A 72,089-nucleotide genomic window follows, 5' to 3' on the forward strand; every position below is an offset into this window, starting at 1 on the left:
GTTGAGCTTAGTACAAGGAGATAACAATGGATCGATTCGCATTCTTCTGCATGCTGACATCCAATTGAACCAGCACCATTTGTTGAAAAGGCTATCTTTTTTTCCACTGGATGTTTTCAGCTCCTTTGTCAAAGATCAAGTGATCATAGGTGTGTGGGTTCATTTCTGGGTCTTCAATCTTATTCCACTGATCCAGTTGCCTGTCACTACCAATACGATGCAGTTTTTAACACTATTGCTCTGTAAGGCAAAGAACACTGTAACCAACCCTACATCTGACAAAGGGCTAATATCCAATATATACAAAGAACTCAAGAAGTTAGACTCCAGAGAGCCAAATAACCCTATTAAAAATGAATTTTTAATAACATAAAAATAAAAATAACCCTATTAAAAAAGAATTTTCACCTGAAGAACTTTGGATGGGTGAGAAGCATCATAAATGCTCAACATCATTAGGGAAATGAAAATCAAAACAACCCTGAGATTTCACCTCACACCAGTCAGAATGGCTAAGACCAAAAACTCAGGAGACAGCAGGTGTTGGCGAGAATGCAGAGAAAGAGGAACACTCCTTCACTGCTGGTGGAATTGTAAGATGGTACAACCACTATGGAGATCAGTCTGGCAGTTCCTCAGAAAACTGGACATGACACTTTCAGAGGACCCTGCTACACCACTCCTGGGCATATACCCAGAGGATTCCCTGGAATGCAATAAGGACACAAGCTCCACTATGTTCATAGCAGCCTTATTTATAATAGCCAGAAGCCTGGAAGAACCCAATGTCCCTCAGTGGAGCAATGGATACAGAAAATGTGGTATATTTACACAATGGAATACTACTCAGCTATTAAAAACAATGAATTAATGAAATTCTTAGGCAAATGGTTAGAACAGGAAAATATCATCCTAAGTGAGGTAACCCCATCACAAAAGAACATGGAATGCAGTCACTGATAACTGGATATTAGCCCAGAAGCTCTGAATACCCAAGACACAATTCGTATATCAAAGGATTCCCAAGAGGAAGGAAGGAAAGGTCCCTGGTCCTGGAAAGACTTGATCCAGTATGATCTAGTATTGTAGGGGATTACCAGTACAGGGAGGAAGGAGGGGGTTGATTGGAGAAAGGGCAGAGGGAAGAGGGCTTATGGGACTTATGGGGAGGAGGGAACTGGGAAGGGGAAGATCATTTGGAATGTAAACGAAGACTATAGAGGCAGGCAGATTTTTGAGTTTGAATCCAAACAAACGAACAAACAAACAAACAAAGAAAACAAAAGCTCCTAACCCAAAATATCCAGGAAATCGAGGACACAATGAGAAGACCAAACCTAAGGATTATAGGTATAGAGGAGAGCAAAGATTTACAACTTAAATGGCCAGTAAATATCTTCAACAAAATTATACAGAAAATTTCCCTAAACTAAAGAAAGAGATGCCTATAAACATACAAGAAGCCTAAAGAACTCCAAACAGACTGGAATAGAACAGAAAGTCCTCTGGGCACATAACAATCTAAACACCAAATGCACCAAAGTAAGAAAATTTAAAGCAGTAAGGGAAAAAAGGCAAATAACTCATAAAGGCCGACCTATCAGAATCACACCAGGCTTCTCACCAGAGCCGATGAAAACTAGAAGATCCTGGGCAGAAATAATACAGACCCAAAAAGAACAAAAATACCAGCCCAGACTACTATACCCAGCAAAACTTTCAATCACCATAGATGGAGAAACCAAGATATTCCATGATAAAACCAAATTTACACAATATCTTTCCACAAATCCAGCCCTAAAAAGGATAAATGGAAACGGCCAACACAAGGAGGGAAACTACACCCTAGAAAAAGCAAGAAAGTAATCTTCCAACAAACCCAAAAGAAGATATCCATACAAATATAAAAATAACATCAAAAATAACAGGAAGCGCGGCGGCGGAGGCGGCAGCAGCAGTAGCTGGTCCAGCTGAGGGGCCATCAGCGGTGAAACCAAGGCGACACAGGGTCCAGTTAGGCCCTGCACCCACGACCACTGACCTTCGCTGACCAGCCGGGCGGCAAGCAGCTGCGGTTCTGCGGAGCCTTTCGCTGCACGGAAGCCACTTCAGAACTCGGCTTCCCGCCAGTCAGGAGAGACTCACCTCCATCTTGATTCCGGGCTCCAGAGATCGGACAGACTGAGGTACACAAACATAATCCTTGGCCCAACACCGCAGGGGTCTGAGCCTGACGGGCGTTGGCCTGCACGCGCCGCCATTTTGCCTATAGGACCCAGAGTGCTCGGGAGGGCAGAGACTGCTAACAAGCGTAGCCTGAGGCTAACAAAACGGGGGTCTAGGCACAGGACTGACCCCAAGAACTGGGCGGCTTGGTGGGCCATCTGTGTGTCAACCCTCCCAGGAGGTTATTAGCACAACAGACTCTCCCGGTGCTTTCCAGGAGCGCGGACACGCTGCCATCCAGGTCACCTGGCGGACCCAATTAACAGTCATAGCCCTAGGGGAACTTTGCTCGGACCTTGGCCTCCCAGGCCTTTGCCTGGACTCAGGGCCTGGGCGACAAGGCTAACCTAGTCTGCGCCAGCACGGTTGGGGAAATTGGCTGCCCAGCGGAGTGAGCGGAACACAGGGGAGGTCACAGCAGCATACACCTTCGGAGCTCCCTGGGGGTGCACACGGGTTCCAGCTGGGCAACAGACACAATCTGGGGCAAGGCCTCAGGCAGAAGCCCTCAGGTCAACTCTCTCCGCTTCAGATCAGCCTGGGCGGCCGCACCACATCTCCAGGTCCCTCAAGAGGCTAGTGGGGGCTTCTGGGCGGCCAGCTGGGAGAAGTCAGTGTGCTCCAATAAATCCTGCGGGCCCCAGCGGGAGCCTTCAGGTGCCTGCTTCGGGATCTGAACAGCCTGGACAGCAGCACCCTGTCTACAGGCAGTGCAGGGTGTAAGCTGTGCACCAGAGGCCAACGGGGAAGGGGCAGCTTGCACTGGTGAGTCCAGCACTGACAAGACCAAGTAACACCAGTGAGAGCTAGATGGCAAAAGGCAAACGCAGGAACGTCACTAACAGAAATCAAGGCAATATGGCAACATCTGAACCCAATTCTCCTCTACCAGCATGTCCTGGATACCCCATCACACCAGTAAAACAAGATTTGGATTTAAAATCACTGGTCATGATGCTGGTACAGGAACACATGAAGGACATACTTAAAGAAATTCAGGAGAAAATGGATCAAAAGTTAGAAGCCCTTGCAAGGGAAACACAAAAATCATTGAAAGAAATCCAGGAAAATACAAAAGCCAACAAGGAGGAAATGCAAAAAACACTTAAAGAAATACAGGAGAACTTTGGTCAACAGGCTGAGGTCATGAAAGAGGAAACACAAAAATCTCTTAAAGAAATACAGGAGAACTTTGGTCAACAGGCTGAGGTCATGAAAGAAAAAACACAAAAATCTCTTAAAGAATTACAGGAAAGCAGAAACAAGCAAGTGAAGGAGCTAAGCAAAACCATCCAGGATCTAAAATCAGAAGTAGAAACAACTAAGAAAACTCAAAAGGAGACAACTTTGGAGATAGAAAGCCTTGGGAAGAAATCAGGGGACAGAGATGCAAATATCAACAACAGAATACAAGAAATAGAAGAAAGAATCTCAGATGCTGAAGATTCCATAGAAACCATGGACTCAACAGTTAAAGAAAATGCAAAAAGCAAAAAGCTTGTAACCCAAAATATCCAGGAAATCCAGGACACAATGAGAAGACCAAACCTAAGGATTATAGGCATAGATGAGAGTGAAGATTTACAACTGAAAGGGCCAGCAAATATCTTCAATAAAATTATGGAAGAAAACTTCCCTAACCTAAAGAGAGAGATGCCCATGAATATACAAGAAGCCTACAGAACTCCAAACAGACTGGACCAGAACAGAAATACTTCCCGTCACATAATAATCAAAACACCAAATGTACTAAACAAAGAAAGAATATTAAAGGCAGTAAGAGAAAAAGGGCAAGTAACATATAAAGGAAGACCTATCAGAATCACAGCAGACTTTTCACCTGAGACTATGAAGGCTAGAAGGTCCTGGGCAGATCTCATGCAGACTCTAAGAGAACACAAATGCCAACCAAAACTACTATATCCAGCAAAATTCTCAATCACCATAGATGGACAAACTAAGATATTTCATGACAAAACCAAGTTTACCCAATATCTATCCACAAACCAAGCCCTAAAAAGGATAATAGGAGGACAACACCAATACAAGGAGGGAAACTTCACCCTGAAAAAAGCAAGATAGTAACCTTTCATCAAACCCAAAAGAAGTTAAGCAATCAAATTTAAAAAATAACGTCAAAAATGATAGGAAGTAACAATCACTATTCCTTAATATCTCTTAACATCAATGGACTCAATGCCCCAATAAAAAGACACAGACTAACTGACTGGATACGTAAACAGGACCCTACATTTTGCTGCTTACAGGAAACACACCTCAGGGTCAAAGACAAACACTACCTTAGAGTAAAAGGCTGGAAGACAATTTTACAAGCAAATGGTCTCAGGAAACAAGCTGGAGTAGCCATTTTAATATCAGACAAAATTGACTTTCAACCCAAAGTCATCAAAAGAGACTCTGAGGGACACTTCTTGCTGGTCAAAGGAAAAATACAACAAGAAGAACTCTCAGTCCTGAACATCTATGCTCCAAATGCAAGGGCACCCTCTTTCATAAAAGAAACTTTATTACAACTAAAAGCACACATTGCACCTAACACAATAATTGTGGGTGACTTCAACACTGCACTTTCCTCAATGGACCGATCAGGAAAACAGAAACTAAACAAGGACACAATGAAACTAATTGAAGCTTTGGACCAATTAGATTTAACTGATATATATAGAACATTCTATCCTAAAACAAAAGAATATACCTTTTTTTCAGCACCTCATGGTACCTTCTCTAAAATCGACCATATAATTGGTCACAAGACAGACCTCAACAAATATAAGAAGATCGAACTAATCCCATGCCTCCTATCTGATCACTATGGAGTAAAAGTGGTCTTCAATAGCAACAGAAACAATAGAAAACCCACATACACGTGGAAATTGAACAATACTCTACTCAATGATACCTTGGTCAAGGAAGAAATAAAGAAAGAAATTAAAGACTTTTTAGAACACAATGAAAATGAAAACACAACATACCCAAATCTATGGGACACAATGAAAGCAGTGCTAAGAGGAAAACTCATAGCCCTGAGTGCCTCCAAAAAGAAAATGGAGAGAGCATACATTACCAACTTAATGACACACCTGAAAGCCCTAGAACAAAAAGAAGCTATTTCACCCAGGAGGAGTAGAAGGCAGGAAATCATCAAACTCAGGGCCGAAATCAATCAAGTAGAAACAAAGAGAACCATACAAAAAATCAACAAAACCAGGAGCTGGTTCTTTGAGAAAATTAACAAGATAGATAAACCCTTAGCCAGACTGACCAAAGGGCACAGAGAAAGTATCCAAATTAACAATCTTAGAAATGAAAAGGGAGACATAACAACGGAAACTGAGGAAATCCAAAAAATCATCAGATCGTACTACAAGAGCCTGTACTCAACACAACTGGAGAATCTGGAGGAAATGGACAATTTCCTTGACAGATACCAAATACCAAAATTAAATCAGGACCAACTAGACCATCTGAACAGTCCCATAAAGCCTAAAGAAATAGAAGGAGTCATAGAAAGTCTTCCAACCAAAAAAAGCACAGGACCAGATGGTTTCAGTGCAGAATTCTACCAGACCTTCAAAGAAGAGTTAACACCAATACTCTTCAAACTATTCCACAAAATAGAAACAGAAGGAACACTACCCAATTCCTTCTACGAAGCCACAATTACGCTGATACCAAAGCCACACAAAGATCCAACAAAGAAAGAGAACTTCAGACCAATTTCCCTTATGAACATCGATGCAAAAATACTCAATAAAATTCTTGCCAACCGAATCTAAGAACACATCAAAACGACCATCCACCATGATCAAGTAGGCTTTATCCCGGGAATGCAGGGTTGGTTCAACATACGGAAATCCATCAATACAATCCACTACATAAACAAACTCAAAGAACAAAACCACATGGTCATTTCATTGGATGCTGAAAAAACATTTGACAAAATTCAGCATCCTTTCATGCTTAAAGTCTTGGAGAGAACAGGAATTCAAGGCCCATACCTAACCATAGTAAAAGCAATATACAGCAAACCGGTAGCCAGCATCAAACTAAATGGAGAGAAACTTGAAGCAATCCCACTGAAATCAGGGACCAGACAAGGCTGCCCCCTTTCTCCTTATCTTTTCAATATTGTACTTGAGGTACTAGCTCGGGCAGTTCGACAACATAAGGAGGTCAAAGGGATACAAATTGGAAAGGGGGAAGTCAAACTATCATTATTTGCAGACGACATGATAGTCTACCTAAGTGACCCAAAAAACTCCACTAGAGAGCTCCTACAGCTGATAAACAACTTCAGCAAAGTGGCAGGTTATAAAATCAACTCAAGCAAATCAGTGGCCTTCCTATACTCAAAGGATAAGCAGGCTGAGAAAAAAATTAGGGAAATGACCCCCTTCACAATAGCCACAAACAGTATAAAGTATCTTGGGGTGACTCTTACCAAACATGTGAAAGATCTGTATGACAAGAACTTCAAGACTCTGAAGAAGGAAATGGAAGAAGACCTCAAAAAATGGGAAAACCTCCCATGCTTATGGATCGGTAGAATCAATATAGTTAAAATGGCCATTTTGCCAAAAGTAATCTACAGATTCAATGCAATACCCATCAAAATCCCAACACAATTCTTCACAGAGTTAGAAAGAGCAATTATCAAATTCATCTGGAATAACAAAAAACCCAGGATAGCTAAAGCTATTCTCAGCAACAAAAGAAAGTCTGGGGGAATCATTATCCCTGACCTTAAGCAATACTACAGAGCAATAGTGTTAAAAACTGCATGGTATTGGTACAGTGACAGGCAGGAGGATCAATGGAACAGGATTGAAGATCCAGAAATGAACCCACACACCTATGGCCACTTGATCCTCGACAAAGAGGCTGAAAACATCCAATGGAAAAAAGATAGCCTTTTCAACAAATGGTGCTGGTTCAACTGGAGGTCAGCATGCAGAAGAATGCGAATTGATCCATCCTTGTCTCCTTGTACTAAGCTCAAATCCAAATGGATCAAGGACCTCCACATAAAGCCAGACACTCTGAAGCTAATAGAAAAGAAACTGGGGAAGACCCTTGAGGACATCGGTACAAGGAGAAAGTTTCTGAACAGAACACCAATAGCATATGCTCTAAGAGCAAGAATTGACAAATGGGACCTCATAAGGTTACAGGGTTTCTGTAAGGCAAAGGACACCATCAAGAGGACAGATCGGCAACCAACAAATTGGGAAAAGATCTTCACCAATCCTACATCAGATAGAGGGCTAATATCCAATATATATAAAGAACTCAAGAAGTTAGACTCCAGAAAACCGAACAACCCTATTAAAAAATGGGGTACAGAGTTAAACAAAGAATTCTCACCTGAAGAACTTCGGATGGCGGAGAAGCATCTTAAAAAATGCTCAACTTCATTAGTCATTAGGGAAATGCAAATCAAAACAACCATAAGATTTCATCTTACACCAGTCAGAATGGCTAAGATTAAAAATTCAGGAGAGAGCAGGTGTTGGAGAGGGTGTGGAGAAAGAGGAACACTCCTCCACTGCTGGTGGGGTTGCAAATTGGTACAACCACTCTGGAAATCAGTCTGGCGGTTCCTCCGAAAACTGGGCACCTCACTTCCAGAAGATCCTGCTATACCACTCCTGGGCATATACCCAGAGGATTCCCCACCATGTAATAAGGATACATGCTCTACTATGTCCATAGCAGCCCTATTTATAATTGACAGATGCTGGAAAGAACCCAGGTATCCCTCAACAGAAGAGTGGATGCAAAAAATGTGGTATATCTACACAATGGAGTACTATTCAGCCATTAGAAACAATGAATTCATGAAATTCTTAGGCAAATGGATGGAGCTAGAGAACATCATACTAAGTGAGTTAACCCAGACTCAAAAGGTGAATCATGGTATGCACTCACTAATAAGTGGTTATTAACCTAGAAAACTGGAATACCCAAAACATAATCCACACATCAAATGAGATACAAGAAGAAAGCAGGAGTGGTCCCTGGTTCTGGAAAGACTCAGTGAAACAGTATTTGGCAAAACCAGAACGGGGAACTGGGAAGGGGTGGGAGGGAGGACAGGGGAAGAGAAGGGGGCTTACGGGACTTTCGGGGAGGGGGGGCTAGAAAAGGGGAAATCATTTGAAATGTAATTAAATTATATCGAATAAAAAAAATAACAAAAAAAATAACAGGAAGCAACAATCACTATTCCTTAATATTGCTTAAAATCAATGGACTCAATTCCCCAATAAAAAAGACATAGACTAATAGAAATATTTTTCATGTAAATCTTCAGTTTTATCAGAAAATGTTTGTAATTCCTCTTTCAATTAATTTAGTAATGTTTTTTATGACTACCATTTTATCTGTATTGTTTTTCATGATAATCTTCAATTTGAACATGTTTTTCTATATATTTCTTCTATTTTTATCAGAAATATTTTCCATGTAAATGTCGATTTTATCATAAAATGTTTTTAAATTCACCTTCAATTAATTTAGAAAGGGTTTTATGTCTACCATTTTATCTGTATAATTTTCCATGAAATACTCAATTTTAACATGTTTTTCTATATATTTCTTGAATTTTATCAGAAATATTTTCCATGTAAATCTTCAATTTTACCTAAAAATGTTTATAATTCCACCTTTAATCAAGTTAGAATTATTTTTATGCCTATGATTTTATCTGTAGAATTTTCCATGATAACCTTCAATTTTAACATGTTTTTCCATATATTTCTTCAATTTTAACAGAAATATTTTCCATGTTAATCTTCAACTTTATCAGAAAATCTTAATAAGTCCACTTTCAATCAATTTAGGGATACTTTTTTTTATTCGATATATTTTTTATTTACATTTCAAATGATTTCCCCTTTTGTGGCCCCCCACTTCCCGAATGTCACATAAACGTCCTTCCCACTCCCTGTACTCCCATCCACACCTTCCCACCTTCCTGTTGTGGTTTTGGCCTATACTGCTACAGTGAGTCTTTCCAGAACCAGGGGCCACTCCTCCGTTCTTCTTTTAACTCATTTGATGTGTGGATTAGGTTTTGGGTATTCCAATTTTCTAGGCTAATATCCACTTATTAGTGAGTGCATACCATGATTGATCTTTTGAGACTGGGTCACCTCACTTAGTATGATGTTCTCCAGCTCCATCCTTTTGTCTAAGAATTTCATGAATTCATTGTTTCTAATGGCTGAATAGTACTCCATTGTGTATATATACCACATTTTTTGCATCCATTCTTCTGTTGAGGGATACCTGGGTTCTTTCCAGCTTCTGGCTATTATAAATAGGGCTGCTATGAACATAGTAGAGCATGTATCCTTGTTACATGCTGGGGAATCCTCTGGGTATATGACCAGGAGTAGTATAGCAGGATCCTCCAGAAGTGACATACCTAGTTTTCTGAGGAACCTCCAAACTGATTTCCAGAGTGGTTGTACCAATTTGCAACCCCACCAGCAATGGAGGAGTGTTCCTCTTTCTCCACATCTTCGCCAACACCTGCTATCTCCTGAATTTTTAATCTTAGCCATTCTGACTGGTGTTAAGATGAAATCTCAGGGTTGTTTTGATTTGCATTTCCTTAATGACTAATGAAGTTGAGCATTTTTTAAAGATGCTTCTCAGTCATCCCAATTTCTTCAGGTGAGAATTATTTGTTTAGCTCTGTACCCCATTTTTAATAGGGTTATTTGGTTTTCTGGGGTCTAACTTCTTGAGTTCTTTGTATATATTGGATATTAGCCCTCTATCAGATGTAGGGTTGGTGAAGAACATTTCCTGATTTGTTGGTTGCAGATTTGTCCTTTTGATGGTGTCCTTTGCCTTACAGAAACTTTGTAATTTTATGAGTTCCTATTTATCAATTCTTAATCTTGGAGCATATGCTATTGGTGTCCTGTTCAGCAACTTTCCCCCCTGAACCGATGTCCTCAAGGGTCTTCGCCAATTTCTTTTCTATTAGCTTCAGAGTATCTGGCTGTATGTGGATGTCCTTGATCCATTTGGAGTTGAGCTTAGTACAAGGAGATAAGAATGGATCAATTTGCATTCTTCTGCATGCTGACCTCCAGTTGAACCAGCACCATTTGTTGAAAAGGCTATCCTTTTTCCATTGGATGTTTTCAGCACCTTTTTTTGAGGATTAATTGGCCATAGGTGTGTGGATTCATTTCTGGGTCTTTAATCCTGTTCCATTGATCTGCCTGCCTGTCACTGTACCAATACCATGCAGTTTTTAACACTATTGCTCTGTAGTATTGCTTGAGGTCAGGGATACTGATACCCCCAGAATTTCTTGTATTGTTGAGAATAGTTTTAGCTATCCTGGGTTTTTTGTTATTCCAGATGAATTTGAGAATTGCTCTATGAAGAACTGAGTTGTGATTTTGATGGGCATTGCATTGAATCTGAAGATTGCTTTTGGCAAAATGGCCATTATAACTATATTAATCCTGGCCAATCCATGAGCATGGGAGATTTTTCCATTTTTTGAGGTCTTCTTTCATTTCCTTCTTCATAGTCTTGAAGTTCTTGTCATACAGATCTTTCACATGTTTGGTAAGAGTCACCCCAAGGTACTTTATACTGTTTGTGGCTATTGTGAAGGGTGTTATTTCCCTACTTTCTTTCTCAGCCTGCTTATCCTTTGAGTATAGGAAGGCTACTAATTTGCTTGCACTGATTGTATAACCTGTCACTTTGCTGAAGTTGTTTATCAGCTGTAGGAGTTCTCTAGTGGAGATTTTTGGGTCACTTAGGTAGACTATCATATCATCTGCAAATAATGATAGTTTGACTTCTTCCTTTCCAATTTGTATCCCTTTGACCTCCATATGTTGTCTAATTGCCCGAGCTAGTACCTCAAGTACAATATTGAAAAGATAAGGAGAAAGGGGTCAGCCCTGTCTAGTCCCTGATTTTAGTGGGATTGCTTCAAGTTTCTCTCCATTTAGGTTGATGTTGGATACCAGTTTGCTTTATATTGCTTTTACTATGTTTAGGTATGGGCCTTGAATTCCTGTTCTTTCCAAGACTTTTAGCATGAAAGGATGCTGAATTTTGTTGAATGCTTTTCCAGCATCCAATGAAATGTCCATGTGTTTTTTTTTCTTTGAGTTTGTTTATGTAGTGGATTGCATTGATGGATTTCTGTATATTTAACCAATCCTGCATCCCTGGGATAAAGCCTACTTGATCATGGTGGATGATCATTTTTCTGTGTTCTTGGTTTCAGTTGGCAAGACTTTTATTGAGTAATTTTGCATCAAAGTTCATAAGGGAAATTGGTCTGAAGTTCTCTTTCTTTGTTGGATCTTTGTGTGGTTTTGGTATCAGCGTAATTGTGGCTTTGTAGAAGAAGTTGGGTACGATTCCTTCTGCTTCTATTTTGTGGAATATTTTGAAGAGTATTGGTGTTAGGTCTTCTTTGAAGGTCTGATAGAATTCTGCACTGAAGCCATCTGGTCCTGTGCTTTTTTTGGTTGGAAAACTTTCTATGACCCCTTCTATTTCTTTAGGGGTTATGGGACTGTTTAGATGACCTATTTGGTCCTGATTTAATTTTGGTGTTTGGTATCTGTAGGAAATTGTCCATTTCCTCCAGATTCTCCAGTTGTGTTGTGTATAGGCTTTTGTAGTAGGATCTGATAATTTTTTGGTTTTCCTCAGTTTCTGTTGTTATATCCCCCTTTTCGTTTTTAATTTTTTTAATTTGGATACTGTCTCTCTGCCCTTTGGTCAGTCTGGCTAAGTGTTTATCTATCTTGTTGATTTTCTCAAATAATCAGCTCCTGGACTTGTTGATTCTTTGTATGCTTCTCTATGTTTCTACTTGATTCATTTCAGCCCTGAGTTTGATGATTTCCTGCCTTGTACTCCTCCTGGGTGAAATAGCTTCTTTTTGTTCCAGGTCTTTCAGGTGTGTCGTTAAGCTGCTAGTGTATGCTCTCTCCCGTTTCATTTTGGAGGCACCCAGGGCTATGAGTTTTCCTCGTAGCACTGCTTTCATTGTGTCCCAAAGATTTGGGTATGTTGTACCTTCATTTTCATTATATTCTAAAAGGTCTCTGATTTCTTTCTTTCTTTCTTGTTTGGCCAAGTTATCATTGAGTAGATTATTGTTCAGCCACCATGTGTATGTGGGCTTTCTGTTGTTTTTGTTGCCATTGAAGACCACTCTTACTCCATAGAGATCTGATAGGAGACATGGGATTAGTTCGATCTTCTTATATTTCCTGAGGTCTGTCTTGTGCCACATTATATGTTCAATTTTGAAGAACATACCTTGAGGTGCTGAGGAAAAGGTATATTCTTTTGCTTTAGAATGAAATGTTCTATAAATATCAGTCAAATCCTATTGGTCCAAAGCTTCAATTAGTTTTACTGTGTCCCTGTTTAGTTTCTGTTTTCCTGATTGGTCCATTGAGGATAGTGGAGTGTTGAAGTCACCCACAATTATTGTATTAGGTGCAATGCGTGCTTTGAGTTTTAGTAAAGTTTCTTTTATGAATGAGGGTGCCCTTGCATTTAGCGCATAGATGTTCAGAATTGAGAGTTCTTCTTGGTGGATTTTTCCTTTGACCAGCAAGAAGTGTCCCTCAGTGTCTCTTTTGATGACTTTAGGTTGAAAGTCAGTTTTATCTGATATTAGAATGGAAACCCTGGAATGTTTCCTGGGACCATTTGCTTGTAGAATTGTCTTCCAGCCTTTTACTCTAACGTAGTTTTTGTCTTTGACACTGAGGTGTATTTCCTGTATGCAGCAAAATGTAGGGTCCTGTTTCCTTATCCAGTCTGTTAGTCTATGTCTGTTTATTGGGGAATTGAGTCCATTGATGTTAAGCAATATTAAGGAATAGAGATTATTACTTCCTGTCATTTTTGATGTTATTTTTATATTTGAGTGGTTATCTTCTTTTGGGTTTGATGAAAGAAGGTTACTGTCTTGCTTTTTCCAGGGTATAGTTTCCCTCCTTGTATTGGAGTTTTCCTCCTATTATTCTTTGTAGAGCTGGGTTTGTAGAAAGATATTTTATAAATTTGGTTTTGTCATGGAATACCTTGGTTTCTCCATCTATGGTGGTTGAAAGTTTTGCTGGGTATAGTAGTCTTGGCTGACATTTGTGTTCTCTTAGAGTCTGCATGAGATCTTCCCAGGATCTTCTAGCTTTCATGGTCTCTGGTGAGAAGTCTGGTGTAATTCTGATAGGTCTTCCTTTATATGTTACTTGGCCTTTTTCTCTTACTGCCTTTAATATTCTTTCTTTGTTTAGTGCATTTGGGGTTTTGATTATTATGTGACGGGAGGTATTTCTGCTCAGGTCCAGTCTGTTTGGAGTTCTGTAGGCTTCTTGTATATTCATGGACATCTCTCTTTTCAAGTTAGGGAATTTTTCTTCCATAATTTTGTTGAAGATATTTGCTGGCCCTTTCAGTTGTAAATCTTCACTCTCATCTGTACCTATAATAATTAGGTTTGGCTTTGTCATTGTGTTCTGGATTTCCTGGATATTTTGAGTTACAAGCTTTTTGCATTTTGCATTTTCTTTGACTGTTTAGTCAATGGTTTCTATGGTATCTTTGGTATCTGAGATTCTTTCTTCCATCTCTTGTATTCTGTTGTTGATATTTGCATCTGTGGCCCCTGTTTTCTTCCCAAGGTTTTCTATCTCCAAAGTTATCTTCCTTTGTGATTTCTTAGTTGTTTCTACTTCTATTTTTAGATCCAAGATGGTTTTTCTCAGTTCTATCATTTGTTTGTTTGTGTTTTTCTTTAATTCTTTAAGAGATTTTTGCATTTCCTCTTTCATGACTTCTGCCAATTGACTCACTTTCTCCTGAATTTCTTTAAGTTTTTTTGCATTTCTACTTTATTGGCTTTTATCTTTTGAGCCTTATTCTCCTGAATTTCTTTAAGTGATTTTTGTGTTTCCATTATACAAGTTTCTTGCTCATTCATGTTCCCCTGTATTTCTTTAAGAGATTAATTTATGTCCTTTTTGTGTTCTTCTACCAGCATCATGACCAGTGATTTTTCAATCCAAATCTTGTTTTTCTGGAGTGTTGCTGTATCCAGGACTTGCTGTTGTTGGAGAGTTTGGTTCAGATGCTGCCATATTGTCTAGATTTCTATTAGTAGTGTTCCTTCGTTTGCCCTTTGCCATCTTGTTAGCTCTGGTGTTAGTTGGTCTTGTCTCTGGCTGGTGCTTGAGCCTCCTGTGAGGCTGTAGGGCTATTTTCAGAACACTGGATGGCTGGGTTTCCCCTGTCACAGATTGTGCATGTGCTGCTCTCCTCTTGGGTGCCCTTGGAGCCCTAGTGTGCCTTGCTCCAGATTGTGTCTGTGAAGCAGGTGGTGCTGATTGTGTATGCTGTGGTGACCTTTTCTGCAGGGATAAGCAGAGTTCTCTCTTCTGGGCAGCAGCACCCCCAACCGGGTTGGTGCACACAAGGGTAGCCTATCTGCTCAGGCCTTGAGCTTAGGCAAAAACCTGGCAGGCTTAGGCCTGAGAAATGTTCGCCTTGGGCTATGACTGTTAATTGGTTCTGTCAGATAGCCAAGATGGTGGCATGAGCACGGGGACACGGGGGTGGGGGGTGGGGGTGGGGAGTCTGCCCGGCCCGGCTAACATCCTCCTGGCCAGGTTGGCACACAGGTGGCCCACAGGACATCCCAGGGCCTGGGTGCAATTCAGGCTTAGACACCCGTGATGTTGGCCTTGGGCTAAGTCTGTCTACCTCCGGCTGTTGGTTCTCTCTGGCATCCAAGAGCCAAGATGATGGAGAGTCTTGTAACTGACTGGCGGGAGGCAGAGTTCTAATGTAGCTTCAGTGTGGTGAAAGGCGCTGTAAATCTGCCGCTGCTTGCCAGGAATACTTTTATGCCTACCATTATTATAGCTATATAAATTTTTTCATGATAATCTTCAATTTTAACATGTTTCTCTACATTTTTCTACAATTTTATCAGAAATATTTTCCAGGCAAATCTTCAATTCTATCATAAAATATTTCTACTTCCTTTTTCATTTAATTTAGCAATGTTTTTATGTCTACCACTTTACTCTTCAATTTTCCATGAATAGTGTCAATTTTAACATGTGTTTTCTGTATATCTCTTCTATTTTGTCAGAAACATTTTCCATGTAAATCTTCAATTTTATCATAAAATATTTTTATTTCTTTTTTTAATAAAAGAACATGCTTTTCAAAAATAATTTAGAAAATGCTGCTGTTCCATGGGAAGAAAATAAAGTGACTTCTAAATAAAAAAAATTCCAGGGTGGAACTACCAGCGTCCTGGAATAAGTAAGAGTCTTAAAATCTGAGATGGTATTTGTGACTAAGGCAGCAGCCATGTGTTCCACAGCATAACCTCTATCATTCTGAAAATGGCTAGGTCCAAATATTGCTATAACTTGTTTTATTCACAAACTAAGACATCTTGTCAATTGAACATCTGTTGATGGACGAGGAAACATTTCTTTAGCATTTGATAGAACATTAATATCACCTTTTCCAAATCCTCTAGCAGGTCAGTTACAAAATTTATAGACATGCCTATAAATCTTCTGATATACCTTTATCCATGGAATTTTCAGGAGTGTTTGGAGAAGTTGAAACCTGTGAACAACCCAATGACAGCATCTTTTTTTCTGAAAGTAGAGGGAAATACAAAGAAGTATGTGGTAAGGGCTTTTTTTTTTCTTTAATGGGATTTACAAATTAAATGACATGGTGATTTTCAGCGATTATTCTCTTCCAAATAACAATAGATTGAGGTCTACAATTTCTGAACTAATGAAACAAGCTACTCTCCCAGGAAATACACTTCTCTTTAGTACACATCTTTGTGCACTTTGGCTTGAGAGAAGGCTCTGTGGTTATGAGCATATGCTGATCTTCCAGAGGACCTGGATTTGGGTCCCAGACTCACGTGGTAGCTCACAACCATCTGTAATTCTAGTTGCATAGATTCAATGCCATCTTCTGACCTCCTCAGGCATCAGGTATACATGGGATGCACAGACATAATCCAGGCAACACAATCACATGGTTAAAATAAAAAATGAATATGATATGATTCTATACTTAAATGACCCCAAAAATTCCATTGGAGAGCTCCTACAGCTGATAAACAACTTCAGCACAGTGGCTGGATATAAAATTAGCTCGAGCAAATCAGTAGACTTCCTATACTCTAAGGATAAACAGGCCCAGAAAGAAAATAGGAAAATGGCACCCTTCACAATAGCCACAAACAATATAAAATATCTTGGTGCGATTCTAACCAAACAAGTGGAAGATCTGTATGACAAGAAGTTCAAGTCTCTGAAGAAATCAAAGAAGACCTCAGAAGATGGAAAGATCTCCTATTCTCATAGATTGGTAGGGTTAATATAGTAAAAATGGCCATCTTGCTGAAAACAGTCTACAGATTTAATGCAATCCCCATTAGAATTCCAACTCAATTCTTCATAGAGTTAGAAAGAGCAACTTGCAAATTCATCTGGAATAACAAAAAACCCAGGATGGCTAAAACTATTCTCAACCATAAAAGAACTTCTGGGGGTATCAGTATCCCTGACTTCAAGCTGTACTATAGAGCAATATTGATAAAAAACTGTAAGGTATCTGTACAGTGACAGGCAGGTAGATCAATAGAATAGAATTGAAGACCCAGAAATGAACTCACACACCTATGATCACTTGATATTTGACATAGGAGCTAAAACCATCCAGTGGAAAAATGATAGCCTTTTCAATAAATGGTGCTGGTTCAACTGGCAGTCAACATGTAGAAGAAAGCAAATTGATCCGTTTTTATCTCCTGTACAAAGCTCAAGTCCAAGTGGATCAAGAACTTCCACATAAAATCAGATACACTATCAGATACAGATAGAAGAGAAAGTGGGGAAGAGCCTTGAACACATGGGCACAGTGGGAAAGTTCTTGAACAGAACACCAATGGCTTATGCTCTAAGATCAAGAAGCAACAAAAGGGACCTCATAAAATTGCAAAGCTTCTGTAAGGCAAAGGACACTGTCAATAGGACAAAATGGTAACCAACAGATTGGTAAAAGATCTTTACTAACCCTACATCTGATATAGGGCCAATATCCAATAAATACAAAAAGTCTAGGAAGCTAGACTCCAGAGAATTCCCATTAAAAATGGGGAACAGAGCTAAACAGAAAATTCTCAACTGAGGAAACTTGAATGGCCGAGAAGCACCTAAGGAAATGTTCAACATCCTTAGTCATCAGGGAAATGCAAGTCAAAACAACCCTGAGATTCTACCTCACACCAGTCAGAATGGCTAAGATGAAAAACTCAGGGGACAGTGGATGCTGGCGAAGATGTGGAGGAAGAGGAATACCCCTCCGTTGTTGGTGGGACTGCAAGCTGGTACAACCACTGTGGAAATCACTCTGTTGGTTCTTCAGAAAATCAGACATAGTACTACCTGAGGACACATCTATACCTTTCCTGGGCATATACCCAGAAGATGTTCCTACATGTAACAAGGACACATGCTACACTATGTTCATAACAGTCTTATTTATGTCCTCAACAGAGGAATGGATACAGAAAATGTGGTAAATTTACACAATGGAATACTACTCAGCTATTAAAAACAATGACTACATGAAATTCACAGGCAAATGGATGGAACTTGAAATCATCCTTGAATAAACTCAGTCACAAAAGAACACACATGGTATGAACTCACTGATAAGTGGGTATTAGCCCAAAAGTTCGGAATACCCAAGATTCAATTCACAGACCATATGAAGCCCAAGAAGAAGGAAGACCAAAGTGTGGATGCTTAAGTGCTTAGAAGGGGGGACAAAATACTCACAGGAGGAAAAAAAGTATAGAGCAGAGACTAAAGGACAAATACTCACAGGAGGAAAAAAAGTATAGAGCAGAGACTAAAGGACAGGCCATCCAGAGACTCTGGATCTATCCCATACAGTCACCAAACATGGACGTTATTGTGGATGCTGGGAAAGTGTTAGTTGATGGGAACCTGATGTGACTGTTTGCTGAGAGGCTCTGCCAGAGCCTGACAAATACAGAGGAGAATTCTTGCAATCAACCATTGGACTGATCAGGGGGTCCCAGACAGAGGAGTTGGAGAAGGGACTGAAGGAAATGAGGGGGTTTGCAGCCCCATGAAGGGAACAACAGTTTCAATTTGCCAGATCCCCCAGAGCTACCGGGGAATGGACCACGAACCAAAGATTACACATGGAGGGACCCATGCTTCTGGCTGCATATGTAGCAGAGGATGGCCTTGTTCAACATCAAGGGGAGGAGAGGCCCTTGGGCCTGAGGGTGTTTGATGCTGCAGGGTAGGGGAATGCCAGGGCATCAAGATTGGATTGGGTAGGTAGGTGAGGGAGTACCTCACAGAATCAGGGAGAAGGAGGAATGGGATAGGTGAGACCTGGAAAGGGGAAAACATTTGAAATGTAAATAAAGAAAATATCCAATAAAAAATAAAAGAAAATTAAAAAAGAATTACCATATTGTTATATAAGAAGCTGCCAAAGTTCTCAGTTATTCATAATTCCATACGTTCTACATACTCCTGTGTAGCAGCAAACCTCAGGCTTTGAAGTAGCCATTAGAATTTTATCACCCAGTTTTCAAACTGTAGCTACAAACTTCTCTTTTAGTTCAGTTCCAGTGTCAGTTGAATAGAATGCATAAGTGAGAAGCCTAAAAAGCATGTCTTCTAAAAGGGATGGAGGCAATACAGTCATTCATGATGGCAAGATATGGCTATCATCGCTGATGATAGCAAGCCCATTTCAGATGACATTCTCATCTTGTAGAGAGGTGTAAGACACAAACTTCTCCTAAAAGAAAATAATACAGATCATCCTAAACTATTGGCATCAATTATGGTGGACCCATAGATGATGCAGAGATTCATATTCATCTAATTGTTTTCATAAATTAGATGTGCAGTTTTGTGTCTATAGTGCTGACAGAGGCCAGAAGAGAGCATCAGATCCCATGGATCTATTCACTGAAGTAAATAGATGTTTGTGAGACTATACATGGGTGTCTGGTCTTCTGCAAGAACAAATATTCTTAATCTCTGATCCAACATTCAAAGCCATAATAATGGACTTTTTTATTTCTTAAACATAAATTTTTATTCCTTGTAAAATTTGAAGAGTTGCTTGTGTTAGATACACATTTGATTTCGAGCCAATCATCTGAGATATTGATGCCTTTCCTGACTCATGATTCACCAGGCAAAATTATTAAACATTAGAACACAAATTTTTTGTTGATAATCATGGTTAGATTAAAGCAGTATCACCCTGATATAGTCATTGAAACTTTGAAATTAACAACTGCATTAGTTAAGTTTGTCATGACTATAACCCAATACCTTTCAAACTTATGCAAGGAAGTTTATTTTGGCTTAGCCTTCTAACAGATAGTTTCTTTTGACAGGCAAGGCATGGCAGAACAATAGGAAGTATGTGAACACACTATTCATAGAAAGCACAGAGGTTTGAATGCTCATGCTCATCTGATCATCTTTCTTTTTGTCATACACGTAGAGACCCAACCACGGAATAGTGACTCCCAAAGTTGGAATGATTCTTCCCACTTCAGTTATGATAGTGCAGATAATCTCTCACAGACACGCCCAGAATCTTGTTTCAATGATAAGTCTAGATGTTGTCCAGTTGACAGCCTATACAAACTATCTTCATAATGGAACAAATTTTATGTTGGAAGTAACAAACTCTTCTAAATTTGTTAATAGTGACTATATACTATTTCACCCATACTTTACTTGGTATTTGTTTATGATTCAATTTAGGCTGAGATGTACATAGATTTTAGAATGATAGAAGAGGCAGAGGAATTTCCTCTGGTACTCTGTTCAGGAAGGGAGATATTTTCTGGAGGTGTGTTAGTCTTAGTGTTAATTACAAAGTTAATATATTTTTTTTGTGAAGGAGTAGTAAAAATTTGAAATATGCTTCTAATAATACCAATGGAATAGTTACATCTGTTGCAGGCACTAAAGGATCTGTTGCTTTGTTCAGATCTCTAATAGATATTTGAGGAAGTGTTTCATCACTAGCATGGTAGATGTTGTCTAAATGAGATTGTGATGATGAATGTACATTTTTGGTAGCTTCTGCTTGAATGCCTTGCCTTGTCATGACATATGTTTTGCTGGAGACAATGTCACAGCATCCATTTACTTTTCGAATGAAGCCAATGATAGGCTGTCAATGACAGCTTAAGCTGAGAAGGCTTTATATTCTAGAATTATAAACTGCTCTTCATCAAGGAAGGCATATTGGTTTGAAGAGATGATGTAATTATACTATAATCTCAAAAAATAAATAATAAAACCCTTATATTCATCTTAATATTATATGATTTAGTTGCATTGCATACAAAGTAAATTGTACTTCATGATACAATACATTACTAATTCTCAAATTCTCTTTAATTCATTCTTCATTTGGGCGATTGTTTGGAGAGAATATATGATTTTATAATCTTTGATAACATGTCATTTAGGACATTTCCAATTCCGATTAATACTTGTAATCTGGAACAGTTGTGAACTTTCCTAAGACTAGAAATCTAGTGAGAAATCCAATGAGAACTAACTATTCATGTTAATTCCATTTAAGAGTTAAGACTTGACTGGGCATGTCTAGCAAGTGCCTTTAAACCCAGAATCTGGGAGGAAGAGGCAGGTGGATGTCTATGAGTTTGAGGCTAGTCTGATCTACAGAGTGAGTTCCAGGCCAGCCAAGATTATGCAGTGAAATCCCCAAACAAACAGACAGACAAACAAACAATGAAGCAAAAGAATTTCCATCCAGAAGATTTAAGATATTTCTTTTGAAGGAAATAACACATTTCCTTTTTCTTCTTTCTACTTAATACTGTGCCATAATATTATAGTTTAGCTTTGTGACAAAGACAGCCAGCTTCCTTGCTAGTGTCGATCAAAGCTGATTTTGATGGTATTAGACCCCTTATCCTTCCATTCCCCCTCACAATTTTTACCATGTTGTTAGTGTATATAGGTAGAGATTTTGTTTTTAAAAAAAGCAACCTAAAGACAACAAAAACATTTTCCCAAATGCAAGCATAAGATAAAAAAAATCATTTTTTTCCCAAAATTTGGGCAAATGACTCCAGGTAATTAAAAACTGTAGGATAGCATCATGAACTGTAGACTCAGGTGCAGACATCCATTTTCCACATATTGACCAGAGATTAATATTGTTGCTTCTACCAAATGAAACCCAAATATTCCTTATTCATTTTAACTTCAAGCCATTCACATCTAGTGGCTCTTCATTTAGTACATCAGCACCAATGAGAAAATGTCGGTATGTTAATGAAAATATCACATTCTTAGAGCCACTGGTGATGTGACTAGAAGGGACATGGAAGTGTTTTTTTTTTTTTTATTATAGCCTGTGATGTGTCTTCAATTATGGAGTGGACTTTAGAAGATGAGAACATGTGGCCTCTATATTGTTGATGTGATAAACCTTGTGACTTTGTTAGGTAAGAAGTAAAGCTTCATGACTATTTTAATCTACAATGATCAAGGGGCACACAACGTATGTCTTTCAATAATTTGACCTCAGCACTTACTACTATGTTCTCTGATGCTGTTTTCTACTTTATATTTATACTTTCATCTTTTTTATTGATTATTTATGAAACTCTTATCATGTGTCCCCATCATGCTCACTTCCTGGTCTTCCCATTTTTGTCTTCCTTCTCACTGTGACCTCTCCTCTCAAAATATAGTCCATGTATTCACTGGATCATGGTCATATTCCTATCGGGCAGTTCCTACAAGGGAGGACAAGACTTTTCTCTGCCTTCATTTGTGCCAGAAACTATAAGCTGAGGACAGCCAAGCAATAGCCACCCCCATGCTACTGCAGGGCAGCCTCTCCCGCCTCCCTGGTGGCATGGCCATGTGAATGCCACCTAAGGGCAGAGCCTGATCTCTTGTGAGGGGCAGGGACAACTCTCTATCCATAGACATTGACAAGGCTTCAGGCAGCAGCCTCAGCCTCAGTCCTCTGCATGGGCTTTGGTAGTAACAAGGGTTGCAGACATCATCACAGCTGCTGGATATATCAAGACCACTGACTCACTCACGGCCCTCAGTGGCTGCATGGTCTCAGGACATTACACACACCACTCACATCAGCATGGTTCTTGGAGGCAGCAAGGTCTGAGGACATCATCTAGGCAGTGGGAAGTGACCCAGACTGTATATATCCACATGGATCTCAGACTTCATTGAGGTCTGGGGCAGCAGTGTGGCCCACCAAAAATATGTCTTCCAATGGTCCTGTGAGGAGGTCCAATCCAGAAAGTGAACCCTTCTTCATCTCAGACCCAGAGCCTGTTATATTCCTTGGCCAGGCAGAAGGTTTGGTGGCTGAGTATGTGTCGGCATAAGTTCCAAGTTGTTGTACACCATCTTGCCAACATTTTCCACTTCATATAATTGGTTGTAGTGACATCAGTCTTCTATCCCCCCACCATTTCACCTCCACACTCACTCCCCACCTACCACTCTCCCACTCCTCATTCCCCTCAGGTTGCAGGGCCTGGGCAGCACCTGCTTGGGTGTCTCCTGGCTGGCCCAGGGCCCTGTGACCTACATTTTTCATTTCACTGAAAGTCCAGATGTTTTTATGTAGACATGGCTGGTCCTTAAAAGATATTTATTCTTTTTTTCTTTTCAAGACAGGGTTTCTCTGTGTAGCCCTGGCTGTTCTGGAACTCACTCTGTAGACCAGGCTGGCCTCAAACTCAGAAATCCACCTGCCTCTGGCTCCCAAGTGCTGGGATTACAGGCATGTGCCACCACCACCCGGCTAAGATATTTATTCATAAAAGCTAAATTGTCAGTATTTAATTTAACCTCCCTTTTTAAAATTTTAATTTTTTAATTTTTTATTTTTGAAAAGCATGTTCTTTTATTGAAAAAGGAAGTAAAAACATTTTATGATATAATTGAAGATTTACATGGAAAATATTTCTGATAAAATAGAAGAGATATATATTAAAACACATTAAAATTGACAATTCTTATGAGAAATTGAAGAGTAATGTGGTAAACATAAAAACATTGCTAAATTAATTGAAAAAGGAATTAGAAACATTTTATGATAGGATTGAAGATTTATGTGGAAAATATTTCTGATAAAATTGTAGAAAATGTAAAGGAACATGTTAAATTATCATAGAAAATGTTATATAGCTATAATAATGGTAGGCACAAAAGTATTCCTAGGTTGATTGAAAGTGGACTTATAAACATTTTCTGATAAAAATGAAGATTAACATAGAAAATATTTCTGATAAAATTGAAGAAATATACAGAAAAACATGTTAAAATTGAAGGTTATCATGGAAAATTCTACAGATAAAATGGCAGGTATAAAAACAATTCTAAGTTGATTGAAGGTGGAATTATAAACATTTTTCAGGTAAAATTGAAGGTTTATAAAAACTGGGCACCTCACTTCCAGAAGTTCCTGCTATACCACTCCTGGGCATATACCCAGAAGACTCCCCACCATGTAATAAGGATACATGTTCTACTATGTTCATAGCAGCCCTATTTGTAATTGCCAGATGCTGGAAAGAACCCAGGTATCCCTCAACAGAAGAGTGGATGCAAAAAATGTGGTATATCTACACAATGGAGTACTATTCAGCCATTAGAAACAATGAATTCATGAAATTCTTAGGCAAATGGATGGAGCTAGAGAATATCATACTAAGTGAGGTAACCCAGACTCAAAAGGTGAATCATGGTATGCACTCACTAATAAGTGGATATTAACCTAGAAAACTGGAATACCCAAAACATAATCCACACATCAAATGAGGTACAAGAAGAAAGGAGGAGTGGCCCCTGGTTCTGGAAAGACTCAGTGAAACAGTATTCAGCAAAACCAGAACGGGGAAGTGGGAGGGGGGTGGGTGGGAGGACAGGGGAAGAGAAGGGGGCTTGCGGGACTTTCGGGGAGTTGGGGGGCTAGAAAAGGGGAAATCATTGGAAATGTAAATAAATTATATCAAATAATAAAAAAAAGAAAAAAAACTGATCAAAAAAATTCAAGAAATATATAGAAAAACATGTTAAAATGGACTATTTCATGGAAAATTCTACAGATAAAATGGTAGACATAAAAACCCTTTCTAAATTAATTGAAGGTGAAATTAAAAACATTTTGTGATAAAAATCAGAGATTTACATGGAAAACATTTCTGATAAAAAAGAAATATAGCAGCTGCGGAGGTGGCTGCGCCAGCAACAGTGGCGGGTCCAGCTGAAGGGCCATCAGCAGTGGAACCAAGGTGACAAAGTCCAGGCAGGCCCTGCGCCCATGACCACTGACCTTCGTTGGCCAGACAGGCGGCAAGCAGTGGCGTATTTACTATGCCTTTCACCGCACAGAAGCTACATCAGAACTCTGCTTCCCGCCAGTCACGAAAGACTTGCCTCCATCTTGGTTCTCGGACTCCAGAGAGATCAGACAGACTGAGGTATGCAAATATAACCTGAAGCCAACATCGCAGGTGTCTAAGCCTGACGGGCGTTGGCCTGCACCCAGGCCTTGGGCTGTTCGGGGGGCCATGGGGTGCCAACAAGAGAATACAAGAGATGGAAGAAGAAAGAATCTCAGATGCTGAAGCTACCATAGAAACCATGGACTCAACAGTTAAAGAAAATGCAAAATGCAAAAAGCTTGTAACCCAAAACATCCAGGAAATCCAGCACACAATGAGAAGACTAAACCTAAGGATTATAGGTATAGATGAGAGTGAAGATTTACAACTGAAAGGGCCAGCAAATATCTTCAACAAAATTATGGAAGAAAACTTTCCCAAATTAAAGAGAGAGATGCCTATGAATATACAAGAAGCCTACAGAACTCCAAACAGACTGGACCTGAGCAGAAATACCTCCTGCCACATAATAATCAAAACCCCAAATGTACTAAACAAAGAAAGAATATTAAAGGCAGTAAGAGAAAAAGGCCAAGTAACATATAAAGGAAGACCTATCAGAATTACACCAGACTTCTCACCTGAGACTATGAAAACTAAAAGATCCTGGGCAGATCTCATGCAGACTCTAAGAGAACACAAATGTCAGCCAAGACTACTATACCCAGCAAAACTCTCAATCACTATAGATGGAGAAACCAAGATATTCCATGATAAAACCAAATTTACACAATATCTTTCCACAAACCCAGCTCTGCAAAGAATAATAGGAGGAAAACTCCAATACAAGGAGGGAAACTACACCCTGGAAAAATCAAGATAGTAACCTTCCTTCATCAAACCCAAAAGAAGATAATCACTCAAATATAAAAATAACATCAAAATGACAGGAAGTAATAATCAATATTGCTTAATATCTCTTAACATCAATGGACTCAATTCCCCAATAAAAAGACATAGACTAACAGACTGAATAAGGAAACAGGACCCTACATTTTTGCTGCATACAGGAAACACACCTAAATGTCAAAGACAAAAACTACCTTAGAGTAAAAGGCTGGAAGACTATTTTACAAGCCAAGGGTCTCGGGAAACGAGCTGGAGTAGTCATTCTAATATCAGATAAAATTGACTTTCAACTTAAAGTCATCAAAAGAGACACTGAGGGACACTTCTTGCTGGTCAAAGGAAAAATCCACCAAGAAGAACTTTCAATTCTGAACATCTATGTGCCAAATGCAAGGGCACCCTCATTCGTAAAAGAAACTTTACTAAAGTTCAAAGCACACATTTAATCTAACACAATAATTGTGGGGGACTTCAACACTCCACTATCCTCAATGGACCGATCAGGAAAACAGAAACTAAACAGGGACACAGTAAAACTAATTGAAGCTTTGGACCAATTGGATTTGACTGATATATATAGAACATTTCATCCTAAAGCAAAAGAATATACCTTTTTCTTAGCACTTCATGGTACCTTCTCCAAAATCGACCATATAATTGGTCACAAGACAGACCTCAACAAATATAAGAAGATCTAACTAATCCCTTGCCTCCTATCAGATCACTATGGTGTAAGAGTGGTTTTCAATAACAACCAAAAGAACAGAAAGCCCACATACACATGGAGGCTGAACAATACTCTACTCAATGATACCTTGGCCAAGGAAAAAATAAAGAAAGAAATCAGAGACTTTTTAGAATTTAATGAAAATGAAGACACAACATACCCAAATCTTTGGGACACAATGAAAGCAGTGCTAAGAGGAAAACTCATAGCCCTGAGTGCCTCCAAAAAGAAACAGGAGAGAGCATACACTAGCAGCTTAACAGCACATGTGAAATCTCTGGAATTAAAAGAAGCTAATTCCCCCAGGAGGAGTAGAAGACAGGAAATCATCAAACTCAGGGCTGAAATCAATCAAGTGGAAACAAAGAGAAGCATACAAAGAATGAACGAATCCAGGAGCTGGTTCTTTGAGAAAATCAACAAGATAGATAAACCCTTAGCCAGACTGACCAAAGAGCACAGAGACAGTATCCAAATTAACAAAATTAGAAACGAAAAGGGGGATATAACAACAGAAACTGAGAAAATCCAAAAAAATTATCAGATCTTACTACAAAAGCCTATACTCAACCCAACTGGAGAATTTGGAGGAAATGGACAGTTTCCTAGACAGATAACAAATACCAAAATCATATCAGGACCAAATAGATCATCTAAACAGTCCCATAACCCCTAAAGAAATAGAAGGGGTCATAGAAAGTCTTCCAACCAGAAAAAGCACAGGACCAGATGGTTTGAGTGCAGAATTCTATCAGACCTTCAAAGAAGACTTAACACCAATACTCTTCAAACTATTCCACAAAATAGAAACAGAAGGAACACTACCCACTATTCCTTCTAGGAAGCCACAATTACACTGATACCAAAACCACACAAAGATCCAACAAAGAAAGAGAACTTCAGACCAATTTCCCTTATGAACATAGATGCAAAAATACTCAATAAAATTCGTGCCAACCGAATCCAAGAACACATCAAAACGATCATTCAGCATGTTCAAGTAGGCTTTATCCCAGGGATGCAGGGATGGCTCAATATACAGAAATCCATCAATGTAATCCACTACATAAACAAACTCAAAGAAAAAACACATGGTTATTTCGTTGGATGCTGATAAAGCATTTGACAAAATTCAGCATCCTTTCATGCTTAAAGTCTTGGAAAGAACAGGAATTCAAGGCCCATACCTAAACATAGTAAAAGCAATATAGCCAGCATCACAGTAAATGGAGAGAAACTTGTAGCAATCCCACTAAAATCAGGGACTAGACAGGGCTGACGCCTTTCTCCTTATCGTTTCAATATTGTACTTGAGGTACTAGCTCAGGTAATTAGACAACATAAGGAGGTCACAGGGATACAAAGTGGAAAGGTAGAAGTCATACTATCATTATTCGCAGATGATATGATAGTCTACCTAAGTGACCCAAAAAACTCCACTAGAAAACTCCTACAGCTGATAAACAACTTCAGCAAAGTGGCAGGTTATAAAATCAACTCAAGCAAATCAGTAGCCTTCCTATGCTCAAAGGATAAGCAGGCTGAGAAAGAAATTAGGGAAATGACACCCTTCACAATAGCCACAAACAGGATAAAGTAACTTGGGGTGACTCTTACCAAACATGTGAAAGATCTGTATGACAAGAACTTCAAGACTAGGAAGAAGGAAATGGAAGAACTTCTCAAAAATGGAAAAATCTCCCATGCTCATGGATTGGCAGGATTAATATAGTTAAAATGGCCATTTTGCCTAAAGCAATATACAGATTCAATGCAATACCCATCAAAATCCCAACTCAATTCTTCACAGAGTTAGAAAGAGCAATCCTCAAATTCATCTGGAATAACAAAAAACCCAGGATAGCTAAAACTATACTCAACAATACAAGAAATTCTGGGGGTATCAGTATCCCTGACCTCAAGCAATACTACAGAACAATAGTGTTAAAAACTGCATGGTATTGGTACAGTGACAGGCAGGCGGATCAATGGAACAGGATTGAAGATCCAGAAATGAACCCACACCCCTATGGCCACTTGATCCTTGACAAAGGGGCTGAAAACATCCAATGGAAAAAAGATAGCCTTTTCAACAAATGGTGCTGGTTTAACTGGAGGTCAGCATGAAGAAGATTTCGAATTGATCCATCCTTGTCTCCTTGTACTAAGCTCAAATCCAAATGGATCAAGAACATCCACATAAAGGTAGACACTCTGAAGCTAATAGAGAAGAAACAGGGGAAGACCCTTGAGGACATTGGTATAGGGGGAAAGTTTCTGAACAGATCACCAATAGCGTATTCTCTAGGATCGAGAATTGACAAATGGGACCTCATAAAATTACAAAGTTTCTGTAAGGCAAAGGACACCATCAAAAGGACAAATTGGCAACCAACAAATTGGGAAAAGATCTTCACCAACCCTATATCAGATAGAGGGATAATAGCCAATATATATAAAGAACTCAAGAAGTTAGACTCCAGAAAACTAAATAACCCTATTAAAAATGGAGTACAGAGTTAAACAAAGAATTTTCACCTGAAGAATTTCGGATGGCTGAGAAGCATCTTAAAAATTGCTCAACTTCATTAGTCATTAGGGAAATGCAAATCAAAACAACCCTGAGATTTCACCTTACACCAGTCAGAATGGCTAAGATTAAAAATTCAGGAGACAGCAGGTGTTGGTGAGGATGTGGAGAAAGAGGAACACTACTCTACTGCTGGTGGGTTTGCAAATTGGCACAACCACTCTGGAAATCAGTCTGGCGTTTCCTCTGAAAACTAGGCACCTCCCTTCCAGAAGATCCTGCTATACCACTCCTGGGCATATACCCAGATGATTCCCCAGCATGAAATAAGGATACATGTTCTACTATGTTCATAGCAGCCCTATTTATAATTGCCAGATGCTGGAAAGAACACAGGTATCCCTCAACAGAAGAGTGGATGCAAAAAATGTGGTATATCTACACAGTGGAGTACTATTCAGCCATTAGAAACAATGAATTCATGAAATTCTTAGGCAAATGGATGGAGCTGGAGAACATCATACTATGTCAGGTAACCCAGACTCAAAAGATGAATCATGCACTCACAAATAAGTGGATATAAACCTAGAAAACTGGAATACCCAAAACATAATCCACACATCAATTGAGGTACAAGAAGAAGGGACAGGTGGCCCTTTGTTCTGGAAAGACTCATTGAAACAGTATAGGGCAAAACCAGAACAGGGAATTCGGAAGGGTTGGGTGGGAAAACAGGGCAATGGAAGGGGGCTGATGGGACTTTCGGGGAGTGGGGGTCTAGAAAAGGGGAAATCATTTGAAATTTAAATAAAAAATATATCGAATAAAAAAAAGAACTCTGCATAAAAAATAAATACATAGAAAAATATGTTAAAATTGAAGATTATCATGAAAAATAATACAGATAAAATGGTAGATATAAAAACATTATTAAATTAATTGAAAGAGAAATTACAAACATTTTCTGATAAAATTGAAGATTTACATGAAAAATATTTGTTAGTCTATGTCTTTTTATTGGGGAATTTAGTCCATTGATGTTAAGCAATATTACGGGATAGTGATTGTGGCTTCCTGTTATTTTTGATGTTATTTTTATATTTGTGTGGATATCTTCTTTTGGGTTTGTTGGGAGACTACTTTCTTGCTTTTTCTAGGGTGTAGTTTCCCTCATTGTGTTGGCAGTTTCCATTTATCCTTTTTAGGGCTGGATTTGTGGGAAGATATTGTGTAAATTTGGTTTTATCATGGAATATCTTGGTTTCTCCATCTATGGTGATGGAGAGTTTTGCTGGGTATAGTAGTCTGGGCTGGCATTTGTGTTCTCTTAGGGTTTGTATGAGATCTGCCCAGGATCTACCAGCTTTCATCTTCTCTGGTGAGAAGTCTGGTGTGATTGTGATAGGTCATCCTTTATAAGTTACTTGCCCTTTTCCCCTTATTGCTTTTAATATTTTTTCTTTGTTTGGTGCATTTGGTGTTTTGATTATTATGTGCAGGGAGGAGTTTCTGTTCTGGTCCAGTCTGTTTGGTGTTGAACATTTTTTAAGATGCTTCTCAGCCATCCAAAGTTCTTCGGGTGAAAATTCTTTGTTTAGCTCTGTACCCTATTTTTTAATAGGGTTATTTGGCTTTCTGGGGTCTAACTTCTTGAGTTCTTTGTATATATTGGATATTAGCCCTCTATCTGATGTAGGGTTATTGAAGATCTTTTCCTGATTTGTTGGTTGCCGATTTGTCCTTTTGATCGTGTCCTTTGCCTTACAGAAACTTTGTAATTTTATGAGGACCCATATGTCTATTCTTTTTTTTTCTTCTAAATGCAAACATTTATTTGGGCTGGCTTACAGTTTCAGAGTTCAGTCCATTATCAGCATTGTGGGGAGCATGGCAACTTGCAGGCAGACATAGTGCACAGGATGACTGGAGAGTTCTACATTTTGATCTGAAAGCAATCAGGAGACCTGTCTCCCTACTGGAGAGTATTTCTTCCACAATGGGCAGAGCTTGAGCACTAGCAGGCCTCACAGCCTAACTACACAGTGACACACTTCCTCCAAGGCCACACCTATTCCAACCAGGCCACACCTCCTAATAGTTCCACTTCCCATGGGCTAAGCATATTCAAACCACCACATTACACTCCCTGGCCCAATAGACTTTTCCAAACATATGAGTCTATTGGGGGCATGCCTAGCCATAGAATTATGCAGAATACATTTAGTCCAACTTCAAATGTCCCAATAGTCTGTCACAGTCTCAACAATGTTTAAAAGTCCAAAGTTCAAAATCTCTTCTGAGATTTATGCAATCTTAAAATCAAAATTAAAATGCAGATCACATATTTTCAACATCACAGGATATTCATTACTACTCCAAAACATCATAGTGAGGAAATACTAGACCAAAGTAACACAGAAATCAGCTGGGCAAACTCCAAACTCTACATCCCCATATCTGATGTCAAAGTGCTCTTCAGATCCCCATCCCTTCATTTTTATTGACTGCAACAAACACCTTTCTCTTGGGTTGGTTCCTCTCCCTCTTAGCAACTTTACTCAGTGTGTATCCCATAGCTCTAGTATCTCTAACATCTTTCATATCCAAGGCAACTACCACTTTACCAGACATGATCTTCTGGCCTCCTCCAAATGGCTTGGGTCACTTGTCCAGCTCTGTCCTCTGTAACACTCTAGGCTCTGGTTAACTCCATTCCACTGCAGCTACAGTTGTTGATCATTCCATGGTATCAACATCTTCAGTACACTAGGGTCTTTTGCTACAACAAGACTACAACAAGACCTATAAGAATATCTTTCATTTGCCTGTAATAAATATAGTCTCAGAAGCTTACTGCCTCTGTCTGATAATCTATGCCTATTCCTGGAAGCTTCTAGCCTTCAAACAATCTAATCAAGTCCTAGAATAATTTCAGCCTTTGAGAACTTATGCTGAATAAACTCACCCTTTCTTCTTTCTTAGCTCTGACTGGCTGGTTCAACTCAGCTGTTCTGTCTCAAATTTGTCTCCAAGTTGACTGATTCAGTCTTGCTTCTTTCTTTCTCTTGGCCTTCCCTGAATTGCTCTGCTTGGCTCATATTAACTCTAGCAATCTGTTCTAATCTTCTGGATCCTTCTCATTCTCTGTCTCCTTCTGTCTTTACCTGTGTCTAGCTTGTTCTCTCTTCAGCAAGTCTTTGTAAAACTGTCCCTGTAAAACTGCCTTTTTCTCTCTCTGCACTGCCCCTTGTGTAGCGACCCTTTCCTTCCTCTTTTTATGAGTGTTGGGCATATCCAATTCTGTCAAACCTTTCTCAGATTTGTGACTTTGTCTGCCACTCAATTAGATACTTTCAAACATGGGCAATTCCTTCTGCAAACTTTGGAATTAAAGGTATATATTAAGGGCATGTCTGTATTATAGCCAAGGAATTACAGTTGTATTCCAAAAGGTTGAGCTACACTACAACATAATTACAGGGTTCACAGTGTGCTAAGTATCCCACAACCTTTACCAATGGCCTCGCGTGGCTCTTCTTTATGGGGCCAAGCTTCAAATTCTTTTCATGACCCCTTTAGACCTGGGTTGTCAACTGCAACTGAGGCTGTACCTTCATCAATGGCCTTTCTTGGCCTCTCTAATTGCCAAGCCTCAGCTTTTCTCCATGACCCCTTCATGATTTAAAACAAGTACCAACTGGATGATTCTTACATGTCACCATGTCTAGCAGCAGGCACGATGTCAATCTTTAGAGCACAGTGATGTGTTCTCTGAAAACACTTTCCAGAAGATTTTAACAGAGTAATGCTCACTCATTTTTATCACCACTGATTTCTTAGAACCAGTTAACAAGCATCAATTGTACCAGTGACTCCTTCCACTCTTGACTCTAAGGCTAGAGACACATGGACCGAGCTGCTAACTTCTGCTGCTTGCAGAGGCTGGCACATGCTTCTCTCTCTCTCTCTCTCTCTCTCTCTCTCTCTCTCTCTCTCTCTCTCTCTCTCTCTTTTTAATTACATCATCACCAGGTTACTTGTTATCCAACTTCTTCATTGCCTAACCTTGACTAACCTTTGAACTTGCTTTGTAGACTGACCTTGAACTCAGTGGTCTGCATGCCTCTGTTTCCTGAATGCTGGGGTTAAAGGTATACACCATCATGCTTAGCCTTAAGCCTTTCCTTACCTTTTCTCGAGGTCATTATAAGTTCTGGATTGTATTTCCTTCCAAATATAGTCAAGTTAACAACTGAAAATGGCCATCACAATCTATCCCTTGTCAATTTGATACATATCTTCTTATTTCACAATGAAAACAATAACTCGGCCATAATAATGCCTTACATGATATAACTATCACTTGTTCACCGAAAAAGGCATAAACAGATTACCTAGATGGGATCTTGCTCCGAGGTTACCACACCCTTAATTTAATTTTTTTATTCGATATATTTTTTATTTACATTTCAAATGATTTCCCCTTTCCTAGCCCCCCCACTCCCAGAAAGTCCTGTAAGCCCCCTTCTCTCCCCCGTACTCCCACTCACCCCTTCCTACTTCCCCGTTCTGGTTTTGCTGAATACTGCTTCACTGAGTCTTTCCAGAACAAGGGGCCACTCTTCCTTTCTTCTTGTACCTCATTTGATGTGTAGATTATGTTTTGGGTATTCCAGGTTTCTAGGTTAATATCCACTTATTAGTGAGTGCATACCATGATTCACCTTTTGAGTCTGGGTTACCTCACTTAGTATGATGTTCTCTAGTTCCATCCATTTGCCTAAGAATTTCATGAATTCATTGTTTCTAATGGCTGAATAGTACTCCATTGTGTAAATGTACCACATTTTTTGCATCCACTCTTCTGTTGAGGGATACCTGGCTTCTTTCCAGCATCTGGCAATTATAAATAGGGCTGCTATGAACATAGTAGAGCATGTATCCTTATTACATGGTGGGGAATCCTCTGGGTATATGCCCAGGAGTGGTATAGCAGGATCTTCTGGAAGTGAGGTGCCCAGTTTTCGGAGGAACCTCCAGACTGATTTCCAGAGTGGTTGTACCAATTTGCAATCCCACCAGCAGTGGAGGAGTGTTCCTCTTTCTCCACACCCTCTCCAACACCTGCTATCTCCTGAATTTTTAGTCTTAGCCATTCTGACTGGTGTAAGGTGAAATCTCAGGGTTGTTTTGATTTGCATTTCCCTAATGACTAATGAGGTTGAGCATTTTTTAAGATGCTTCTCCACCATCCGAAGTTCTTCAGGTGAGAATTCTTTGTTTAACTCTGTACCCCATTTTTAATAGGATTGTTTGGTTTTCTGGAGTCTAACTTCTTGAGTTCTTTATATATATTGGATATTAGCCCTCTATCTGATGTAGGATTGGTGAAGATCTTTTCCCAATTTGTTGGTTGCCGATTTGTCTTCTTGATGGTGTCCTTTGCCTTACAAAAACTTTGTAATTTTATAAGGTCCCATTTGTCAATTCTTGCTCTTAGAGCACATGATATTGGTGTTCTGTTAAGAAACTTTCTCCCTATACAGATGTCCTCAAGGGTCTTCCCCAGTTTCTGTTCTATTAGCTTCAGAGTGTCTGGCTTTATGTGGAGGTCCTTGATCCATTTGGATTTGAGCTTAGTACAAGGAGACAAGGATGGATCAAGTCGCATTCTTCTGCATGCTGACCTCCAGTTGAACCAGCACCATTTGTTGAAAAGGCTATCTTTTTTCCATTGGATGTTTTCAGCCCCGTTGTCGAGGATCAAGTGGCCATAGGTGTGTGGGTTCATTTCTGGATCTTCAATCCTGCTCCATTGATCCTCCTGCCTGTCACTGTACCAATACCATGCAGTTTTTAACACTATTGCTCTGTAGTATTGCTTGAGGTCAGGGATACTGATTCCCCCAGAATTTCTTTTGTTGCTGAGAATAGTTTTAGCTATCCTGGGGTTTTTGTTATTCCAGATGAATTTGATAATTGCTCTTTCTAACTCTGTGAAGAATTGAGTTGGGATTTTGATGGGTATTGCATTGAATCTGTAGATTACTTTTGGCAAAATGGCTATTTTAACTATATTGATTGTACCGATCCATGAGCTTGGGAGGTTTTCCCATTTTTTGAGGTCTTCTTCCATTTCCTTCTTCAGAGTCTTGAAGTTCTTGTCATACAGATCTTTCACATGTTTGGTAAGAGTCACCCCAAGATATTTTATACTGTTTGTGGCAATTGTGAAGGGGGTCATTTCCCTAATTTCTTTCTCAGCTTGCTTGTCCTTTGAGTATAGGAAGGCCACTGATTTGCTTGAGTTGATTTTATAACCTGCCACTTTGCTGAAGTTGTTTATCAGCTGTAGGAGTTCTCCAGTGGAGTTTTTTGGGTCACTTAGGTAGACTATCATGTCATCTGCAAATAATGATAGTTTGACTTCTTCCTTTCCAATTTGTATCCCTTTGACCTCCTTATGTTGTCAAATTGCCTGAGCTAGTACCTCAAGTACAAATTGAAAAGATAAGGAGAAAGGGGGCAGCCCCGTCTAGTCCCTGATTTTAGTGGGATTGCTTCAAGTTTCTCTCCATTTAGTTTGATGCTGGCTACCGGTTTGTTGTATATTGCTTTTACTATGTTTAGGTATGGGCCTTGAATTCCTGTTCTTTCCAAGACTTTAAGCATGAAAGGATGCTGAATTTTGTCAAATGCTTTTTCAGCATCCAATGAAATGACCATGTGGTTTTTTTCTTTGAGTTTGTTTATGTAGTGGATTGCATTGATGGATTTCCCTATATTGAACCAACCCTGCATTCCCGGGATAAAGCCTACTTGATCATGATGGATGATCATTTTGATGTGTTCTTGGATTCGGTTGGCAAGAATTTTACTGAGTATTTTTGCATCGATGTTCATAAGGGAAATTGGTCTGAAGTTCTCTTTCTTTGTTGGATCTTTGTGTTGTTTTGGTATCAGCATACCAAATTGTGGCTTCCTAGAAGGAATAGTGGGTAGTGTTCCTTCTGTTTCTATTTTGTGGAATAATTTGAAGAGTATTGGTGTTAACTCTTCTTTGAAGGTCTGATAGAATTCTGCACTGAAACCATCTGGTCCTGTGCTTTTTTTGGTTGGAAGACTTTCTATGACTCCTTCAATTTCTTTAGGCATTATGGGACTGTTTAGATGATCTATTTGGTCCTGATTTAATTTTGGTATTTGGTATCTGTCAAGGAAATTGTCCATTTCCTCCAGATTCTCCAGTCGTGTTGAGTACAGGCTCTTGTAGTAGGATCTGATGATTTTGTGGATTTCCTCAGTTTCTGTTGTTATATCTCCCTTTTCAGTTCTAAGTTTGCTAATTTGGACACTTTCTCTGTGCCCTTTGGTCATTCTGGCTAAGGGTTTATCTATCTTGTTGATTTTCTCAAAGAACCAGCTCCTGGTTTTGTTGATTCTTTGTATGGTTCTCTTTGTTTCTACTTGATTGATTTCAGCCCTGAGTTTGATGATTTCCTGCCTTCTACTCCTCCTGGGTGAAATAGCTTCTTTTTGTTCCAGGGCTTTTAGGTGTGTCATTAAGCTGGTGGTGTATGCTCTCTCCATTCTCTTTTTGGAGGCACTCAGGGCTATGAGTTTTCCTCTTAGCACTGCTTTCATTGTGTCCCATAGATTTGGGTATGTTGTGTCTTCATTTTCATTGTGTTCTAAAAAGTCTTTAATTTCTTTCTTTATTTCTCCCTTGACCAAGGTATCATTGAGTAGAATATTGTTCAATTTCCACGTGTATGTGGGTTTTCTGTTGTTTTTGTTGCTATTGAAGACCACTTTTACTCCATAGTGATCTGATAGGGGGCATGGGATTAGTTCGATCTTCTTATATTTGTTGAGGTCTGTCTTGTGACCAATTATTTGGTCGATTTTGGAGAAGGTACCATGAGGTGCTGAGAAAAAGGTATATTCTTTTGCTTTAGGATAGAATGTTCTATATATATCTGTTAAATCTAATTGGTCCAAAGCTTCAATTAGTTTCATTATGTCCCTGTAAACATTATGTCCACTGATTTCTTCCCAAGGCTTTCGATCTCCAAAGTTGTCTCCCTTTGAGTTTTCTTAGTTGTTTCTACTTCTGATTTTAGATCCTGGATGGTTTTGCTTAGCTCCTGTTTCTGTTTCCCTGATCGGTCCATTGATCAAAGTGCATTGTTGAAGTCACCCACAATTATTGTGTTAGGTGCATTGTGTGCTTTGAGCTTTAATAAAGTTTCTTTTACGAAAGAGTGTGCCCTTGCATTTGGAGCATAGATGTTCAGGATTGAGAGTTCTTCTTGTATTTTTCCTTTGATCAGCAAGAAGTGTCCCTCAGAGTCTCTTTTGATGACTTTGGGTTGAAAGTCAATTTTATCTGATATTAAAATGGCTACTCCAGCTTGTTTCCTGCGACCATTTGCTTGTAAAATTGTCTTCCAGCCTTTTATTCTAAGGTAGTATTTGTCTTTGACCCTTAGGTGTGTTTCCTGTAAGCAGCAAAATGTAGGGTCCTGTTTACATATCCTGTCAGTTAGTCTATGTCTTTTTATTGGGGCATTGAGTCCATTGATGTTAAGAGATATTAAGGAATAGTGATTGTTACTTCCTGTCATTTTTGACGTTATTTTTTAAATTTGATTGGTTAACTTCTTTTGGGTTTGATGAAAGGTTACTATCTTGCTTTTTCCAGGGTGAAGTTTCCTTCCTTGTATTGGTGTTTTCCTCCTATTATCCTTTGTAGGGCTGGGTTTGTGGATAGGTATTGGGTAAACTTGGTTTTGTCATGGAATATCTTAGTTTCTCCATCTATGATGATTGAGAGTTTTACTGGATATAGTAGTTTTGGCTGGCATTTTTGTTCTCTTAGAGTCTGCATGAGATCTGCCCAGGATCTTCTAGCCTTCATAGTCTCGGGTGAAAAGTCTGCTGTGATTCTGATAGGTCTTCCTTTATATGTTACTTGCCCTTTTTCTCTTACTGCCTTTAATATTCTTTCTTTGTTTAGTACATTTGGTGTTTTGATTATTATGTGACGGGAAGTATTTCTGTTCTGGTCCAGTCTGTTTGGAGTTCTGTAGGCTTCTTGTATATTCATGGGCATCTCTCTCTTTAGATTAGGGAAGTTTTCTTCCATAATTTTATTGAAGATATTTGCTGGCCCTTTAAGATGTAATTCTTCACTCTCATCTATGCCTATAATCCTTAGGTTTGGTCTTATCATTGTGTCCTGGATTTCCTGGATATTTTGGGTTACAAGCTTTTTGCTTTTTGCATTTTCTTTAACTGTTGAGTCCATGGTTTCTATGGTATCTTCAGCGTCTGAGATTCTTTTTTCTATCTCTTGTATTCTGTTGTTGATATTTGCATCTCTGTCCCCTGATTTCTTCCCAAGGCTTTCTATCTCCAAAGTTGTCTCCCTTTGAGTTTTCTTAGTTGTTTCTACTTCTGATTTTATATCCTGGATGGTTTTGCTTAGCTCCTTCACATGCTTGTTTGTGCTTTCCTGTAATTCTTTAAGAGAATTTTGTGTTTCCTCTTTCATGACCTCATCCTGTTGACCAAAGTTCTCCTGTAATTCTTCAAGTGTTTTTTGCGTTTCCTCATTATTGGCTTTTGTATTCTCCTGGATTTCTTTCAATGATTTTTGTGTTTCCCTTGCAAGGGCTTCTAACTTTTTATCCATTTTCTCCTGAATTTCTTTAAGTATGTCCTTCATGTGTTCCTGTACCAGCATCATGATCAGTGATTTTAAACCCAAATCTTGTTTTACTGGTGTGATGGGGTATCCAGGACATGCTGGTAAAGGAGAATTGGGTTCAGATGTTGCCATGTTGCCTTGATTTCTGTTAGTGATGTTCCTGCGTCTGCCTTTTGCCATCTATTTCTCACTGGTGTTAGTTAGTGTTGTCAATGCTGGACTCACCAGTGCAAGCTGCCACTTCCCAGGAGGCCTCTGGTGCACAGCTTACCTCCTGCACTGCCTGGAGACAGGGTGTTTTTGTCCAGGCTGTTCAGACCTCGAAGCAGACACCTGAAGGCTCCTGCTGGGGCCTACTGGATTCACCGGAGCACACCAACCTCTCCCTGCTGGCCGCCCGGAAGCCCCACTTGCCTCTTTCAGGACCTGTAAATGCGGTGCTGCTGCTCAGGCTGATCTGGATCTGGAAGCGAAAAGGTCTGAGGGTTACTGCCAGAGGCCTCAGGACTGAAGCCTAAGCTCTGTGTCACAGGAAAGAGCTGTGCTGTGAGCTCCCAGACTGCCTCTGGGTGCACACCAGGTCTCCCGCACTTCCTGGAGACCGAGCGCTGTGTCCCAGGCTGTTCAGATCCCAAAGCAGGCTTCTGAAGGCTCCTGCTTGGGCCTGCTGGATTCATTGGAGCACACCGACTTCTCCTGCTGGCTGCCCGCAAGCCCCACTTGCCTCCCCCAGGACCTGGAGATGTGGTGCTGCTGCTCAGGCTGATCTGGATCCTGAAGCAGAGAGGCCTGAGGGCCACCACCAGAGGCCTCAGGACTGAAGCCCAAGCTCCGCACCACAGGAATGAGCTGTGCTGTGAGCTCCCAGACTGCCTCTGGGTGCACACCAGGTCTCCCGCACTTCCTGGAGACCGAGCACTGTGTTCCAGGCTGTTCAGATCCCAAAGCAGGCACCTGAAGGCTCCTGCTGGGGCCCGCTGGATTCACCAGAGCACACCAACTTCTCCCGCTTGCTGCCCGGAAGCCCCACTTGCCCCATATGTCTATTCTTGATCTTAGAGCATAAGCTATTGGTGTTCTGTTCAGGAACTTTCCCCCTGTACCAATGTCCTCAAGAATCTTCCCCAGTTTCTTTTCTATTAGCTTCAGAGTGTCTGGCTTTATGTGGAGGTCCTTGATCCATTTGGAGTTGAGCTTAGTACAAAGAGATTAGAATGGACAAGAATTCTCATTCTTCTGCATGCTGACCTCCAGTTGAACCAGCACCATTTGTTGAAAAGGCTATCTTTTTTCCACTGGATGTTTTCAGCTCCTCTGTCGAGGATCAAATGGCCATAGGTGTGTGGATTCATTTCTGGATCTTCAATACTATTCCATTTGTCCACTTGTCTGTCACTGTGCCAATACCATGCAGTTTTTAACACTAATGCTCTGTAGTATTGTTTGAAGTCAGGGATACTGATTCCCCCAGAATTTCTTTTGTTCTTGCCAATAGTTTTAGCTATCCTGGGTTTTTTGTTATTCCAGATGAATGTGAGAATTGTACTTTCTAACTCTAGGAAGAACTGAGTTGGGATTTTGATGGGTATTGCTTGAATCTGCATATTGCTTTTGGCAAAATGGCCATTTTAACTATATTAATCCTGCCAATCCATTAGCATGAGAGATTTTTCATTTTCTGAGGTCTTCATCCATTTCCTCCTTCAGAGATCTGAAGTTCTTGTCATACAGATCTTTCAATTGTTTGGTCAGAGTCACCCCAAAGTACTTTATACTGTTTATGGCTATTGTGAAGGGTTTCATCTCCCTAACTTCTTTCTCAACCTGCTTATCCTTTGAGTATAGAATGGCTACTGATTTGCTTGAGTTGATTTTATAACCTGCCACTTTGCTGAAGTTGTTTATCAGCTGTAGGAGTTCTCTAGTGGAGTTTATTTGGGTCACTTAGGTAGACTATCATATCATCTGCAAATAGTGACAGTTGAACTTCTTCCTTTCCAATTTGTATCCCTTTGACATCCTTATGCTGTCTAATTGCCAGAGATAATACCTCAAGTACTATATTGAAAAGATAAGGAGAGAGGGGGCAACCTTGTCTCGTCCCTGATTTTAGTGGGATTGCTTCAAGTTTCTCTCCATTTAATTTGATGCTGGCTACCGGTTTGCTGTATATTGCTTTTACTGTGTTTAAGTATGGGCCTTGAATTCCTGTTCTTTCCAAGACTTTAAGAATGAAAGGATGCTGAATTTTGTCAAATGCTTTTTCAGCATCCAATGAAATAACCATGTGGTTTTTTTCTTTGAGTTTGTTTATGTAGTGGATTGCATTGATGGATTTCCATATATTGAACCATCCTTGCATCCCTGGGATAAAGCCTACTTGATCATGGTGGATGATCGTTTTGATGTGTTCTTGGATTTGGTTGGCAAGAATTTTATTGACCATTTTTGCATTGATGTTCATAAGGGAAATTGGTCTGAAGTTCTCTTTCTTTGTTGGATCTTTGTGTGGTTTTGGTATCAGCGTAATTGTGGCTTCATAGAAGGAATTGTGTAGTATTCCTTCTGTTTCTATTTTGTGGAATAGTTTGAAGAGTATTGGTGTTAGGTCTTCTTTGAAGGTCTGATAGAATTCTGCACTGAAACCATCTGGTCCTGTGCTTTTTTTGGTTGGAAGACTTTCTATGACCCCTTCTATTTCTTTAGGTGTTATGGGACTGTTTAGAAGATCTATTTGGTACTGATTTAATTTTGGTATTTGGTATCTGTCTAGAAAATTGTTCATTTCCTCCAGGTTCTCCAGTTGTGTTGAAGATAGGCTTTTGTAATAGGATCTGATGATTTTTTGAATTTCCTCAGTTTCTGTAATTATATCTCCCTTTTCATTTCTAATTTTGTTAATTTGGATAATTTCTCTGTGCCCTTTCGTCATTCTGGCTAAGGATTTATCTATCTTGTTAATTTTCTCAAAGAACCAGCTCCTGGATTTGTTGATTCTTTGTATGCTTCTCTTGCTTTCCACTTGTTTGATTTCAGCCCTGAGTTTGATGATTTCCTGTCATCTCCTCCTCCTGGGTGAAATAGCTTCTTTTTGTTCCAGAGCTTTCACATGTGCCATTAACCTGCTAGTGTATGCACTCTCCTGTTTCTTTTTGGAGGCACTCAGGGTATGAGTTTTCCTCTTAGCACTGCTTTCATTGTGTCCCAAAGATTTGGGTATATTGTGCCTTCATTTTCATTAAATTCTAAAAAGTCTCTGATTTCTTTCTTTATTTCTTCTTTGGCCAAGGTATCATTGTGTAGAGTATTGTTCAGGCTCCATGTGTATGTGGGATTTCTGTTGTTTTTGTTGCAATTAAGACCACTCTTACTCCATAGTGATCTGATAGGAGGCATGGGATTAGTTCGATCTTCTTATATTTCTTGAGGTCTGTCTTGTGACCTATTATATGGTCGATTTTTGAGAAGGTACCATGAGGTGCTGAGAAAAATCTATATTCTTTTGATTTAGGGTGAAATGTTCTATAAATTTCAGTCAAATCCAATTGGTCCAAAGCTTCAATTAGTTTTACTGTGACCCTGGTTAGTTTCTGTTTTCCTGATCGGTCCATTGAGGATAGTGGAGAGTTGAAGCCACCCACAATTATTGTGTTAGGTGCAATGTGTGCTTTGAGCTTTAGTAAAGTTTCTTTTACAAATGAGGGTGCCCTTGCATTTGGAGCACAGATGTTTAGAATTGAGAGTTCTTCTTGATGGATTTTTCCTTTGACCAGCAAGAAGTGTCCTTCCATGTTCCTTTTGATGACTTTAGGTTGGAAGTCAATTTTATCTGATATTAGAATGGCTACTCCGGCTCGTTTCCCGAGACCATTGGCTTGTAAAATTGTCTTCCAGCCTTTTACTCTAAGGTAGTTTTTGTCTTTGACATTTAGGTGTGTTTTCTGTATGCAGCAAAATGTAGGGTCCTATTTCCTTATCCAGTCTGTTAGTCTATGTCTTTTTATTGGGGAATTGAGTCCATTGATGTTAAGAGATATTAAATAATAGTGATTATTACTTCCTGTCATTTTTGATGTTATTTTTACATTTGAGTGGTTATCTTCTCTTGGTTTTGATGAGTGAAGGTTACTAACTTGCTTTTTCCAGGGTATAGTTTCCATCCTTATCTTGGAGTTTTCCTCCTATTATCCTTTGTTGGGCTGGGTTTGTGGAAATATAGCGTGTAAATTTGGTTTTCTCATGAAATATCTTGGTTTCTGCATCTATGGTGATTGAGAGTTTTGCTGGGTATATTAGTCTTGGCGTGACATTTGTGTTCTCTTAGAGTCTGCATGAGATCTGACGAGGAAGTTCTTTTTTATAAAGTTTTCATTCTTTTTATTTTTATTATTTTTATTTTTTTGATATATTTTTTGTTTACATTTTAAATGATTTCCCCTTTTCTATTCCCCCACTCCCTGAAAGTCCCATTAGCCCCCTTCCCTCTCCCTGTTTTCCCACCCAACCCTTCCCACTTCCCTGTTCTGGTTTTGCCCTATACTGCTTCACTGAGTCTTTTTTTTTTTTTTTTTTTTTTTTTTTTTGAGGCATGGTTTCTCTGTATAGCCCTGGCTGTCCTGGAACTCACTCTGTAGCCCAGGCTGGCCTCGACCTCAGAAATCCACCTGCCTCTGCCTCTGCCTCCCAAGTGCTGGGATTACAGGCGTGTGCCACCACCGCCCGGATCACTGAGTCTTTCCAGAACAAGGGGCCACTCCTCCATTCTTCTTGTACCTCATTTGATGTGTGGATTATGTTTTGGGTATTCCAGTTTTCTAGGTTTATATCCACTTATCAGTGAATGCATACCATGATTATCTTTTGAGTCTGGGTTACCTCACTTAGTATGATGTTCTCCAGCTCCATCCATTTGCCTAAGAATTTCATGAATTCATTTTTTCTAATGGCTGAATAGTACTCCATTGTGTAGATATACCACATTTTTTGCATCCACTCTTCTGTCGAGGGATACCTGGGTTCTTTCCAGCATCTGGCAATTATAAATAGGGCTGCTATGAACATAGTAGAGCATGTATCCTTATTACATGGTGGGGAATCCTCTGGGTATATGCCCAGGAGTGGTATAGCAGGATCTTCTGGAAGGGAGGTGCCCAGTTTTCGGAGGAACCGCCAGACTGATTTCGAGAGTGGTTGTACAAATTTGCAAATCCATCAGCGGTGGAGGAGTAGAACACTGAATTTTTAAAAATTATATGTAGACGTTAGTTTCTTTTTTAGCCTTCAATACATGTGTTGCAATCTATATAAACAGAAGTTAGGTATCCAGTAAGAGACTTTGGGGGAGGAGAGGATTCCCAGCAAGGAAGAGGAAATAGAATATATAGTTATGGAGAGAGTGCATTGTGGGGTGGGGTTACAATAGGTGGATTAAATGGGGAAAGTTAAGGACAAGAGAAGTAAGAGAAAGAATATGGGGAGGGACAGTTAACAATAAAGGGTCATGCGGACACCTACAATTGTAGAAAAATTCTAAAACATATGTAAAAAAAAGTCCTATTAAATGGGGAGACAATGCCACAAATAGACAACTTTCATCACAGGCAAAACCTCTAGTGCCAGGAATGGGTGGGTTGCATCTAGTTGAGTTGTTGGCCAAAGGGGCCCCATAGAAACCCTCAGATGTCTTCGCTATTGCTAAGGCAGTAAGACCCTATTGTTGAAGACAATACTTACATATCTAGTTGTACATAGAAAAGTTGAGCTTGTACCACACTAGAGCTTCACTTCTCCTGACTAGTGTTCATGGTCTTGGAAGGTACTCTGTATGTTACCAGTGGAGAAAAGGAAACACCAACCTAGCTACAAACCCCATGATTTACGATGGTGACCTGCCTTCATGATATGCTGGTGAAATAGGAGCACAAATGTTGGGTGAATAACCAACCACTGTCTTATAGTGATAGATGCTGCTATGGTGGCAAAGGACCTGAAACTAGATAGACCATGGGAGTAGGTAAAAACCAAATACCATTGTCATGCTAAGGGAATATAGCAAAAAAAGTCTCCTAAGGGCATTGTTCTATACTTATAGAAAGTATAAGTGCTTTGCTCAGCCATCATCAGAGAAGCTTCCTCCTGCAATAGATGGAAACTAATACAGAGGCTTACAACTGGACAACAAAGAGTAAGAGATTTCAGAGCAATCAGAGAGCTCCTCAGAAGAAGAGGTAGAGAGATTGTAAGACACAATAGGACTGATGCACACATGAAATCAGAGTCTGTGGCAGCATGATCAGGGTCTCCACAAGTCAAAGCTAAATAGGGTCTAGTGCTGAGAGGAGGAAGTAGACACAGACACCTACCTCCAAGAAACTATTTGCAGTTGAAACCCACTTGCCCAAAGGAAAACTTAGTTATTGCCAATGGACACTCACCAGTATAAAAACCATACTTAAGGGTAGTTCCCATGCCCAGCAGTTACTGGCCGAAAGACAATGAAGTCAATGATACTTTTGTAGACTTTGTCTCAGGTGGCCTTGTTTAGGCCTTTTATTTATTGTTTTACTGATCATTTGATTTTTTTTATTATATTTTCTAATTTTATGTGTGTTTCTTGTGTTTTTCCTTTGTTTTACAAAGTAAAATATATTAAGATAAAACAAACCCATCACATTGAGTTGGTGAAAGCAAATCAACTGAAGGAAAAGAGGCCAAGAGAAGGCATAAGAATCAGACCCACTCATTAACACACTCAGGAGTCCCATAGACTGAAAATTATAATATATACACAGAGGATCTTGTTTAGGTCCATGTGGGGCCTGTGCCTGCTGCTTCAGTTTCTGTGAATTCATATGACCTTTGCTCAATTGATTTAGAATGTCTTTTTCTCCTGGTGTCCTCCATTCCTCATGGTTCCTGTATTCCTTCTTCCTCCTCTTCTGAAGGGTTCCCGGAATTCTGACGGGGAAGGATTTGATGTAGTCATCCCATTTAGAGATATGTGTTCCAAGGTCTCTCTCTTTGTATAATGTCTGACTGTAGTCTCTGTATTTGTTTCCATTTGGTTGAGAAGAAAGCTTCTCTCATGATGGCTGACTAAGGCACTGATCTACAATTATAGTAGACTATCATTAGGAATCATTTTATTGCTACTTTTATTTTAGACCCAAAGTATTTGGTTATATCCCAGATCTCTGTGTTATCTAGTCTCTGTTTCTTGGTCACACAAGTAGTGCCAGGTATGGGTTCTATCTTATGGAGTGGGCATTAAGTCAAATAAGACATTTGTTGACATTTGTTCCACATGCTTTGTGTCACATTTGCCCTAACATATTTTGTAAATAGGACAGATTGTAGATCAATGGTTTTTGTGGTAGGTTGCTGTTTATATTTCTCTTCTGGTATCACAGTATCTTCCCATATTAAAGACACTAGAACAAGGGTATTGAGGTTTGCAAATCCATAATACTGTTGCTATGTATTGTAATGCTAAATACTGGCCCTAGTTACCTCAGGAATTAAAAAATTTGCAGGTACACCAAGTCATGCTATGACCTTGCCTCTTAATTTAAAAGAATATTGGTTGAATAAAGATGCCAACAGCCTATAGCTGGGTAGAAGAGAGATAGTTGGGGTTTCAATTCTCCAGCTTGAGATCTGAGGAGAGACAATGTGGAAGAGAAGAAGAGAAGAAGAGCGGAGAGGAGAAGACACTATGGGATGGTCAATTGGAGTTAAGAGCTGTCTAGATGGAACATGGCAAGTTATAACTCAGGGTTATTGATGTGGAAGTAGATTCTCATAACTTAGAGGGTAGATATATGCTCTGCTGTAGTACATGAAGCTTATTATAAATATATCTTTTGTATGTTTTTATCTGGGAATTGAATGATCAAAGGTGAGGTAGAAACCCCTGATTGAGATTAAATAACTAATACAACACATGGGGGTGAAGGTTCTATGTAGGTACCAGTCCAACATCTCCATGTTTAAATGAATTGTGTGGGTGTTGTCTTCAGCAATGGGGCCTTGATCTCAGTTTGTGGAGAGCACTCTAATTCCACAGGACTCCTTTGGCCAATAATTCAATTGTATGCAACCCTGTCCCAGTATTGGAAACTTTGATGACAAGAGTTGGCCAGTTGCGACTCCATATCTCCAAGAATTAGAAATTTTCATAAGATTCTCCTTCATATATTTTAGGAAGTTTCAGCTGGGATAAGCTTCTATAACACCTCTCAATTCTAATACTTCTCAAATCTAGCTGTCTCTCTACATATTCCCTTTGATAAGTCCATCTCCCCTCCCTGTCCCCACCAGATCCTCCAGATCCTCCTGTTCCTGTCCCCAACAAGCCTCCAATCCACCCATAAAATTTATAGTATTCCCCTCTTCCATGGAGATCCATGTATCTCCCCCAGCCCTGCCACCTAGTCTCTTTCTCTATGCCTAACCTCTTTGAGTCTACAGATTGTAGCTTGGTTATCATTTTTTAATGACTAATATCCACATGTAAGTGAATATATACTTAATATTACTATATATATAACTTTCTGGGTTACCTCATTCAGGATTTTTTTAATTCTATCTACTTGACTGAAAAAAAATGTGATGTCTTTCATCTTTAAACATCTAAGTAATAATCCATAGTGTAAATGTAATACATTTTCTTCATACATTCTTCTGTTGAGGGGCATCTAAGGTATTTCTAATTTCTGGCTATTATGAATAGAACAGCAATGAACATGGTTGAGCAAGTGTCCTTGTAGTAGGATGAAGTGTTCTTTAGGTATATGCCCAAGAGTGGTATAGCTGAGTCTTGAGGTGTTATATCAATTTTCATCTTTTTGTAGAAACACAATATTTATTTTCATAGTATCTATACAAGTTTGCATTCCCATGAGCAATGGAGGAGTGTTCTCCATGTTCTACATCCTTACTAGCATGAGCTGTGACTTGTTTTATTGATCATAGTCATTCTGACAGGTGTAACATGGAATCTTAAAGTAGTTTTGATTTCCATTTCACTGATGGCTAAAAGGTGTTGAACATTTCTTTAAGTGTTCCTCAACCATTTGAATTTCTTCTATTGAGAAGTTTAGCTATCTTGGGCTGTCTTAGGATTTCTTTGCTGTGACATGACCAAGGCAGCTCTTACAAAGAACAAAATTTAGTTGGGGCTGACTTACAGTTTTAGAGGGTTAGTCAGTTCTCATCATGGTGGAAAGCATGACAGCATCTAGAAAGACATGATGCTGGAAGAGCCAGGAGTTCTGCATATTGATCCAAAGGCCACCAGAAGAGACAAGTAGTCAGGAGGAGCCTCTTTCTTCTGCCTTGGGCAGAACTTGAACATAGGACTCAAAATCGATAGCACACTGACGCACTTCCCCAAACAAGGCTGCACCTACTCCAACAAGGCCACACCTCCAAATAGTGCCATTTAATTTGGACAAAGCATATTCCAACCACTACATGGGCATTTTGTGTTTCCATAAGAAGCGAAAAATTGTCTTTTCAAGATCTTTGAAGAATTGTGTTAGAACTTTGATAGGGATTGCATTGAAACTGTAGAGTCTTTTTGATAGGGTGACCATTTTTACTATGTCAATCCCAATAATCTATGAGCATAGATTTCTATTTTCTAATATCTTCTTCCATTTCTTTTTTCAAAGATTTGAAGGTTTTATCATACAAGTATTCTGCCAGGAGTCAACCCATTCTGGAATAGTTTGAAGAGAAACACATCATTGGACATAGAGGTAGCTTTAAAGACTCATAGTTTCTGGTCTTCTAGCTCTCTAACTACACCAATCACTTACTGATAACTTCTAAAAATCCTAAAAACTTTCGTGCTTATTCTATGGTTTAAAACCACTGGCTTGGGGAACTAACACCTATCCCTAGCAGTGGAGAGTTAACTAAATTATTTGAAGCTATCATTCTCTTCTCTGTCCAGGCAGCCAGAAGCCTCTCTGGCTAGGCTGGTTAAGTCCTTGTGAATCAGAGAGGATGGAAAGGAAAATAGAGAGAGCATACAGGACCAGGAACTTGTAGCTTTTGTTGTCTCTGGTGAGAAGTCTGTTATGATTCTGATAGGTCTTCCTTTATATGTTAGTTGGCCTTTTTCTCTTACTGTCTTTAATATTCTTTCTTTGTTTAGTAGGTTTGGTGTTTTGATTATTATGTGATGGGAGATATTTCTGTTCTGGTCCAGTCTGTTTGGAGTTCTGTAGGCTTCTTGTATATTCATAGGCATCTCTCTTTAAGTTGGGAAAGTTTTCTTCCATAATTTTGTTGAAAATATTTGCTGGCCCTTTCAGTTGTAAATCTTCACTCTCATCTATACCTATAATCCTTAGGTTTGGTCTTCTCATTGTATCCTGGATTTCCTGGATTTCTTTAACTGTTGAGTCCATGGTTTCTATGGTATCTTCGCCATCTGAGATTCTTTCTTTCATTTCTTGTATTCTGTTGTTGATATTTGCATCTATGTCCCCTGATTTCTTCCCAAGGTTTTCTATCTCCAAAGTTGTCTCCCTTTGTGATTTCTTAGTTGTTTCTATTTCTGTTTTTAGATCCAGGATGGTTTTGCTCAGTTCCTTCATTTGTTTGTTTGTATTTTCCTTTAATTCTTTAAGAGATTTTTGTGTTTCCTCTTTCATGACTTCTGCCAATTGACTCACTTTCTCCTGCATTTCTTTGTTTTATGTGTGTGTGTGTGTGTGTGTGTGTGTGTTTCTTCTTTATTTTCTTCTATCTCTTGATCCTTATTCTCCTGAATTTCTTTACGTGATTTTTGTGTTTCCATTATACAGGTTTCTAGCTTATTCATTTTCCCTGTATTTCTTTAAGACATTCCTTTATGTCTTTTTTGTGTTCTTTTAGCAGCATCATGACCAGTGATTTCAAATCCAAATCTTGTTTTTCTTTTGTGTTGGTGTATCCAGGACTTGCTGTTGTGGGAGAGTTTGGTTCAGATGCTGCCATATTGCCTAGATTTCTGTTAGTAGAGTTCCTATGCTTGCCTTTTGCCATCTTGTTATTGCTGGTGTTAGTTGGTCTTGTCTCTGGCTGGTGTTTGAGCCTCCTGTAAGGCTGTAAGGCTATTTTCACAACACTGGATGACTGGGTTTCCCCTGTGGCAGATTGCTGATGTGCTGCCCTCCTCTTGGGTGCCCTTGGAGCCCTAGTGTGCCTTGCACCATATTGTCTCTGAATCAGGTGATGCCTGTTTGCTCCTTCAGGTATTGCTGATGGTGTATGCTGAGGGGACCTTTTCCAAGTGCTGACCCTCTGCTGGGTAGCTGATCCCCCAACTGGGTTGGTGCACACAAGGCTAGCCTAGCTGCTCAGGCCTTGAGTCCAGGCAAAAGCCTGACAAGGCTTATGCCCGAGCAATGTTCACCTCCGGCTATGACTGCTAACTGGTTCTGTCAGGTAGTCAAGATGGTGCTGTGCGCGCCCCCTGCAAGTCGTGGGACAGTCTTCCCGGCTGACAACTTCCTGGCTGGGTTGGCACACAGATGGCCCACTGGACAGCCCAGAGTCTGGGTGCAGTCCAACGCCTTTTTGGCTTAGACCCCCGCGACATTGGCCCTTGGGCTGTTTGTTCTCTCTGGTGTTTGAAAGCCAAGATGGGAGAGAGCCTCTTATAACTGACTGGTGGGAGGCAGAGTTCTGATGTGGCTTCAGTGTGGTGAAAAGTGCTGTAACTCTACCACTTGCAGCCCGGCTGGCCACTGATGGTCATTGGTAGCAGGTGCAGGGCTTGCCAGGACCTTGTCACCATGGTTCCACTAGTGGTAGCCCTTCTGCTGGATGAGCTGCTGCTGCCACTGCCACCACTGCCGCTGCCACTGCTGCCACCACCGCAGGCCAGCATTTTGCATTTTCTTTGACTGTTCTGCGAATGTTTTCTATGATATCTTCAGCACCTAAGATTGTATTCTTTGGTTGATGCTTGCATCTATGATTCATGATTTGTTGGTTTATACTATTTTTTGATTTATTTATTTATTTTTTTATTTTCTATATTCGTTGTTTTCATGCCAAATGCTTTCCCCTTTCCAGGTTCCCCCCTCCCCATAAGTCCCATAAGCCCTCTTCCCTCCACACATTCCCCAATCACCCCCTTCCCATTTCTCTGTCCTGGTACTCTCCTACAATGCTGCATCAAGCCTTTCCAGGAAAAGGGCCCTCTCCTTCCTTCTTTTTGGGAATCATTTGATATATTAATTATGTCTTGAGTATTCAGAGCTTCTGGGCTAATTAATAACCACTTATCAGTGACTGCATTCCATGTGTATTGTGATTGGATTACCTCACTTAGGATGATATTTTCTAGTTTCAATCATTTGCCTATGAATTTCATGAATTCATTGCTTTTAATTGTGAATAGTACTCCATTGTGTAAATATACCACATTTTTGTATCCATTCCTCCATTGAGGGACATCTGGGTTCTTTCCAGCTTCTGGCTATTATAAATAAGGCTGCTATGAACATAGTAGAGCATGTGTCCTTATTATATGCCGGGGAATCCTCTGGGTATATGCTCAGGAGTGGTATAGCAGAGTTCTCCTGAAGTGTCATGTCCAGTTTTCTGAGGAACCACCAGACTGATTTCCACAGTGGTTGTACCATCTTACAATCCCACCAGCAGTGGAGGAATGTTCCTCTTTCTCCACATCCTTGCCAACACCTGCTGTCTCCTGAGTTTTTAACCTTAGCCATTCTGACTGGTGTGAGGTGAAATCTCAGGGTTGTTTTGATTTGCATTTACCTAATGATTAATGATGTTGAACATTTCTTAAGGTGCTTCCCAGCCATTCAAAATTCTTCAGGTGAAAATTCTTTGTTTAGCTCTGTATTCCATTTTTAATAGAGTTGTTTGGTTTTCTGGGTTCTACCTTCTTGAGTTCCTTGTATATATTAGATTGGATAGAGGGGGCCCTCTATCCAATGTAGGGTTGGTAAAGATCCTTTCCCAATCTGTTGGTTGATGTTTGACAGTGTCCTTTGCCTTACAGAAACTTTGTAATTTTATGAGGTCCCATTTGTCAATTCTTGATCTTAGAGCTTAAGCTATTGGTTTTCTGTTCAGGCACTTTCCCCCCTGCGCCCATGTCCTTAAGGGTCTTCCCCAGTTTCTTTTCTATTAGTTTCAGTGTGTCTGGTTTTATGTGGATGTCCTTGATCCACTTGGAGTTGAGCTTTGTACAAGGAGATAAGGATGGATCAATTCACATTCTTCTGCATGCTGACCTCCAGTTCAGCCAGCACCATTTGTTGAAAAGGCTATCTTTTTTCCACTGGATGTTTTCAGCTCCTCTGTCGAGGATCAAGTGGCCATAGGTGTGTGGATTCATTTCTGGATCTTCAATACTATTCCATTTGTCCACTTGTCTGTCACTGTGCCAATACCATGCAGTTTTTTTAAACACTATTGCCCTGTACTACTGCTGTAGGTCCAGGATATTGATTCCCCCAGAAGTTCTTTTACTGTTGCCAGTAGTTTTCGTTATCCTGGGTTTTTTGTTATTTCAGATGAATTTGAGAATTGCTCTTTCTAACTCTATAAAGAACTGAGTTGGGATTTTGATGGGGATTGCATTCAATCTGTATATTTCTTTTGGCATGATGGCCATTTTTACTTTATTAATCCTGCCAATCCATGAGCATGGAAGATTTTTTTCATTTTCTGAGGCCTTTTTCAATTTCCTTCTTCAGAGACCTGAAGTTCTTGTCATAGATATCTTTCACTTGTTTGGTTGAGTCACACCAAGATTCTTTATATTGTTTGTGGCTATTGTGAAAGGTGTCATTTTCCTAATTTCTTTCTCAGCCTGATTATCCTTTGAGTATAGGAAGGCTACCGATTTGCTTGAGTTGATTTTATAACCAGCCACTTTGCTGAAGTTGTTTATCAGCTGTAGGAGTTCTCTGGTGGAGTTTTTGGGTCACTTCAGTATACTACCATGTCATCTGCAAATAGTGATAGTTTGACTTCTTCCTTTCCAATTTGTATCCCTTTGACCTCCTTATGCTGTCTAATTGCTCTAGTTAGAACTTCAAGTACTATATTGAGAAGATATGGAGAAAGGGGGCAGCCTTGTCTAGTCCCTGGTTTAGTGGGATTGCTTCAAGCTTCTCTCCATTTTGTTTGATGTTGGCTACTGCTTTGCTGTATATTGCTTTAACTATGTTTAGGTATGACTCCTGATTTCTTTCCAAGGTTTTCTATCTCCAGAGTTGTCTACCTTTGTGATTTCTTCATTCTTTCTACTTCCACTTTTAGGTCCTGGATGGTTTTGTTCAGTTCCTTCACTTGATTTTTTGTGTTTCCCTGTAATTCTTTAAGGGATTTTTGTGTTTCCTCTTTAAGGGCTTCTGCCTGTTGACCCATGTTCTCCTGTATTTCTTGAAGGGATTTTTGTGTTTCCTCTTTAAGGGCTTTTACCTGTTGATCCATGTTCTCCTGTATTTCTTTAAGTTAGTTATTTAATTCCTTCTTGAAGCCCTCCGTCAGCATCATGAAATATGATTTTAAATACAACTCTTGCTTTTCAGGTGTGTTGGGGTTTCTGGGAATTGCTGTGGTGGGAGAACTGGGATCTGATGTTGCCAAGTAGCCTTGGTTTCTGTTGGTATGGTTCTTTTGCTTGCCTTTCACCATCTGGTTATCTCTGGTGTTAGTTGGTCTTGTTGTCTCTGCCTGGAGCTTTTCCCTCCTGTGGGCCTATAAGCCTGTGTCTGTACTCCTGGGAGAGTACAGACAACTCTCTTCTGGCAGGGTCTGTGCACAGAAGACTGTGGAGTTGCCTGGCTCCCTGGTGCAAATGGCAGCGGGAAGACTTCAGTTCCAGCTACTCCACTGCTCTTATACCCTGTTTCCCTCCAGAGAGAAAGTGGAGATCTCATCTCTGTGCTCAGAAGTAAACATGCTGCTAGGAGATCACTCTCTCCTTGCAGGCTGTGCACAGAACCTAAAATTTTTATTTGTGTGTTTGTGTGTGTGTGTGTGTGTGTATGTATGTGTATGTGTGTGTGTAAGTGCACTTGTCTGTTACAGAGGATGTCAGAAGAGATCAGGCTTGATAACAAGTCCTGAGCCATCAATGGCCATTAACCTCCATTCTTGAAATCCTCAGTCTGGATACCCAGACTTTGTAGTTAAGTAGACATTTCTTTTATTTTTTTAAGACCAGAATATACACTTGTTAACCTGTGATCCAAACCTCTTGCAATGTTTTTTGGGTGTGGGGGGTGGATAATATATTACACCAGTATGATTTTGAGGTCTTCCCCTTAGGGTACCTATTATGTTTATGTTCAAAGGTTATATTTTTTTTCAGACTTTCCCCCATAGCACTTTCTTCTATATGTGTAAACCAGTGATTCTCAACCCTCCTAATGTTGCTACTTTTTAACACAGTTTCTCATGTTGTGGTGACCCCCAACCATAAAATTATTTTGTTATTACTGCATAACCATAATTTTGCTACTGATATGAATTGTAATGTGAATATCTGATATATAGCCTTCAAACAAATCCTGACTCACTGTTTGAGAACTAGGGATGTAGAGTTTTGGTGATGCAATGGATGGTTCCCATGATTTGTTGGCTGCTTTTGTGTGGGACTCTGCCTGAACTTTCAGTGTTAGCTTGTGTAGTAGTGCTTCATTGAATGAAATAGAGTGTCTTGAACTGCCTGAGGATATGCCAGAGCCAGAGGCCATTGGTTTTGAATACTTTCAGAGCATAAATTTATTGTGTGGATAGGTCTATTCCTCCTCTTGCTATCTTAAACAAAGCTAATTCTTAATATGTCAAATTTAAAATGATTACGGTGTATAGATAGAACATAGGTATTTTTGGGTTTCTGTTGCTGTGACCAAACACCATGACCAAAGAAACTTGGGGAGGAAAGGGTTTATTTAGCTTACACTTTTACATGACTGTTCATCATTGAAGGAAGTCAGGATAGGAGCTCAAACATGGCTGGAAAGTGGAGGCAGGAGCTGATGCAGAGGCAATGGAGTGTTGCTGCTTACTGGCTTGTTCAGCCTGCTTTCTTTTTTCTTCTTCTTTTTTTAAATCAGTCTTTCTTTTTTTTATTCGATATATTTTTATTTACATTTCAAATGATTTCCCCTTTTCTAGACCCCCACTCCCTGAAAGTCCCATCAGCCCCCTTCCCTCCCCCTGTTTTCCCACTCAACCCTTCCCACTTCCCTCTTCTGGTTTTACCCTATACTGCTTTACTGAGTCTTTCCAGAAGAAGGGGCCACTCCTCCGTTCTTCTTGTACCTCATTTGATGTGTGGATTATGTTTTGGGTATTCCAGTTTTCTAGGTTAATATCCACTTATTAGTGAGTGCATACCATGATTGATCTTTTGAGACTGGGTTACCTCACTTAGTATGATGTTCTCCAGCTCCATCCATTTGCCTAAGAATTTCATGAATTCATTGTTTCTAATGGCTGAATAGTACTCCATTGTGTAGATATACCACATTTTTTGCATCCACTCTTCTGTTGAGGGATATCTGGGTTCTTTCCAACTTCTGGCAATTATAAATAGGGCTGCTATGAACATAGTGGAACATGTATCGTTATTACATGCTGGGGAATCTTCTGGGTATATGCTCAGGAGTGTCATAGCAGGATCTTCTGGAAGTGAGGTGCCCAGTTTTCTGAGGAACTGTTAGACTGATTTCCAGAGTGGTTGTACCAATTTGCAACCCCACCAGCAGTGGAGGAGTGTTCCTCTTTCTCCACACCCTCTCCAACACCTGCTGTCTTTCTTATAGAACTTAGAACCACTAGTCCAGGGATGACACCACCCACAATCACTTGGACCTCCCCTATCAATCACTGATTAAGAAAATGCTCTATAGGCTTGCCTACAACCAGATCTAATGGAGGAATTTTATTAACTGAGGCTGCCTCACTTCAGATGACATAAGCTTGTGTCACATTTACATAAACCACCCTGGTACAATAGGAAAATATTTCTTTAGAACATCAGATTGAAGTCTGATTTTTGTCTAGGGCTATGACTTTCTTTTGCATTCAAGTCTTTGATTCAAAAGCCCTTGGAAACTTCCTTTCATCATTGATTACTGGGAGTACATGATTTTATGGTTAAAAGCAATATCCCTGCAGACTACTTTAAGTTCATACAAAACAAATGGTTTGGCATTAAATAAAACTATTTATTATTTAGGGAATGTTATTTTTCTGTTTTAAATATTTATCATCATTATCAATATATTTCTTTGTATATATGATACATGTGTGGGGGTGCCTCAGAAGCCAGAAGAAAGTGTCAGATTCCTTGGAGATCGAATTACAGGTGATTATGAGCAGAGTCACATTGGTGTTTGGAACTAAACTTGGGTCCTCTGGAAGAGCAGAATGTATCTTAAGCACTGATCTATCTGACCAAACTTTCTGGGTATTTTTGAGACAGGGTCTCACTCTGTAGCATAAGCTGTGTAGTTTAGCTTGGCTTTAAACTCATGGCAATCCTCTTGTCCAGCCTCCAGGATGCTGTGATTATAGATATGGACCATCTTATGACATTATACTATTGAGGCATGTTAATCTTGCTTATTCTGTAGAGAATGATTTGAGAAGAGAGGAGGAGGAAGGAAGGGAGGGAGAGAGTGAGGAGAGACAGAGAGAGAGAGAAAGAGAGAGAGAGAGAGAGAGAGAGAGAGAGAGAGAGAGAGAGAGAATATTCTGCTCCTCTTGTCTGCTCCTGTGATCACTTTCTATCTCCTCAAAACTCCTAGTCACCTCTCACAATAAAGCATTGTCTGAAGATGGTGACTTGATAGCTATAGATTAATATGTGTTTGCATTCATATTTAATACAAAATTAGATCTAGTTCTTCTAGGTGTCACAATATTCTGCTCTATGTTATATGCAGATTTATTATCACATAGACACAAAACATTTACTAATAAGTAGGGGAGCTATGTGATCATGTAAATTGTAGGCTAAAAATAGGTCTAAGACTGCAATTCTGAATTATTGTCATCTTTTTCTGCTAACACAGATCTTCTTCCTTCCTTCTTTGACTTTCCTGAAGGAAAGCTGGCAATCTGTCTTCATTTTCACGTGACTTGCACTTCATATTATTGAGTTTAACTTTTCTCTGAAGGGCTACAATTCAATTTTGAGAAATATAGCTGGAGTGAGAAATTACAACCTAACTCTAGGTTAGGAAAGGAAGTCTCCCACCTTTTAACTGAGAAACAGGTTTAGGTAGCAATTACCCACCCTCAGATGAGTGCCTTTTGTAGTGTAGGACCAAGAGTAAGATGTAATGATGTAGGTTTCATGCTGGCTTCCTTTATTGTACTTTTGTAAGACACTTTATTTTGCCTTTTAGTTTTTCATTTTCTTCATTCTACTTTTCTCAGGCCAATTCTGGTACAAGTTTCATTCTATATAGATACCCTGCAATTTAATGCTCACAGGTTCTTATATCTCTCAATCTCACTCTCTGTCTCTCTGTCTCTGTCTCTCTGTTTCTTTCTCTGCCTCATACTACAGGCAGCATGTAGCATCCAGTGATCTCTCAATCAATTGCTATGTGACCTTGTAAGATTTTTGTTTTTTGTGCAAAAGGCAAGTATTTATGGGGAAAGGAAAACAAACATTACTTTTTAAAAGACTTCTAAAAAAATAGAAACTAGTTGTTAGATACAATCAAGAAATTTTATTGAATCATCTTGTTGGAGTGACGTGAGCAGAAACATGCAGATGTATTGGGCTGTTGTACTGGACAGTTCTCTCAGGACTGATAGGATAATCCACTTACCATTCAAGGTGATTCTCTCTTTCTTTAAATTTTAAATTCTTTGACAATTTTGGACTTGGAGATACTGTATTTTTATCATTTCATATCCCCATTACACTCTCTCATCATTCACCTGTGATGATTCTTTCTGACAGTATGTTAAGATTGCTACTTAAAATGTCTAAAATTTAGATAATTTATGATGCTTACTCTACTTCTTGAATAAAGTAATATTTTTTGATAATTATTTCTTTTAAATATTTTTCTGAGATCATGGATCATGACAGCCAATGATCTCTCTCTCTCTCTCTCTCTCTCTCTCTCTCTCTCTCTCTCTCTCTCTCTCTCTCTCTCTCTCTCTCTGTTTTTTATCCAAACTCCCTCTTATCTCTCCCTCTCTAGACTGACACAATGTTTGGCCTAGCCAGTTTCTTCCTTATGACATTGTTGAATGTCATGAACACTCATTCAGTTAATGCAAATTAAGGTTCATGAGTCCTCAGCTCCAACTCCTCTTTGATGCTTTGTCTGAATGTCAATAGTTTATTGCACAAATACTTCTTTACTCTGCCTACACATTTGCATCATAGTTTGTGACTTATGAAGCTCCCTCTGCATCTCATTTGGTTTGTTCAGTATTTAAAACATGATGGTGCTCTGCATGTTGTGTTGGGAGTTATCTTGCGCATGTGATATATTACTCAAGGTTGCAGAGAACAGAACATTATCAAAACAGATGGATAACAATGTTGGAGGGCTGAGAGGCCCCTAGACTGAAAATAAAAATCTTCTCTGCAGCCTTTAATTTCCATTACTAGAGAAAGTACCTTTAAGATGGCATAACAGTGGTTAATAATATAGAGTAGAATAATTTATTCTCATTGGGAAGCTAATAACCTCAAGAGATGTCATTAGAGGTGCAACTTTGACTAGTCAGGTGGAGGAGCAGTTGGTTCAGATGCACAGAAGCTGCAGAGAGGAGAGGAGATGAAGCAGACAGGGGAGTAAAGGCCTTGACTGTGCAGAGAGCAGAAAATCAGATGGAACAGAGATATAGATGGAAGAAGGCAGCAACTAACTTAATCTACTTAATTTCCTCTTTTAGTTTAGACCTGAGAGGTTATAAGAGATGGCAGTGCCACTATGGGGAAATAAACTCTATGAATAAAGGATGAGTAAAATCAGAGATGCCTCCCTCCGTTGATTTCCTTTCTCTTTCCCAGCTTTCTCCCCTTCCTCCCTACACCTGATTCCCACTCCACTCCCTTCTGCACCTAATCCTTTACCTCCACACCTATTTTATTTCCCCTTTCTCAGTGAGATTCAAGCATCCCCTCTTGATCCCTCCTTGTTATTTGGCTTCTTTGGTTCTGTGGACTGTAACATGGTTTTCCTGTGCTTTATGGCTAATATCAACTTATAAGTGATTACATACTATGCGTGTCTTTCTGGGTCTGAGTTACCTCACTCAGGATGATGCTTTTTTATCATTGTTTTATGATGTCTTAGTTTGTAATAGCTGATTAGTATTCCATTGTGTAAATGTACTACATTTTCTTTATTTTTTGATTCAGGCATATCTAAGCTCTTTCAAATTTCTGGCTATGAACTTAATTGAGCAAGTATCTTTCTATGGTGGAGTCTATGGGGGTGACTATTTGAGACTTCTAGCAATAGGGATATAGATGGTGATGTAGTAGCCACCTCCTGCTATGCTTGTAGGCAGGAACCTAGCATAATTGTCCTCTGAGAGGCTTCATCCAGGAGCTGATGGAAACAGATAGAGACCCACAACTAAACAGTAGGCAAAGCTATGGGGATCTTCTTGAAGAGTGGGAGGAAGGGTTGAGGGAACTGGAGAGGTCAAAGACATCACAAGAAGACCTACACAATCAGCTAACCCAGGCCCATGGGGCCTACCAGAGACTGAACCATTAACCAAAAGATATGCATGGGCTAGACCTAGGCTCCCTATACATATGTAGCAGAAGTATAGCATCTTCTCCTCATGGGTCCCCTAACAATTGGAGCAGGGGCTGACTCTATTTTGCCTGCCTTTGTATCCCTTTCCCCTACATGGGCTGCCTTCTCTGGTCTTAGTGGAAGGGTATATGCACTTAGTCCTGCAGTGACTTGATGTGCCAGGATGGGTTGGGGACAGGGGAATGGGAGGATGGGGTGTGAGGATGAAACTGTGAGGAGAGGAGGGAGGGAGGTGCAATCAGGATGTAAAGTGAATAAATAAATAAATTAAGGAAAAAATTAAAAAATAAAATATCTAGTCTCTTAGAAAACATGAGTAAAGTCTGCTTTCAACATCATGCCTATGTAAATAACAAATAACCCATTAAGTTTTCATAGTTGTGTCCCTGCTGTTTTTCCTTTCTTTTGGTCTTCAAAGTACTCCTCGGGAGGTCTTTCTTATCTCAGGTTTTGTCTGCACAATATTGCCCTTGTCTGGAACCCTAATGTTCCTTTTGGACCTCTTACCCTTTCAGGATTTCTTTAGCTCATTTCGTCTTCTCCAAACTGCCTTCCATGAAACTTGCTAAGGCATCTTCTGTCATGCTCCTGAAGAACCAACCCTAGACACACTCCTGGAACAGGACTTACTCTGCTGGGTTGTAGTTACTACTTCACAGTTTCTGATAGAGAAAATTTAATAACATAATATGTATTGAAGAAATACTTTGTGTATTTGTTTACTTGTCCACATATAATTAATTTCTTCCCATTCAAATACCATTTAACATGTTTTTCTTTCTTTTTTTCTATATTCTTTGTTTACATTCCAAATGCATTTCCCTTTCCTGGTTCCCCCCTCCCCATCCATCTCCTAAGCCCTCTTCCCTCTGCCCATTTCCCAATCACCCCCTCCCATATCTCTGTCCTGGAACTCCCCTACAATGCTGGATCAAGTCTTTTCAGAACTAGGGCCCTCTCATTCCTTCTTCTTGGGTATCATTTGATATGCTAATTGTGTCTTGAGAATTCAGAGTTTCTGGGCTAATTAATATCCACTTATCAATGATTGCATTCCATGTGTATTCTTTTCTGATTGGGTTACTCCACTTAGGATGGTATTTTCCAGTTCCAAACATATGCATAAGAATTTCATAAATTCATTGTTTTTAATTACTGACTAGTATTCCATTGTGTAAATATACCACATTTTCTGTATCCATTCCTCCATTGAGGGATACCTGGGTTCTTCCCAGCTTCTGGCTGTTATAAATAAGGCTGCTATGAACATAGTGGAACATGTGTCCTTATTGCATGCCAGGGAATCCTCTGGGTATATGCCCAGGAGAGGTATAACAGGGTCCCCCGGAAGTGTCGTGTCCAGTTTTCTGAGGAACAACCAGACTGATTTCCAAAGTGGTTGTACCATCTTGCAATCCCACCGGCAGTGGAGGAGTGTTTCTCTTTCTCCACATCCTCACCAACTCGAGTTTTTAACCTTAGCCATTCTGGCTGGTGTGAGGTGAAATCTCAGGGTTGTTTTGATTTGCATTTCCCTAATGATTAATGATGTTGCACATTTCTTAAGGTGCTTCTCAGCAATTCAAAATTCTTCAGGTGAAAATTCTTTGTTTAGCTCTGTACCCCATTTTTTAAATAGGGTTATTTGGCTCTCTGGAGTCTAACTTCTTGAGTTCTTTGTATATTAGCCCTCTATCAGATGTAGGGTTGGTGAAGATCTTTTCCCAATTTGTTGGTTGCTGTTTTGCCTTTTTGACAGTGTACTTTGCTTTACAGAAACTTTGTAACTTTATGAGGTCCCATTTGTCAATTCTTGATCTTAGAACTTAAGCTATTGGTTTTCTGTTCAGGAACTTTCCCCCTGCGCCCATGTCCTCAAGGGCCTTCCCTAGTTTCTTTTCTATTAGTTTCAGTGTGTCTGGTTTTATGTGGAGGTCCTTGATCCACTTGGAGTTGAACTTAGTACAAGGAGACAAGAATGGATCAATTCACATTCTTCTGCATGCTGACCTCCAATTGAACCAGCACAATTTGTTGAAAAGGCTATCTTTTTTCCACTCAATGGTTTTAGCTTCTTTGTGGAAGATCAAGTGACAATAGGTGTGTGGATTCATTTCTGGGTCTTCAATCCTATTCCATTGATCCATTGCCTGTCATTGTACCAATACCAGGCAGTTTTTAACACTATTGCTCTGGTAGTAATGTTTGAGGTCTGGGATACTGATTCCCCCAGAAATTCTTTTACTGTTGAGAATAGTTTTAGCTATCCTTGGTTTTTTGTTATTCCAGATGAATCTGAGAATTGCTCTTTCTAACTCTATGAAGAACAGAATTGGAATTTTGATGGGGATTGCATTGAATCTGTAGATTGCTTTTGGCAAGATGGCCATTTTACCTATATTAATCCTGCCAGTCCACAAGCATGGAAGATTTTTCCATTTTCTGAGGTCTTCTTCCATTTCCTTCTTCAGAGACCTGAAGTTCTTGTCATACAGATCTTTCACTTGTTTAGTTATAGTCACCCCAAGATACTTGATATTGTTTGTGGCTATTATGAAAGGTGTCATTTTCCTAATTTTTTTCTCAGCCTGCTTATCCTTTGAGTATAGGAAGGCTACTGATTTGCTTGAGTTGATGTTATAACCTGCCATTTTGCTGAAGTTGTTTATCAGCTGTAGGAGTTCTCTAGTGGAGTTTTTGGGTCACTTAAGTATACTATCATATCATCTGCAAATAGTGATAGTCTGAATTCTTCCTTTCCAATTAGTATCACCTTGACCTCCTTATGTTGTCTGATTGCTCTAGCTAGAACTTCAAGAACTATATTGAAAAGATATGAAGAAAGGGGGCAGCCCTGTCTAGTCCCTGATTTTAGTGGGATTGCTTCAAGTTTCTCTCCATTTAGTTTGATGTTGGCTACCAATTTGCTGTATATTGCTTTTACTGTGTTTAGGTATGGGCCTGGAATTCCTGTTCTTTTCAAAACCTTTAGCATGAAAGGATGCTGAATTTTGTCAAATGTTTTTTCAGCATACAATGAAAAGACCATGTGGTTTTTTTCTTTGAGTTTGTTTATGTACTGGATTGCATTGATGGATTTCCTTATATTGAAACATCCTTATATCCCTGGGACAAAGCCTACTTGATCCTGGTGGATGATCGTTTTGATGTGTTCTTGGATTTCCTTATATTGAACCATCCCTATATCCTTGGGATAAAGCCTACTTGATCCTGGTGGATGATCGTTTTGATGTGTTCTTAGGTTGGGTTGGCAAGAATTTTATTATTTTTGCATCGATGTTATGTTCATAAGGGAAAATGGTCTGAAGTTCTCTTTCTGTGTTGGATCTTTGTGTGGTTTTGGTATCAGCATAATTGTGACTTCAAAGAACGAGTTGGGTAGTATTCCTTCTGTTTCAATTTTGTGGAATAATTTGAAGAGTATTGGTGTTAGGTCTTCTTTGAAGTTGTGATAAAATTGTGAACTAAAACCATCTGGTCCCGTGCTTTTTTTGGTTGGAAGACTTTCTATGACCCCTTATATTTCTTTAGGGCTTTTTGGGACTGTTTAGATGATCTATTTGATCCTGATTTAATTTTGGTGTTTGGTATCTGTCTAAGAAATTGTCCATTTCCTGCAGATTCTCCAGTTGTGTTGAGTATAGGCTTTTGTAATAGGATCTGATGATCTTTTGAATTTCCTCAGTTTCTGTTGTTATATTTCCCTTTTCATTTCTCATTTTGTTAATTTGGGTAATTTCTCTGTGCCCTTTGGTTAGTCTGGCTAAGGGTTTATCTATCTTGTTGATTTTCTCAAAGAAACAGCTCCTGGTTTTGTTGATTGTTTGTATGATTCTCTTTGTTTCCACTTGATTGATTTCAGCCCTGAGTTTGATGATTTCCTGTCTTCTACTCCTCCTTGGGGAATTGGCTTCTTTTTGTTCCAGGGCTTTCAGGTGTGTCATTGAGCTGTTAGTGTATGCTCTCTCCATTTTCTTTTTGGAGGCACTCAGGGCTAAGAGTTTTTCTCTTAGCACTGCTTTCATTGTGTTCCATAGATTTGGGTATGTTGTGCCTTCATTTTCATTAAATTCTAAAAAGTCTTTGATTTCTTTCTTTATTTCTTCTTAGGCCAAGGTATCATTGAGTAGAATATTGTTCAGTCTCCATGCGTATGTGGGATTTCTGTTGTTTTTGTTGCTATTGAAGACCACTCTTACTCCATAGTGATCTGATAGGAGGCATGGAATTAGTTTATCTTCTTACATTCTGTCTTGTGACCTATATGGTCGATTTTGGAGAAGGTACCATGAGGTGCTGAGAAAAAGGTATATTCTTTTGCTTTAGGATGAAATGTTATATATATATTAAATACAATTGGTCCAAAGCTTCAATTAGTTTCATTGTGTCCCTGTTTAGTTTCTGTTTTCCTGATCAGTCCATTGAGGAGAGTGGAGTGTTGAAGTCACCCACAATTATTGTGTTAGGTGAAATGTGTGCTTTGAGCTTTAGTAAAGTTTCTTTTACGAATGAGGGTGCCCTTGCATTTGGAGCATAGATGTGCAGGACTGATAGTTCTTCTTGGTGGATTTTTCCTTTGACCAGCAAGAAGTATCCTTCTGTGTTTCTTTTGATGACTTTACGTTGAAAGTCAATTTTATCTGATATTAGAATGGCTACTCCTGCTCGTTTCCTGTGACCATTGGCTTGTAAAATTGTCTTCCAGCCTTTTACTCTAAGGTAGTTTTTATCTTTGACACTGAGGTGTGTCTCCTGTATGCAGCAAATTGTATGGTCCTGTTTCCTTATTCAGTCTGTTAGTCTATTTCTTTTAATTGGGGAATTGAGTTCATTTATGCTAAGAGATGTTAAGGAATAGTGATTATTACTTCCTGTCATTTTTTGATGTTATTTTTATATTTGATTGGTTATCTTCTTTTGGGTTTGATGAAAGAAGGTTACTATCTTGCTTTTACCAGGGTGTAGTTTCCCTCCTTGTATTGGAGTTTTCCACCTATTATCCTTTGTAGGGCTAGGTTTGTGGAAATATATTGTGTAAATTTGGTTTTGTCATGGAATATCTTAGTTTCTCCATCTATTGTGATTGAGAGTTTTGCTGGGTATAGTAGTCTTGGCTGGCATTTGTGTTCTCTTAGAGTCTGCATGAGATCTGCCCAGGATCTTCTAGCTTTCATAGTCTCAGGTGAAAAGTCTGCTGTGATTCTGATAGGTCTTCCTTTATATGTTACTTGGCCTTTTTCTCTTACTGCCTTTAATATTCTTTCTTTGTTTAGTGCATTTGGGGTTTTGATTATTATGTGACGGGAAGTATTTCTGTTCTGGTCCAGTCTATTTGGAGTTCTGTAGGCTTCTTGTATATTCATGGACATCTCTCTCTTTAGGTTAGGGAAGTTTTCTTCTATAATTTTGTTGAAGGTTTAAGTTGTAAATCTTCACTCTCTTCTATACCTATAATCCTTTGGTTTGGTCTTCTCATTGTGTCCTGGATTTCCTGGATGTTCTGGGATACAATCTTTTTGCATTTTGCATTTTCTTTAACTGTTGAGTCAATGGTTTCTATGGTATCTTCAGCATCTGAGATTCTTTCTTCCATCTCTTGATTTCTGTTATTGATATTTGCATCTATGGCCCCTGATTTCTTCCCAAGGTTTTCTATCTCCAAAGTTGTCACCATTTGTGATTTCTTAGTTGTTTCTACTTCTGTTTTTAGATCCTGGATGCTTTTTCTCAGTTCCTTCACTTGTTTGTTTGTGTTTTCCTGTAATTCTTTAAGAGATTTTTGTGTTTCCTCTTTCATGACTTCTGCCTGTTGACCCAAGTTCTCCTGTATTTCTTTAAGGGATTTTTTGCATTTGCTTTTTATTGTCTTCTTTCTTTTGCCCCATATTCTCCTGTATTTCTTTAAATGATTTTTTTGTTTCCCTTGTAAGTGTTTCTACCTATTGATCCTGTATTTCTTTAAGTGTTTTGTTTATGTCCTTTTTGTGTTCCTCTAACTGCATGATGACTAGTGATTTTAAGTCCAAATCTTGTTTTTCTGGTGTGTTGGGGTGTCCAGGTCTTGCTGTTGTTGGAGAATTGGGTTCAGATGCTGCCATACTGCCTTGATTTCTGTTAGTAACGTTCCTAAGTTTGCCTTTTGCTCTCTGGTTATCTCTGGTGTTAGTTGGTCCTGTTGTCACTGGATGGTGCTTGAACCTCCTGTGATCCTGTAAGGCTATTTCCGCACCACTGGATGACTGGGTTTCCCCTGGCACAGATTGCTAATGTGCTGCCCTCTTCTTGAGTGCTGGTGGAGCACTCATGTGTTTTGCCCCAAGCAATGTTATACTTGGGTTGTCTCTTCCAGGAAAAACAAGATATTGCATCTTGAGAATACTTAGGTTGTCCTATGGAAAAATCCACATTGTGAGGAACTGAAACTACTTGCCAATAGGAAACAAAGAATGCAGACCTCCTGCCTAAAAGACTTATCAGTAAGTACCTTTGGAAATGAGTCAATTAGTTCTAGTCAAATTTTCAAATAACTGTAGCATACCTGGGTGATGATCTTAAATTAAAAATGGACATGTGTGCATGCTAGCATGTTTAAGTGTATGATTGTGAGCATGTCATCGCACATGTGCAGTTTAGAAGTCAACCTCAGATGCTCAAGCCTCAATTACCTTGTTGTATATAGCAGGCTAGCTGGCTATTAATGTTCAAGAAATTGTCTCCTGTACCAATGTATTAAAGACTCTTTCCTACTCTTTCTTCTACTAGATTCAGTGTATCTGGTTTTATGTGAAGATCCTTGATCCACTTGGACTTGAGATTTGTATAATCTGATAAATATGGATCAATTTGCATTCTTTTACACACAGACTGCCACATAGACCAGCACCATTTCTTGAAGATGCTTTTTAAAAAATTCTTATTAGATATTTTTTACTTACATTTCAAATATTATCCCCTTTTCTGATTTCACCTCTGAAAACCACCTATCCCATACCTCCTCCCCCTGCTCACCAACCCATCCACTTCTGCTTCCTTGTCCTGGCATAACCCTATATGGGGGCATTGAGCCTTCTCAGGATGAAGGGCCTCTCCTCCCTTTGATGTCTGACAAGGCCATCCTCTGCTGCATGTGCAGCTGGAGCCATTGGTCCCTCTATGTTTACTCTTTGGTTGGTAGTTTAATCCACGGGAGCTCTGGGAGTACTGGGTGGTTCATATGTTTTTTCTCCTGTGGGGCTGCAAACCCCATCATTTCCTTCCATCCTTTCTCTAGATGCTCTATTGGGGACCCTGTGCTCTGTCCAGTGGTTGGCTGAGAGTGTCCCCCTCTGTATTTTTCAGGCACTGGCAGTGCCTCTCAGGAGACAGCTATGCCAGGCTCCTGTCAGCAAGCACTTCTTGGCATTCACTATAGTGTCTGTGTTTGGTAACTGTATATGGGATGGATCCCCAGGTTGGGCAGTTTATAGTCTTTCCTTCAGTCTCTGCTCCACACTTTGACTCTGTATCTCATCCTTTGTATATTTTGTTCCCCTTCTAAGAAGGACTAAAGTATTCATACTTTGGTCCTCTTTCTTCTTGAGCTTCATTTGATATGTGAATTGTATCTTGGGTATTCTGAGCTTCTGGGTTAATATCCACTTATCAGTGAGTGAATACCATGTGTATTCTTTTGTGATTGGGTTACCTCACTCAGGATGATATTTTCTAGTTCTATCCATTTGCCTGTGAATTTCATGAATTCACTGTTTTTAATAGCTGAGTAGCATTCCATTGTGCAAATGTATCACATTTTCTGTATCCATTCCTCTGTTGAGGGACATCTGGGTTCTTTCCAGCTTCTGGCTATTATAAATAAGGCTGCTATGAACATAGTGGAGCATGTGTCCTTATTGCATGTTGCAGCATCTTCTGGGTATATGCCCAGGAGTGGTATACCTTGGTCCTCTGGTGATACTATGCCCAATTTTCTGAGGAACAGCCAGACTTGATTTCCATAGTGGTTGTACCAGCTTTCAATCCCACCAGCAGTGGAGGAGTGTTCTTCTTTCTCCACATCCTCACCAACACCTGCTGTCTCCTGAGTTTTTTTTATCTTAGCCAGTTTGACTGGTGTGAGGTGGAATCTTAGTGTTATATTTTATATGCATTTCCCTGATGACTAAGGATGTTGAAACTTACTTTAGGTGCTTCTAAGCCATTTGTGTGCCTCAGTTGAGAATTCTTTGTTTAGCTCTGTACCCCATTTTTAATAGGGTTATTTTGTTCTCTGGAGTCTATCTTCTTCTTCTTCTTCTTCTTCTTCTTCTTCTTCTTCTTCTTCTTCTTCTTCTTCTTCTTCTTCTTCTTCTCCTTCTCCTTCTCCTTCTCCTTCTCCTTCTCCTTCTCCTTCTCCTTCTCCTTCTCCTTCTCCTTCTCCTTCTCCTTCTCCTTCTCCTTCTCCTTCTCCTTCTCCTTCTCCTTCTCCTTCTCCTTCTCCTTCTCCTTCTCCTTCTCCTTCTCCTTCTCCTCCTCCTCCTCCTCCTCCTCCTCCTCCTCCTCCTCCTCCTCCTCCTCCTCCTCCTCCTTCTTCTTCTTCTAGTATCTTCTTCATTTACATTGCCAATGGTAAAACCTTTCCCAATTTCCCCCTCCCAAAAAGCTCCCTCCCCAAAGATTCCCTACCCCTCCACCCACCCCCTGCCTCCATATATATGCCCCTCTACCCGACACACTCCCACCTCCCCCTAACCACCCGTCTATTTCCCTTTGTTGGGGCCTCTATTGAACCTTTACCTGACCAAAGACCACTCCTCCCACTGATGCCCAACAAGGCATTCCTCTGCCACATTTTTGACTGGAGCCATGTGTACTCCTTGGTTGATGGTTCAATCCCTGGGAGTCTTGGGGTGTCTGGGTGTCCAAAGTCATTGTTCTTCCCATGGGGCTATATACCCCTTCAGCTCCTCTGGACCACCCTCCAGATCCTCCTTTGGGGACCTCCAGTCCAGTCCAATACTTGGTTGCTAGTTTCTGCCTCTGTATTTGTAAGGCTCTGGTAGGGCCCATCTGGAGACAGCCATGGCATGCTCCTTTTGGTACACACTTCTCATTGTAGTGTCAGGGTTTGGTGACTGTTTATAGGATGAATCCCCAGGTAGGGCAGTTGCTGGGTGGCCTTTACTTCAGACTCTGCTCCACACATTGCCTTCCTTATTGCTCCTGTGAGTATTATGTTCCCTTCCTCAGAGGAACCAAAGCACCTTCACTTAAGTCCTCCTTCTTCTTGAGCTTCTTGTGCTGGGTGAATTGCAAATTGTTTCTTTTTGAGCTTTTGTACTAGCATCCACTTATTAGTGAGTGCATACCATGTGCGTTCTTTTGTGGCTGGGTTACGTCACTCAGGATGAGGAGTTTAACTTCTTGATTTCTTTGTATATATTAGATATTGGCCCTCTATCATATGTAGGCTTGGTAAAGATCGTTTCCCAATCTTTGGTTGAGGTTTTGTCCTATTGACAATTTCTTTGCCTTACAGAAGCTTTGTAATTTTATGAGGTCCCATTTGTCAATTCTTTTTTAAAAATATTTATTTATTATTATATCTAAGTACACTGTAGCTGTCTCCAGATGCACCAGAAAAGGGTATATAAAATTTCATTATGGATGGGTGTAAGCCACTATGAGGTTGCTGGGATTTGAACTCATGACCTTTTGAAGAGCAGTCAGTGCTCTCAATCGCTGAGCCATCTCTCCAGCCCCCATTTGTTAATTCTTGATCTTAGAACACAAACCATTGATTTTCCATTCAGGAGAATTGCCCATGTGTTTGAGGCTCTTCCCCACTTTCTTTTCTATTAGTTTCAGTGTGTCTGGTTTTATGTGGAGGTCTCTGATCCACTTTGACTTGAGCTTTGTATAAGGATATAAGAATGGATTGATTTGCATTCTTCTACTTGCTAACTGCAAGTTGAACCATCACCATTTCTTGAAAATGCTGTCTTTTTTTCAACTGGATAATTTTAGCTTCTTTGTCAAAGGTCAAGTGACCATAGGTGTGTGGGTTCATTTCTGGATCTTCAATCCTGTTCCATTGATCTACCTGCCTGCCACTGTACCAATACCATGCAGTTTTTAACACTATTGCTCTGTAGTATTGCTTGAAGTCCAGGATACTGATTCCCCCAGAATTTCTTTTGTTGCTGAGAATAGTTTTAGCTATCCTAGTTTTTTTTTTTTGTTGTTCCAGATGAATTTGATAATTGCTCTTTCTAACTCTACGAAGAATTGAGTTGGGATTTTGATGGGGATTGCATTGAACCTGTAGATTGCTTTGGGCAAGATGGCCATTTTAACTATATTAATCCTGCCTATCCACAAGCATGGGAGATATTTCCATCTTCTGAGGTTTTCTTTGATTTCTTTCTTCAGAGACTTGAAGTTCTTGTCATGTAGATCTTTCACTTTTTTTGTTTGTTTGTTTGTTTTTTGAGACAGGGTTTCTCTGTGTAGCCCTGGCTGTCCTGGAACTCACTCTGTAGACCAGGCTGGTCTCGGACTCAGAAATCCACCTGCCTCTGCCTCCCAGAGTGCTGGGATTAAAGGTGTGCACAACCACTGCCCCTGTCATGCAGATCTTTCACTTGTTTTTGTTAGAGTCACACCAAGATACTTTATATTATTTGTGGCTATTGTGAAGGGTGTCACTTCCCTAATTTCTTTCTCGCCCTGTTTATCACATGAGTATAGGAAGGCTACTGATTTGTTTGAATTAATTTTATATCCTGCCACTTTACTGAAGTTGCTTATCAGGATTAGAAGTTCTCTGGTAGAATTTTTGTGGTCATTTAAGTATACACTCATATAATCTTCAAATAGTGATAGCTTGCCTTCTTCCTTTCCAATTTGTATCCCTTTGACCTCCTTTTGTTGTCTAATTTCTCTAGTTAGAACTTCAAGTACTGTATTGAATAAATATGGAGAGAGAGGGCAGCCTTGTCTAGTCCCTGATTTTAGTGGTATTGCTTCAAATTTCTCTCCATTTGGTTCGATGTTGGCTATTGGTCTGTGTTTCGGTATGGGCCTTGAATTCCTGATCTCTCCAAGACTTTTATCATGAAGGGATGCTGAATTTTGTCAAATGCCTTTTCAGCATCTAATGAAATGACCATGCGTTTTGTTTCTTTGAGTTTGTTTATGTAGTGGATTACCTTGATGGATTTCCATATATTGAACCATCCCTGCATCCCTGGGATGAAATCTATTTGATCATGGTGGATGATCGTTTTGATGTGTTCTTGGATTTTGTTGGCAATAATTTTATTGAATATTTTTGCATTGATATTCATAAGGGAAATTGGTCTAAGGTTCTCTTTTTTGTTGGATCTTTGTGTGGTTTTGGTATCAGACTAATTGTGGCTTCATAGAAGGAATTGGGTAGTGTTCCTTCAGTTTCCATTTTGTGGAATAGTTTGAATAGTATTGGTGTTAGGTCTTCTTTGAAGGTCTGATAGAATTCTGCACTGAAACCAACTAGTCCTGTGCTTTTTTTGGGGGGGGGGAGATTTTCAATACCTGCTTCTAATACTTTAGGGGTTATAGGACCATTTAGATGGTCTATCTGATCCTGATTTAACTTTTGTATTTGGTATCTGTCTAGGAAACTGTTCATTTCATCCAGATTTTCCAGTTGTGTTGAATATAGGCTTCTGTAGTAGGATCTGAAGATTTTTTGAATTTCCTTAGTTTCTGTTGTTATATCTCCCTTTTCATTTCTCATTTTGTTAATCTGGATACTGTCTTTGTGCCCTTTGGTTAGTCTGGCTAAGGGTTTATCTATCTTGTTAATTTTCTCAAACACCCAGCTCCTGGTTTTGTTGATTCTTTGTATAGTTCTTTTTGTTTTGACTTGGTTGATTTCAGCCCTGAGTTTGATTATTTCCTGCTATCTACTTCTCTTGAGTGTATTTGCTTCTTTTTGTTCTAGGACTTTCAGGTGTGCTCTTTTTTTTCTTTATTAATATATTTTTATTTACATTTCAAATGATTTTCCCTTTTCTGGGTCCCCACTCCCTGTGAGTCCCATAAGCCCTATCCCTGTTCCTCCATCTACCCCTTCCAACTTCTCTGTACTGGTGTTACCCTATACTGCTGAGCTGAGTCTTTCTAGAACCAGGGGCCACTCCTCCGTTCTTTTTGGACCTCATTTAATATGTGGATTATGTCTTGGGTATTCAAAGTTTCTAGGCTAATATTTACTTATCAGTGAGTGCATATCATGATTGATCTTTTGAGACTGGGTTGCCTCACTTAGTATAATGTTCTCCAGCTCCATCCATTTGTCTAAGAATTTCATGAATTCCTTGTTTCTAATGGCTGAATAGTACTCCATTGTGTAAATATACCACATTTTTTGTATCCACTCCTCCGATGAAGGACACCTGGGTTCTTTCCAGCTTCTGGCTACTACAAATAAGGCTGCTATGAACATAGTGGAGCATGTGTCGTTATTGCATGCTGAAGAATCCTCTGGGTATATGCCCAGGAGTGGTATAGCAGGGTCCTCAGGAAGTGTCATGCCCAGTTTTCTAAGGAACCACCAGACTGATTTCCAAAGTGGTTGCACCATCTTA

This window comes from Apodemus sylvaticus, chromosome X (genome assembly GCF_947179515.1).
Source record: "Apodemus sylvaticus chromosome X, mApoSyl1.1, whole genome shotgun sequence".
Taxonomy (NCBI): Eukaryota; Metazoa; Chordata; class Mammalia; order Rodentia; family Muridae; genus Apodemus; species Apodemus sylvaticus.